The sequence below is a fragment of the Salvelinus fontinalis genome, chromosome 22 (assembly GCF_029448725.1).
Source record: "Salvelinus fontinalis isolate EN_2023a chromosome 22, ASM2944872v1, whole genome shotgun sequence".
NCBI classification, from domain to species: domain Eukaryota; kingdom Metazoa; phylum Chordata; class Actinopteri; order Salmoniformes; family Salmonidae; genus Salvelinus; species Salvelinus fontinalis.
The window spans coordinates 3506000-3570743 of record NC_074686.1 but is presented as its reverse complement, the minus strand read 5'-3'; the positions used below and the strand labels follow the sequence as shown (position 1 = coordinate 3570743).

The 64744-nt window shown below is 41.1% G+C and overlaps 2 protein-coding genes across 3 annotated transcripts; one reads left to right on the top strand and one right to left on the bottom strand.

Moving 5' to 3' along the window:
* The first annotated feature begins 7226 nt into the window (after window positions 1-7226).
* Window positions 7227-22421, top strand: LOC129820361 (protein Bouncer-like). Its single transcript, XM_055877427.1, has 3 exons — window positions 7227-7436; window positions 20323-20421; window positions 20891-22421. Exons 1-3 carry the CDS (start codon window positions 7385-7387, stop codon window positions 21106-21108), a joined length of 369 nt encoding a protein of 122 aa, XP_055733402.1. The 5' UTR covers window positions 7227-7384; the 3' UTR covers window positions 21109-22421.
* Window positions 22422-28855: 6434 nt separating this feature from the next.
* Window positions 28856-48164, bottom strand: LOC129819569 (general transcription factor II-I repeat domain-containing protein 2A-like). 2 transcript variants are annotated; one of them, XM_055875924.1, is made up of 3 exons: window positions 46668-48164; window positions 37318-37451; window positions 28856-37226 (listed from the first exon to the last, which is right to left on the bottom strand). In XM_055875924.1, the coding sequence occupies exon 3, from the start codon at window positions 31311-31313 to the stop codon at window positions 29493-29495; it is 1821 nt and encodes a 606-aa protein (XP_055731899.1). In that variant the 5' UTR covers window positions 31314-37226; window positions 37318-37451; window positions 46668-48164; the 3' UTR covers window positions 28856-29492. The 2 variants fall into 2 exon arrangements, with proteins under 2 accessions (XP_055731899.1, XP_055731898.1); XM_055875923.1 differs by lacking the exon at window positions 46668-48164 and adding an exon at window positions 46033-46661.
* Between the last annotated feature and the right edge of the window lie 16580 nt (window positions 48165-64744).

Here is a 64744-nt window from a genome sequence, read left to right as displayed (position 1 = left end):
CGTTTAAGGGGCGGCCCTTAGAAAACCATTTATCCAGCTCGACTGCTTCACTGCACAGACAACGCAAAGTAATCGCTGAATTTGTATCGAGCAGGCGGGTTTAAATACATAACTTTCATAGCTGTACGATAAAGAATGCAACCTTCACACTTCATGAAACCTAAAATAAGTAAAGAAGTACATTTGTGTGGAAGTAAAACATTTGTTTTACGTCGGAGGCAGACACATTTCAAATGCTCAGAACGACAAAATCGAGCCCTTTACATAGCGCTTCTCCCCTGGTCTATAGGAGGGACCGAATATTTATTTAGACGTTCACAAATTTTACAGATTTTGACTTTCACTCATGCCATGATATGTTTGGTAAAGTAATAAAGAATATGAAATATTTTTGGTAGATGTTCCTAAAACAGAGTATAACCATATATTGGTATATTATAAAATCTGAAAGGGCTTATTCACAATAGTAAAAAAAAAATCATATCGTCATATTTTTATATGTTTTATTATTATTTTATTGTGTACTAGATTATATGGTTAGAAAAGTGTTGTTTTCTCGGGCATAAATAAACAATTTCAGGTGAAAGCCGAAGGTCACAGCTTTCTAGGGTGAGACACCACGACATTAATAAAATATTGCCCTCTTGCTAAAACCAAAGCAAACAGTGCAAAACGGCTGTCATCTCAATTGTTTTTAATATAAGTAGTTTGTGAGAGGCAAAGACAATTGAGAATTGTTTCAACAATACAGTCTTTTATTTTAGCTTAGATATTTGCGTGTGACCAAATTTTCGACTTTTACGCCACAGGTTACATTCAGTCAAAACCGCTAGCCTAATTGTAACTTCAGGTAACTTCAATTCAGACAAGCAATAAATCAGTCATAAACAGAGTATCAGATACTGTTGATGGGGGCAAATGTTATGTTCTATTTTATTTTCTGAGGTTTAAAGCAAAATACTAAGGTTGGTCCCCAGTTACAACCACAGATGTGAAGTCTTTGTATGTGAAACAAATGAAAAAAGACCTCTAACATGAGGTAAAAGGCGGTAAACAGACGGGTAAAAAAATCTGTGAGGGAAGTAAAGAGAAAGCATCTTTAAACGGAAAAACTATTTTTTTTTTAGGGGAGATAGAGCGCAAGGGATACATTGCAAAAAGTGAAATCTAAGCAAGACTAAATATCTTATATTAGTGTTTTAGTTTTTTGTACCAAGCTAAATTATCTAAATGTCATTGGCAAATATTTAGCTTATTTTAAATGAAAAAAGGCTTAATACAAGTGATTTATTTCACAATATATTTTTTTGATATTTGACCTTAATCATCGTATTAAGGTCAAATCTCCAAAAATATTTTGAAATAAGATACATTACTTGTTATCTTATTAAATTTAGCTTGTTTTACAAAAAAACAATACTTTGTTAAAATTCTAAGTGAATTATCATTCACTAGATTTCACTTTTTGCAGTATAGCAGAGTAGCTGTGTTTCAGGGTGTGGCTTCAGAGACATTTCACATACTGTAACATTTGCCATTTATTATTATCAAAATTCTTCAAGGTCTGTCAAATTGGTTGTTGATCATTATTATACAACCATTTTCAGGTCTTGCCATAGATTTTCAAGCAGATTTAAGTCAAAACTGTAACTCGGCCACTCAGGAACATTCACTGTCTTTCTTAGTAAGCAACTCCAGTGTAGATTTGGCCTTGTGTTTTTCAGTTATTGTCATGCTGAAATATGAATTAATCTCCCAGTGTCTAGTAGAAAGCAGACTGAACCAAATTTTCCTCTGGGATTTTGCCTGTTCCTAGCTCCATTATTTTCTATCCTGAAAAACTCAACCAATCCTTAACGATTACAAGCATACCAATAACATGATGCAGCCACCACTATGCTTGAAAATATGGAGAGTGGTACTCAGTGATGTGTTGTATTGGATTTTCCCCAAACATAACACTTTGTATTCAGGACAAAAAGTGAATTGCTTTGCCACATGTTTTGCAGTATTACTTTAGTGCCTTGTTACAAACAGGATACATGTTTTGGAATATTTTTATTCTGTACAAGCGTCCTTATTTTCAGTCTGTCAATTAGGGTAGTATTGTGGAGAAACTACAATGTTGTTGATCTATCCTCAGTTTTCTCCTATCACAGCCATTAAACTTTATAATGATTTTAAAGTCACCATTGGCCTAAGCAGCAGGTAGCCTAGTGGTTAGGGTGTTGAGACAGTAACCGAAAGGTTGCTTGTTTGAATCCCCAAGCCGTCAAGGTGGGAAAATTTGCTGTTCTGCGCTTTAGCAAGGCAGATAACTCCCACAACAAGTGCTCCCCGGGCACCGATGATTGGACATCGATTAAGGCAGCCACCGAACCTCTCGGATTGAGGAGTTGGGTTAAATGCGGGAGACACATTTCGGTTGAATGCATTCAGTTGTGTATCTGACTAGGTAACCCACTTCCCTCATGGTGAAATCCCTGAGTCATTTCCTTCCTCTCCGGCAATTGAGTTAGGAAGGATGCCTGTATCTTTGTAGTGACTGGTTTTATTGATACATCCAAAGTGTAAATAATAACTTCACCATGCTCAAAGGAATATTCAACGTCTGCTTTTTTTTTTTTAAATGTACCAATCTACCAATAGGTTCCCTTCTTTGTGAGGCATTAGAAAACCTCCCTGGTCTTGAATCTATGTTTGAAATTCAATGCTTGACCGAGGGACCTAACAGATAATTGTATGTGTGGGGTAAAGAGATAAAGTAGTCATTAAAAAATCATGTTAAACACTGTTATTGCACACAGAGTGAGTCCATGCAACTTATTATGTGACTTGTTAAGCACATTTCTACTCCTGAACTTATTTGCCATAACAAAGGAGTTGAATACTTATTGACTCAAGACATTTCAGCTTTTCATTTTTAATTAATAAAACAAACATTTCAAAAAACATAATTCCACTTTGAAATTATGGGGTATTGTGTGTTGTAATAAATAAATAAAAATCGCAATTTGTATACATTTTTAACTCAGGCTGTAATGCGACAAAAGTCAAAGGGTGTGAATACTTTCTGAAAGTATATATTATTCTACTTTTTTACCAAAGACAGTGCTGCTCCTCTTTAGTAAAATGAGCAGTACGCAACCATGTGACTGCCCTGACTCAGTCACATTTTCCAAGGGAGAGGAGAGTGGGAGAGGTCACCACATGGCTCAGGAGTTTTGACCACAGCATCAGAAGTAAAGACCGGTCCCTCCTTTGGTCTCTCCTCACACACCCTGGGCACACTGGGCAGAAGGCCAACAAGTTTCCTCTTCATTTCCTACTGATAATATCATTATTCTTCTATTGTCATTTTGTTGTTAAGTGTATGCTTTCTGGGCAGTGCACTCAAGAGATTGCATTGGGCAACATACTGTAACTTCCAAAATATAACAGTGATTACATTTGTATGAATGGTGCCAAAAAGGATCGTCAAAAGATTGTTTAGTCTATGTGTGTTTGTATGCGTGCTTACATATGTTGTATTGTATGGAAATGCATGTATAGTCTGATGTTGGAACATTGATCATAGACAAGATTAGTGTAAGAGCACGGCAGAATGGGATTGCAACATCTCCACTACAGTATGCCTGTTTCTCACAGAGATATGTGAAATGTTCCCTCAACCACACCTGCTGGCTTCACCGCACCCTTTCATCCTCTATTTTTTATATATATATATATATCTAGTCCTAACCTATACAATATGCTTTTTCTTACAATTGTTAATTTTTACATTTTCAGCCAGCTACAGCTTCTGGAAATTCTTGTCCACAATTACATTACAATCAATAGCCCTAACTCTCCAATATTTTCCATACTCCTATTTCTTTTTCTCTCCTATGTTTTATAACTCCTGGGTTTTCTCCTGCTGCAGTGACTGATCAGAATAGAGATTGGCATTGTTGTTTCCTCCCAAACACCCTTTGCATCATTGACATCAGTTGAGAAACATGTCGGAGACTCTGGGATCTGTGAGTAAAACAAAGACAACATTCTCCCGGGCCAAAACAAACTCCTTATTTTAGGATTTGAAGTAATGACTTTGAGGAAGACATTTCATCACTGTTTTGCCTCTGAAGAGGATACACAGAAACGCCCCTTAAAGCCACACTTTCCTGCTCTAAGTCACCTACCACACAAATGCACATAGTAACACAAACACAATTCATTAAATTGCAGAAGAAAACAATGAGTCAAGATCAACTCAACAGGTTATTTAAAAGCTCCCAGTATTTGCTTTTCCAGTTACACTGGTGGGAGTCACTCTGTCAGTCACTGTTAACTCATTTACTAACTGTTTTGTCTTTTGCTGACTCAAACCTCAAAATCTGATCAAGATCAAAATGAGAGACTGACATATCATGAGCACAATTTGGAGAAAGTACAAGGTGCAAATTATCAATGCAGTTTGAGATTCTGCGCAGATTATTAGGCAAAAAGCATTTGTGAAGATCTCCACAGACCTGCAATGACCTATGCATGCTATTTTGAACAGATATGATTACATAATACTAAATGTATAGTTACAGTAACCTCAAAATGTGGCCATGGATGTGTTACTCATTTTAAGATTGAATGTGACATTCGTTTGTAAGATAACTTCAGGCTATGTACTGTATTACAAAAGTAATATTGAATTGTGTTTGGTTGACAATGCAACCAAATGTCAACATTTAAAGGGGATCTACCTAGTGCTTGGAAAGTTCCATCTGAGCCACTTTAATCCCATTTTTTTACTTTTTGGATGAGTTGGAGACATGAATCCAACATACAGTATCAATTTTGTTAATTGTAGACAAACTGGGATTAAAGCAAGTCAGTGGCACATATGGAACTATCCCAGCAGAAGATACATCTACTTCAAATGCTGATATTTGGTTGCATTGACAACCAAACACAATTGAATATCACTTCACTTCACATTTGAAATCAACCAGAGCTTGAAACCCTAGGCCTAATGTATCGTGTATTTTTAGTTAAATTATGGGTTGAATTGAAACAATAGCAAATGCTATATAGGCCTAAATAGCATCATTGATGATTGATAAAGTATGGTCACATTTCATTCGCTCTATTAAACCAGCCCTTTGGAATGTCTTCCATAGCAACAGTGAATCTATTTCATTTTTAAGTGGAGATCTCTCAACAACCATTCTCTCGATAGCACGTTGGTCATAATATCATAGCTAAGCAGGGCTTGTTTAAAACCTTTGGTGGAAGACCAAGAGGTAGCTGTAGTAGATCAATTCTCCAGTAGGAGGTGCTGTCCAGCTTATAGTTTTTTTTTCCTGATAGTGGAAATAATGTTGAAGATCTGACATTGTTTTAAAGGTACAAATTCAACATATTTTATACAAGGTTGGTCTGTTGAAATTTGGTTACCATAATAACAATCCTGTGGTTGAAATTTCCCCCTCAAAACAGTTGATAACTTTTTTCAAATCCAATGTATTTTCCACGTCACAATACGTTGACTAATTACGTTGAAACAACGTTGATTGAATCAGTTTGTGCCCAATGGGTTACCAGAATAACAAGCAAACAAAACACAATAGCAACCATGCATTGCGGAATGTTCTCATTTGGGGGCATGATGGCCAAGCCAATGACTGAAAGAATTGTGTTTCTCTGATCACTCCAACATTCAGTGCTGGAGAAAGATTGTCTCTTAACAGACTCATTCACACAGTGATCTGTTCTAACATGTTGGCGCAGGTTGAATTGGCATGCACATCGCTTATTATATTGCGCTCTGTGTGTGTGTGTGTGTGTGTGTGTGTGTGTGTGTGTGTGTGTGTGTGTGTGTGTGTGTGTGTGTGTGTGTGTGTGTGTGTGTGTGTGTGTGTGTGTGTGTGTGTGTGCATATTTGAGACTTACTACTGCTGATGGGAAAATTCCACACATTGACATTGGAGGTAGGTAAGCCCACTCTATTCCCCTCCCTGTATGTACATCATTATAGATTTGATAGTGATAGTATGGCAGGCCTATGATGTACATACGGGGAGGGGAATAGATACACTTCACATTAGCTGTATTTACCATAGACACTGCGGTTTAAAGAACCAACTGCCACACCTCCAAGGGATATAGACGTACAGGGAGGGAACAAGATGTACTTCGTATTAGCTGTCTTTACCATAGACACTGCGGTTTAAAGAACAAACTGCCACACCTCCAAAGGATATAGACGTACAGCTAATATTATTATTGTCAAATCATTCTAATATTAATATTCCAATGGAGCCAACCTTCAAATGTAATCCTTTTTAGAATTTCAAAAACATATAAACGGTCAATGGTCACATGCACAGTAAGAAACTCAGGCCCTTCCCTTTCACAGGGGAACTATGACACAGAAAATATTTAATGTAGGCTAGTCTTGGAAAATATGATACAGAACTTTCAAACTGGCAAAAAAATGCCAACATAATTTTTTTGACAGAACTATGACCTAAACCACTGGTGTCAAACTCATTCCACTGAGGGCTGAGTGTCTGCAGGTTTTCATTCCCCCACTGATCAATTAAAGTAATTAATTAGTTAGGAACTCCCTTCAAAACATCAGACACTCCTACCCTCCATGGAATGAGTAACGAAAGAACATTGCTTATTGTCTCTTGAGCACCGCCATCACCCGTGCACAGATGGGAGGGCAAATTAGGGTGTGGTGAGAGCTGGGGCATGTTCAGCAGGAAGCAACGTGTTGGAACAATCAGAAAGAAATATGCTATGTAGAACAAACATGCCTCTCCAACACAGTCATGTGCATAGATAGGGCGCCCCTTTGCCCTTCCAATCTCCAAAGTGCCCGCAAGTCGTTGTCAAGGATCAGCTATTTTCCCAATGTCAATCATGTGTTTAGGAGGCACTGAAAATAGCTTACTTACAATTTGTGATGATGAGTGAGTGTGTTGTTGCAGAAATAAATATGCCTATAATAAAAAAAGTTTATTTAGTTTATAATTGCCTACAGTGGCATTTGGTATGCTGTGAATTTCAGAAATGAATTATAAACGTTTTTTTAAGGGGGTGTGGTCATTTTGAACACATGCTCCCCTCAAAGGTATGTATGCACTGCCCTGCTCCGACATGTAGATTAAGGAATCACGCCGGCTCTATTCGTGGAATTTCTATCTGCAACGTTCAGGACGTTTTGCAACGGAATGTGGCCAAGATACCTCTACCTTGTATAACGGCGACGCGTCTGTGGTGATGGGAGGGAGGTTATAAATAGCGAGTTGGTGATCAGCTTTGTTGTTTGAGCACATAGCTAACGGTCCATAGAGGCAAGGATAGAAACACCTGCGAAACTTCTTTTTTGTTTGTTTCAACGATGAACAGAATTATTTTCAGCATTTTCGCAGTTGGCCTGTGTTTTTCAGTTGGTAAGAAACAATTGCTTGTCTCATTTAGGTATCATTTTGATACCTAAAACAATCTTCGATATGTGTGTAATGAATTGTTTAGACTAAACGATATTCGACAATCCTTTTCATCATTCGAAGCTAACCTGTATTTTCTTGTAACAAGATACATGATAGTTTATCATATCAATAGGTTAACTTTACAGCCAATTAGAAAACGTGGATGTCTTAAGAAACCAGATCAGATCTTTTGCCCAATTATTGGCAAAATAACTGGTCTGATTGGTCAAAAGACCAATTACTAGTGAAAAAATATCTGAAAATCAGCCCAATTGTTTGCATTTGAAAGTTCGGATCCTCGTATCATAGAAAGATCGGAAAAGGGGCAAAAAATAAGTAATTGTATTAGTTTTTCTGAAAAGCTCAAAATATATAACAGTATTATGAAATTCTATCTGCTGCTATTTGTCCATGTTATAATGCTAACTGAGTATGCTGCTTGTGTGTGATATTTTTTTGTTTTTATAATTGTATGTTAATTTAAAGTATAATAAGAAAATACTCGGATTCTTCCATAAACTGGTTACAATAAAATAATGTTCAACAGCTTTTTGAACATTTTAATCATCCTTCATTGAAGTGATGGTAATGAAGTGGCCTTTATTTGAGTCTTCAATTGACATCAATGAAACATTTGAGATTAATATCTGAAACTGATTTAATCATATATGTCTTAGCTAAGTAGTGATTATTGTTGACACGATGCCGCTTCTAGAAATTGTAACATTGTAGTTACTAGCCCTAGCCTGTGAAACGTTTACAACGTAGGAGCACACGGGTCGAGAGAAATTCTTGGACAGAGAGTGATTCTTGCCTGTATCTAGTTTATCTAGGGTGTAATCCTTAGTCCAAAAGTTGCAAACGAGTTTCTATTGGATAAATTCCGTTATTTAAAAAAAATCTCCGCTTCGTTTGTTTCCGTTGAAGAAACATTTTAACAGGATCGGCGAAATGTATACACACCTAATCACGCATAAACCCAGTTCACTTTGATTGTAGCCACGTATCCATTGTAGTCTCAATGCACTCTACTCTCACCTTTCCCCTTCGTTTGTGGACTTCAATGAACAACACATCAGCTGTATGAAAAAAAAAAAAAAAAAAAAACTTTTCCAAACCATGTCATAACTGCTACACACAGCCTACATCGTTGTCCCGTTATTAGCTAAAGTAATGTCCTAGTCAACATAGCTAATAGAGCTAATACATTAGTAAACCCACTACAATCATGCAGTAATGTGCCTTTGTAGTCAGTAAGCAGTTAGCAAATGACATACCCAAATCTAACTGCCTGTAGCTCAGGACCTGAAGCAAGAATATGCACATTCTTGATTCCATTTGAAAGGAAACACTTTGAAGTTAGTGTAAATGTGAAATTAATGTAGGAGAATATAACACATTAGGATCTGGTAAAAGTCAATACAAAGGAAAAAACGTGTTAATTTTTTCATCTTTGAAATGCAAGCGAAGGGTCAATGTATTATTCCAGGTTAGGCGACATTTTGATATTTTGCCACTAGATGGCAGCAGTGTATGTGCACATTTTTAGCCTGAACCAATGCATTTCTGTTCAAAATGTTGTATCAAGTCTGCCCAAACGTGCCTAATTGATACATTTTCAATTTCATAACTGTGCGCACTCCTCAAACAATAGCATGGTATTCTTTCACTGTATTAGCTACTGTAAATTGGACAGTGCAGTTAGATTAACAAGATGTTAAGCTTTCTGCCCATATCAGATATGTCTGGGAAATGTTCTTACAACCTCATGCTAATCACATTAGCCTACTTTAGCTCAACCGTCCCATCGGGGGACAACTAGCTAGCTGCATTTGCTAGCTAAGTGGAACTTTTTTTTTAATTTTTGAAGAAATTAATTTGTTGAAATTTTTCTGAGTCAACGACTCAACACATTTTATGCACTTCAGTGATAGCTAGCTGTAGCTTATGCTTTCAGTACTAGATTAATGATCTGATCCTTTGATTGGGTGGACATGTCAGTTCATGCTGCAAGAGCTCTGATAAGTTGGAGTACGTCCTCCGGAAGTTGTCATAATTGCTGTGTAAGTCTATGGAAGAGGGTGAGAACCAAGAGCTTCCTAGATTTTGTATTGAAGTCAATGTACCAAGAGGAGGACGGAAGCTATCTGTCCTCCGGCAACACCATTGTGCTACCCTACAGCATGCTGTTGAGGCTACTGTAGACCATTACAAAAGTGTTTTAATCAATTATTTGATGACGTGAATATATTTTGTATAGTTTTATTGAGTTATCCTTTTTAGATGCATTTTACAATTATGAAATTCGATTAGGATGGTCCTCCCCTTCCTCCACTTATGTACAGATTAATTTTGTTAAAGGGAATGCCTTGTGGTCTAGGGCACTGTAGCGCTAGCTGTGCCACCAGAGTCTCTGGGTTCGCACCCAGGCTCTGTCGCAGCCGGCCGCGACCGGGAGGTCCGTGGGGCGACGCACAATTGCCTAGCGTTGTCCGGGTTAGGGATGGTTTGGCCGGTAGGGATATCCTTGTCTCATCGCGCTCCAGCGACTCCTGTGGCGGGCCGGGCGCAGTGCACGCTAACCAAGGGGGCCAGGTGCACGGTGTTTCCTCCAACACATTGGTGCGGCTGGCTTCCGGGTTGGAGGCGCGCTGTGTTAAGAAGCAGTGCGGCTTGGTTGGGTTGTGCTTCGGAGGACGCATGGCTTTCGATCTTCGTCTCTCCCGAGCCCGTACGGGAGTTGTAGTGATGAGACAAGATAGTAATTACTAGCGATTGGATACCATGAAAATTGGGGAGAAAAGGGGGTATAAAATAAAAAAAGGGACTGCCTTTAATAAACAATGAATCCCTTTGAAAAAAGCCTGTGACATCGGAGTCAATTATGTTAGTGTCAAAATTGATTCAAAGTGTAAATGGAATAACTTTGGTCGTAGTCAATCTTGTCTAAAACACAGTTTGGAACATCTATCACACCGGGTAAATTAAGGTTTGGATTTGATTTGTTTATGTCCATTTGCCCACTAACATGAGTGCGGTGTGTTGCTCTTCATCCAATAACATAGTGAGACAGACTTGCCTAGCAGCTCTGTTTACATAAGACCACACTTCACACATTTTTTAAACTTGAGAAATACTGCACCGAATACCTTAGTTAGACGTGGAATTGCGCCACTAAACATCCTCGGTCAAAACTACAATTAGATTGTTTATCTTAAATTAATTATTGGGATTTTGAGGAAGTTTAAATAGCTTTTCTACAGTGCCTACAGGGGGGCAAACATCAATAACCAAACAAGATATTGGTCAGGAAGACTGAAATCATTTTTTTTCTTTTTCTAATGGGCAACAGAACCATGTGCCAATCAGCCAACGCTTGGTCTGAACATTAATACGCATCACTTGTGATTTGATTTTGGAAGCATAAGGACCTTTCAAATTAGCAATCATTTTCAAAAACAAAACGTTAAATTGATTCACACCTTTTTTATAGGGTTAGTGGTCCCACACTGCCATATCTCCATGTTACAGTGTGTGTTTACAGAAGACTGAGGGACCACCTGTACTAATGAGCTATCTAGCATGTTCCCGAAAACCTGTGTGTAAAGGATGAAGGCTGCCAGAAAAATGTCACTGAAAAATACTGTTGGCTGCTACTGTTAGAACCGGTTAAAATTGTGTACAGTAAGTATATTTTGCATTAGTGAAATTATTTGGATGTGATATGAAACTAAAGGTCTTTATTTTGCATTAGTGAAATTATTTGGATGTGATATGAAACTAAAGGTCTTTATGTTTCTAGAACCTTATCGCAATTGAGAATCGATTCGGTTTAAATTGAGTTTTTGGCTGCCAGAGCCAGTCTACCTCTGAAAATAACATGAGGTCCTTGGATCTTAAGGAGTAACAGGACCGTCAGGAGTAACGGTACCATTAGGCTCCTTAAGAGTACATCTTGGGCTAATGTAGCCCATCTTTGTAAACCTGGGATGACAGTACATAACTGTCACACCACCACATCCACAACGTATGATACCACTACACAACAATATTAGTGAACGTGTGCTATGGCCCGTATGCGTGTCTCTTCAGTCCCCACTGTTTCATAAAGTGTGGAGAAAAAATATAGAATAATTTGCTTCTACTGCTTGCATCAATTACCTGATGTGGAATAGAGTTCCATGTAATACTGTGCGCCTCCCATAGTCTGTTCTGGACTTGTGGATTGTGAAGAGACCTCTGGCATGTCTTGTGGGGTATGCATGTGTGTCCGAGCTGTGTGCTTGTAGTTTAAACAGACAGCTTGGTACATTCAGCTTATCAACACCTCTAACAAAAACAAGCCGTGATGAAGTCACTCTCCTCCACTTTGAGCCATGAGCTTGACATGCATATCATTAATGCTAGCTCTCCATGTACATTTAAGGGCCAGCCGCACTGCCCTGTTCTGAACCAGTTGCAATTTTTCAAAGTCCCTCTTTGTGGCACCTGACCACACGACAGTAGTCCAGGTGTGACAAACTAGGGCTTGTAGGACCTGCCTTGTTGACCGTGTTGTCAAGAAGGCAGAGCAGCGCTTTATGGACAGACTTCTCCCCATTTTAGTGTAACCGATGTGAAATGGCTGGCTAGTTAGCGGTGGCGCGCTAATAGCGTTTCAATCGGTGATGTCACTCTGAGACCTGAAGTAGTTGTTCCCCTTGCTCTGCAAGGGCCGCGGCTTTTGTGGCGCGATGGGTAACGATGCTTCGTGGGTGTCAGTTGATGTGTGCAGAGGGTCCCTGGTTCGAGCCCAGGTAGGGGCGAGGATAGGGACGGAAGCTATACTGTTACATTAGCTACTGTTGTATCATGTTTTGACCATGATAGTTTACAATCCAGGGTCACGCCAAGCAGTTTAATCTCAATTTGCTCAATTGCCACATTATGAATTACAATATTTAGTTGAGGTTTAGTGAATGTCCCAAATACAATGCTTTAAGTTTATTAATATTTAGGACTAATGTATTCCTTGCCACCCACTCTAAAATTAAATGATGCAGTCGCTGTAGTAGCTGACGTATACAGTGTTTATTTTTATTTAACCTTTAACTAGGCAAGTCGGTTAAGAACAAATTCTTATTTACAATGACGGCCTACCAGAAGGCTGCCTGCGGGGACGGGGGCTGGGATTAAAAGTTAGACCCTACCATTGAAGTTTGGGGTCACTTAGAAATGTCAGTTTTTTAAATACATTTTTAAAATTGTCCATTTTAAAATATCATTGATCAGAAATAGTCATTTACAACGTCTACACTATCGTAGCTGGAAACGGCAGGTTTTTAATGGAATATCTACATAGGCATACAGAGGCCCATTATCAGCAACATCACTCCTGTGTTCCAATGTCACGTTGTGTTAGCTAATCCAAGTTTATCATTTTAAAAGGCTAATTGATCTTTAGAAAAGCCTTGTGCAATTATGTTAGCACAGTTAAACTGTTGTTCTGATTTAAAGAAGCAATAAAACTGTCCTTTAGACTAGGTGAGTATCTGGAGCATCAGCATTTGTGGGTTCTATTACAGGCTCAATGTCCAGAAACAAATCTTTCTTCTGAAACTCCAGCTACAATAGTCATTTACAACATTAACAATGTCTACACTGTATTTCTGATCAAGAGATGATATTTTAGTGAACAATTTTTTTATTTTTTTTTTCAAACAAAAACATTTAAGTGACCCCAAACTTTAGTGTGTAGTACAAAACACACCACAAGGGACAACACTACATAAAGAGACCTAAGACAACAACATAGCAAGGCAGCAACACATGGTAGCAGCACAAAACATGGTACAAACATTGGGCACAGACAACAGCACAAAGGGCAAGAAGGTTGAGTCATCTGAAAAGGGGCCTAAACAGCTGCCCTGGGGAATTCCTGATTCTACCTGGATTATGTTGGAGAGGCTTCCATTAAAGAACACCCTCTGTTCTTTTTAGACATAACTCTATCCACAATATAGCAGGGGGTGTAAAGCTATAACAAGACTTTCCGGTAGCAAACTATGATCGATAATGTCAAAAGCCACACAAAACAGCCCCGACAATTGTTTTATAATTTTCTCTCAGCCAATCAGTCATTTGTGTAAGTGCTGTGCTTGTTGAATGTCCTTCCCTATAATCGTGATGAGTGTCAATTTATTTACATTAAAATAGCGTGTCTGGTCAAACACAATTTCTTCAAAAAGTTTTCTAAGGGTTGATAACGGGCTGATTGGTCGGCTATTTGAGCCAGTAAAAGGGGCTTTACTATTCTTGGGTAACGGAAATTATTTTACTTCTCTCCAGGCCTGAAGGCACACACGTTCTAGTAGGCTTAGATTGAAGATATGGCAAATAGGAGTGGCAATATCGCCCGCTATTATCCTCAGTCATTTTCCATCCAAGTTATCAGACCCTGGTGGCTTGTAGTATATTCTAATCTTACTACACTTGCACACACTGTACAGAGATTTTCTATTGTGTTATTGACTACGTTTCTTTATCCCATGTGTAACTCTGTTGTTTATGTCGCTTTGCTTTATTTTGGCCAGGTAGCAGTTGTAAATGAGAACTTGTTTTCAACTGGCCTACCTGGTGAAATAAAATGCATTTTAAAAATCCCTCTGGTAAAGAATAACATGTATTGCTAACAGGCTAAGGAAACTTCATAATTTGGGTGAAGTATACCTTTAATTTGCCATGAAACGCCATTATTCCTAACTTGGTGGCTCTTGTACATTTTTATTTTAGCCAAATTCATTCCACCCTATTTGATGTTTGGGTTGGTATGTGTGGTTTGTCAAACCCTTAGGCACAGATACAGGCATACTAGACTCGCCTAGATTGCGTGTCAGAACCTGTCCACATTATGCATCTGATTTTTACAGGCTTGCCGTTTTTATGCATTACCTTAATTCTGCTAAGATAGCCTTTGTACAATCTCAGGTTTCAAACCACACCCTTAGGATAGGATTTTCTGCAGTCATCTACCTTGACTGAGTTCTTCCTGGATTGTGAATATGTAAGAATCGAAATGACACAAACAATTTCTGGCCTCATTTCTCATGATTTTTACAAAATATTTTCAGAACATGATTTGATACATTTGCATAAGTTCCCCTAAAGTTTTTTGTTGGTGAAACTAAGAACGTATGAGAATGTAATGTTGCTGGCTTACTCTTTTGGCTCAGTGTTGTTCAGTGTAATACTCTGGGGTGTATTCACTAGGAACCAAATGGGAGGGTCCTACCTGAATTTGTGCAATAGAAACTCATCTTGAAAATGTTGATACCCTTATCTGAATCCCACAGTTCTTACATTTCTAACAGTACTAAGGATGTGTTTGTAGGACTTTTGTAAAACTGAAATGTACTTTTGAGGGCAGTAGACAATATGTGTAGTTTAGAAAATGCCACCAGATGGGGCCAGAGTTTAAGAGGTTAAACCTTTCAGGGACATGGCGTAGAACTAGTGTGCATTGCTGACACCCTCAAGGTAAAACATTTTACTTGACAACTGCATTGTCATGGGTATTATGGTACACTATGTATACACAAAAGTATGTGGATACCCATTGAAATTAGTGGATTTGGCTATTTTAGCCACACCATTGCAGACAGGTGTATAAAATCAATCACACAGCCACACAATCTCCATAGACAAACATTGGCAGTAGAATGGCCTTACTGAAGAGCTCTGTGACTTAACCTGGAACCATCGTAGGATGCCATCTTAAACTAAAGTTTGGTGGCGGAGGAATAATGGTCTGGGGCTGTTTTTTATGGTTTGGGCTAGGCCCCTTAGTTCCAGTGAATGGAATTTATTAACGCTACAGCATACAATTACATTCTTGACGATTCTGTGCTTCCAACTTTCGCAATAGTTCGGGGAAGGCCCTTTCCCGTTTCAGCATGACAATGCCCCTGTGCACAAAGCGAGATCCATACAGAAATGTCGAGATCGGTGTGGAAGAACTTGACTGGCCTGCAGAGCCCTGACCCCATCGAACACCTTTGGGATGAATTTGAACGCCAACTGTAAGCCAGGCCTAATCACCCAACATCAGTGCTCGACCTCACTAATGCGCTTGTGGCTGAATGGAAGCAAGTGCCCGCAGCAATGTTCCAACATTTTAGTGGAAAGCCTTTCCAGAAGAGTAGAGGCTGTTGTAGCAGCAACAGTTGACCAACTCCATATTAATGCCCCTTATTTTGGAATGATATGTTTGACGAGCAGGTGGCAACTATGAAAATAAGAGTCGCACACTCCATATTTAAACTCACAGTAATTTATTGGGTATTTACATACTTTTGGTAATGTAGCGTTTTTGTCAAATATAACCTTTTTTAGAAAACGTTTAGGGGAAACGGATAAATTGGGAAAGGCAAACAATACTAAATACTTTTGCTCGGCTTTACTGAATACAGGTTGGAATGAACATTGGAGTAGTTCCAGGCTTTATTTGTGAAGGATTTTAGCACATAAGCAAATATTTTGTGTACTATATGTCCAGGTTATTTAAATAAGATGAGACTTGCTCAGTTGAGACCACATTAGACAACTTAAAATTAATAGAATCATCGCCACTGTCCTCCCCTTTTCAATTATTTTGTTGCACTGTACTTCATGGTGGGCCTTAACTGGGAGTTGCGTAACCAATTGTCCTGAACCTGAATAACCTGATTGGTTAATTTACGGAATCCTGATCTACCTTTCGTTCACTGGAATTCAATACACAATGTTTGTTGAAAGCCTTAATCTGCCTGGTCAAGGCTCTAGATTACGACGCACCATGGAAGTCTCATCAGGCAACATTGTCATCAGGTGGACAACTTTGGTACTCATTTTAGAAATCTATCAAGTCTGTTTTGCTCATTTATAAAACCTGATGAGATGAGCATCTGCAAATGTAGTGTTTTTGTCCAACAGTAACACAGGGAGAATATTTCCTTATGATACCAGTTTACTTTAGGTATCTTTTTTAAGATGGCATTTTGTCTCTTTTCACAGAATGTTGCCTTGTGTCCAGTAGTGGAAAAAGTACCCAGTTGTCATACTGTAATTTTACTCAAGTAATAGAAAATAACTTGCGTGGTAAAATACTACTTGAGTAAAAGTATTTGGTTTTAAATCTACATAAGTATCAAAAGTAAATGTTATTGCTGAAGTATAAATCATTTCAAATTCCTTTCTATATTAAGCAAACCAGACAGCAAGGGGCACACCAACACACAGATGTAATTTACAAACAAAACATGTGTGTTTAGTGAGTCCACCAGATCAGAGGCAGTAGGGATGACCAGGGATGTTCCCTTAATTGCGGGACTGGACCATTTTCCTCTCCTGCTAAGCATTCAATATGTAACATACTTTTGGGTGTCAGGGATCATGTATGGAATAAAAAGTAAAGTACGTTTTCAAATATAAATGAAGTACAGATACCCCAAAAATACCACTTAGTACTTTACACCGCTGCTTGCGTAAAACTCCTTACAGAACAAACACCCGACAGTATACAAAAACATAAATAGGGCTGAGGACTGTACAGGGGACTATACAACTGACTATCAAGGCTGTTTTGGTTGGCTTGGTAGTTCTAATGGAACCCATGCAATACTGCATAGTAGTTTAGGAGTTTTCTTTCAGGTGGGGGAATTTAAGATGCTTGAATGTTGCAACAGTCCAATAAAATTCCCCATGTCGACTATTTTGTGACATAGTAATCTTGTGTATTTATCAGTCTGCCTTACACTTTGTCCATGTAATAATAATTCCCCTTATGTGGTATAACACAAACCATATTGTTTCTAATAATGTATGTCTTAAACATATAGTACGTCCAGTCTGCCTTAAAGCATAACATTTGACAGTCATAGGCCACATTATTGTTTGGGCATTTTTTTTGTGTGAGTTGTATGAGCAACTGTTTATTCATACTCAATGGTCACTGTCCTCTTAAAAGGCAATGATGGTGGAGACAATTATTAAGAGGTTGCTTGTGTGGTGAACATTCCCCCTAATCCCCATGACGACAAATATAGAATCAGACAATGACCATTATGGTGCCTCGGTCAGTTCCCATGTGACTCATCGCGTCACCCCATGCCCTTGCGTGCCCGAACAAGGCGTGTGCGCTCATCCTTAACACCGTCATTGCGTCGGTAAATTACCTGTTGTGGCAGGAGTGCAGCCAACTGTAAGCCTAGCGGCAGTTCTGTTTACGCTACCTGACTGTCACCTGTTTGTGTGAGGCGGTGACCGATTGGTGGAGCGATGGGAGAGACTGGGCAACGGGTTTGACCGGATTTGTGAAGAGGATAATTTCAAGGCGCGGCCCCAAGACTCACAGAAAAACATTCATGTCATGACTCATGTACGTTACTATGCACAGTATGGCAACCTTGTTTGGTGTGCTTTCAGGAGCTGAGCCTGTAGGTTTTTGTATGTACTGTAGTGGTATGGTAGGGGAATTAGCATTCTCATTGAAGTCTATTGTTTTCACTCATGGGGACTGTTTCCCGGACACATTTAAGTCTAGTCTTGAACTAAAAAGCGTGGTCAAAATAGCTTTAGTCCAGGACCTAGCTTGATTTGTGTCTGGGAAACGTCACTTAGGCTGAGTTTACACAGGCAGTCCAACTCTGCTCTTTAGAACAATTGTCAAAAGAGCTGCTCTGATTGGTCAGAAGACCAATAAGTGGAAAAAATATCAGAATTTGGCAGCTTTTGTAAATGCAGCCTCTGCATTTAGGTCAAAGCATTGAGTGGGAAGGTTTTTGAAAAGTAGAAGTTTTACTTGTGCGCTTACATCTGTCCTGTCTGCATTCTCTGGGTATTCCCTCAAGGATGTCCTTGTCGGAAAGACACCTTATTTCATATTTGAACCTAAAGAATGGAATTCAAACAATGATTGAATGATCAGATCACATGGCAACAAGCGGTTTTGATACACTGAGTGGCTTTAAAGTTGGATAAAAGCTGAATCAATGTCTGGAAGGTTACATAATGATACTTTGTCATGTACTGTATCAAAGACCGTGGACACCTGCTCGTCGAACATCTCATTCCAAAACCATGGGCATAAATATGGAGTTCCTTTCACTGGAACTAAGGGGCCAAGCCCGAACAATGAAAAGCATCCCCAGATCATTATTCCTCCTCCCACCAAACTTTACAGTTGGCACTATGCATTGGGGCAGATGGTTCTCCTGGCAGCCGCCAAACTCAGATTTGTCCATCGGCCTTCTAGATGGTGAAGCGTGATTCATCACTCCAGAGAATGCGTTTCCACTCCTCCAGAGTCCAATGGCGCCAAGCTTTACACCACTCCAACTGACGCTTGGCACTGCGCATGGTGATCTTCAGGTTTGTGCTCGGCCATGGAAACCAATTTCATGAAGCTCCCGACTAACAGTTCTTATGCTGACATTGCGTCCAGAGTCAATTTGGAACTCAGTAGTGAGTGTTGAACCCGAGGACAGATGATTTTTTTACGCACTACGTGCTTCAGCACTTGGGGTTCCCATTCTGTGAGCTTGTGGCCTACCACTTCGCGGCTGATGTTAATTGCCCCTAGACGTTTCCACTTCACAATAACAGCACTTCCATTTGACATGGGCAGCTGTAGCAGGGCAGAAATATGACGAACTGACTTGTGAAGGTGGCGTCCTATGACAGTGCTACATTAAGTCACTGAGCTCTTCAGTCAGGCCATTCTACTGCCAATGTTTGTCTAAGGAGATTGCATGGCTGTGTGCTCACTTTTATACACCTGTCAGCAATGGGTGTGGATGAAACGGCCGAATCCACTAATTTGAAGGTGTACACGTACTCTTGTGTGTATATATTGTGTGGAACATGACACCCAAGCAGTTGAGTCATTTGGTTGGATTTTGGGGATCCGCTCGCATTCAATAGAAGTTTGTGTTTTTTTTTTAAATCAGGAGTGGCACTTTCTTTGATTGGGTGTGACCGAAACCAGTGTTTGGGAGGGGGGTGCAGGCTTCTGCATGACGCTTTTACAACCTTTCTAAGCAACCCAATGTTCCTTGGCTCAATCAAAAATTGCTTAAATTATTTGTTTTGTCCACCAGACATTGATAATTGAAGGCCACACCATGTTTTCCCGCTTCATGGAAAACGCCTACATTTGTAGGTGACGTGCACACACTGGCATATACGTACGCTGTTTTACTTACTGGCCCAGTCATGGGATGAGTTTGTCACACACGACTTGATGGACAGGTTTTGAACTCCTAAGGTACTGCGTGTGTCTGGGAGTGTTATTTGAATAAGTCAACTTGCTCAGGGACTTGCAACTAATTGGTTGAATTTATGGTTGTTGCGGCCATTCATTTCATTCTGTAGTTTCCGGCAGACCATTCCTCCTCTGCCCTCTAAAACCACTAAACTATTTTATAAAGTAGGGTAGTTCCCTGACCAGATATGGCTCTGTTTTTGGAGTGGCGCTTACTGGGAAGCAGCCATTTTGTCTGTCCCCATCAAGAGCTACACACAGAGCATCAGCCTTTGTTTTGAGTAGTGAACATATTCAAACAACCATGCCCTTCTATGACTAACCATAATGGTACCTACGCAGGTTGGACTCTTCATCCACTGAAGTGAACAAAACCGGGGAGAGTCAACGGCTAAAACGTTGCGTTAGTCTCTTAACATGGGATGGGCCAGTCTCAATTATGTAGGATTGCATCAACACGCATTAGGTCGAGGGCCTTATCTACAAGAAGGTTTACTTGAACATGATAATTTGTAGAATGGCATGGTCATTTATTGCTTCGTTTTTATTTATCTTGCTTTCTCATCCCAGGCCAGGCTCTGCAGTGCTACGAATGTCAAATCTGCCTCTTCAAGACCAAAGTCACCTGCGAGGCCGGGGAGCAATGTTTCAACGGTGTCGGAAAAGCAGGTAAGGACCTAAGGACTGGCTGACACGGGTCATAGGTGTCTTTCATTGTAAACATTTAGCAGACGCTCTTATCCAGTGCGACTTAGTGAGTTCAACACCGGTAGATAAACAACCATATATAGCAGTCATTGTAAGTACGAACTTTCCTCAATAAGCAGCTTACAGTATCAGCAAAATTGGTAAAAGACAAATGAGTTTGCTACAAACACCAGTACAACAGTAAGGTTTATTTTTACACCTTTTTAAAGAGCTTTTGTCCTCTTCAGAAGCCAACAAGGAAGGAAGACAACCTGCTACCATCCCTTTGCAGATGCTAAAATTTCACTTGTCAGCATTCTGCCTTGGGGCAAAAAGCTTATGGAAAACCACTTACGATTCGTAGTTTGTTGAATTACGTGCCGCTTGGCACGACGATGCCCAAGTAAATAAGTTAAGAGGCACCACATTATGTCTGTTTTTTCATCCACAGCTAAGGTTTTGGACATCAAGACAAAAGGCTGCCTGAAAATGGACAACTGCAACAAGGTGACTGATACCAAGATCCCTTTCATTTCCAACAGCACAGTCTACAGCGTAAACAAGACCTGCTGTAGCACGGACCTGTGTAACGCTGCCCCGGGCCTGCCCCGAATGCGCTTCCTGCACCTGGCCCTCGCCACCACCTTCGTGACCAAAGTCCTGGTGTAATGGGGGGGGGGGAGCCCTCTGGCCTACACGTATGCATATACAGAGGTTGATATGCATGTAGGTTGACGGTTCACACACACCAATATTAGCAGTAATCTGTCCATGTATAGAAGTCCTGCATTATCTTATATAATTTAGGCCAAGGAGGAAACATTTGTTAGTGTATCTTAAACCATCTAAACTTCAATTATTTCTACCCAAATTTTTTTTGTCCTTGATGCCTCTAAATCTCTCAATTTGTTTTATTGCTCACTTGGAAATGCAGTCAGATTAGCTTTTTTCCCTGACCCTCATTCCGTTGCACTTACACACCAGGGAAAACATTCAATTCAATGGAATGCTCTAGAATGCTCATATACAATAGGCAAGTTTATCAACTTAATTGAGCAGATGTTTTCTGGCACTTTAGTAGGATGAAGCGCTTCAGTCACTATACTGTATATGTGAATCTGTCAGTATATGTGTATACTGACAGATTCATTCATCATCAATAGGGAGCTCCGCTAACAAAGACAATCTTTACCATCTTTGGTGTTGGTTATACCGGCTTATACAGTAGGTGTTATGGGTGATGGGCTGCATGTATAACCATTCAGTGTTGTCCCAATTGCCATGCTCTATTATACAGTATATCTTCTTAGGACGCCGCAGGCCATCAGCTTGAATGAGGCCAATGTATACATTTCAAGGGTTAAGTACATGCCATTTCAGTCAATGTTAATTTCAGATGAATGCTAATTTCAAACCACTATTTCAATTTGATGTTCACTGTTAATGAGCTGATTATCCAGCCACTTGGTGTTGGGGAGCTCCACTGATCACCCAAATTAATAATGCAATTGCTCTATGACCATGTTTCCCCCAGTCATGCGCTAAATGATGACCTAGACCAAAGGAGGGCTAGTTGCTAAACTAGTCTCTCTCCCTAGAAAGGGCAAGCAATGTGGTTAATCTTGTTTTGACCGGGAACTGTATTTTTGGCCACCCTGCCTATTCCTTTTTGCCTAAAGTAATGCTTGTATTTGTATGGCAATATTACAATGTAGAGAATTAAATCAAGCTTTTTAAATGCTATATTTTTATTAATAGGATTATTTTCTAGGTTAAAATTGGACATTTGTCAAACTTACTTTCTTGTTTGGGAAGAACTGTGTACTAATTTGATGTTAGCCATGTAACTAAATGGCTTGACTGATTGGGTAAATATGAAACATTTTATTTTTGCAAACCTATTTTAAACAATGTGTATACTGTACGTGATTGCTGGGTGACTGTGCAAAATAAATAAAATCAATAAATGATTAAAGCTTCTACAAAAATCCCTTACCACCTTAATTCTTTGCTATTGTCTATCGGCGTCATTACCTTTTTTTCCACCCCCAAACAAACCAGTCAAGTTTGTAGCTTAGCAGTACACAGGTTTTCCCCTCTCCGGTGCCCACTCAAACCACTTAAAAACCTGGTGAAAATTCACAATAGCCCTCTTTTTCTATACCATGCCTGTGTTTCGTCAAGTACAAGTAGAATTTTGCGACGAATGAGTCAGTTATTCGTTCATCCGCACCCGCCCATCTATGTGACAATCTGAGGCCCCGACCCCTCAAATAGGGCGATAGAAAATGCCCTTTTGTAAACCTAATTTAGATGAATTAACTCCACGATTTACAATAGCGATGAGTAGTGTGGAGCTCCGATGTCACAAATGAACATTATTCCGTGTAAATGCGGGCGATTCTTTAGTTGCCGAAATCGATTGTTTGATTTTATCCCTTACAAAAACAAGTTACAACCGCAGTAACTGCAATCAACTGTGGTATTTTGGATGCAGTAATTGCAGTTATACTGCAATCTTAGTAAGAACTGTAACGTCACCGCACAACTCCATCAATAGTTTATTCAGTAACATTTAGATAGTCTACCAAGATGTTGGAAAGCAGAAACATAAGCCTATTTGTTAGTCAACTCCTCTATAATTAGGAGAACCGGGACGAAAGTAACTTTATTCCTTATTTACTCCGATAGATGGTAAAGAGTATAAATGAAATAGACCGAGAACAGAACTACCGCAACAACTTTTGTACCTGGCAGCGGGGCGAGAGTAAGACAGCCTTGGGATGGAAGTAACATGCTGACCAGACCGGACGCGTCGCAATATACATTTAGAAATCCATGTTATTCAATTATTGCACCCACACTGCTCGCGAGCGTCTGCAGATCTCGCTGAAAATACTGCCTCTCCCATCTCAGTGGTTTATAGAAGCAGGTACCCACGTGGGTGATTGAAAGAAGATCTTTGTTGCCGGTTGTCATTAATACTGCAATGAAACAGCAGGGAGCAGGTCTCGAACCCTAGATTTCGGTGCTTATAAACCCATTGTATTGCCATTACAATACAATGGCAGTTTAGATGCGATCACCATATAAGTTCAAAGATAAAAGCCTGGAAGGAGGAGAGATGACTAGAAACAATTCGGTTGGCCGTTTAATGTGTGGATTAATTGTCGGAGTAGAGGTTCTTGTCCATTTCAGGTAAAATAACTCAATGTTTATATCCCAGGACAAATTAGCTAGCAACAGCAAGCTAGCTAAATAGGACAAATTAACTTTAGCTAGCAAGTGCAAGCTAGCTAGCTAAATTGCCATACATGTTTAATGCTTTTCGACCTGTCCCCAAATTAATGTCATTGGCTCAGTTTGTTTTGATATTTTAACCTGCGTGTCGTGATCGCGTTTGGTGTAGGGGGACAAAATACATTTAAGCACGATAGCACACGCGCGGAGCCGGTTTGGGTTCAGCATAACAGCTAGCGGGAAGTACACTAAATCTGTTATATTTGTAACGTTCGTTACTTTCAACAAATGTACCATAGGTTTGAAATGTATGAAAATTAACCATGCGTCAACATCACATGCGCGCAACCACAGTATTTTGCATTACAATATTAAATCGGACAGAAATGGGAAATGGATCACATAATAGCTATATTAACTATTTTCTCTTTAATGGGAAAATGTAGTAGGGGATGTTTTTCACAATTTTCAATGAGTATTCACGTTTAGCCCTGCCAATCAGATGAGCCCCAGCTGTCCTTGTCACGCATGCTCCTCATGTCTTAAAGGAATGTTTTTATTCTCTTCACAAAAGGCAAACTCATACTTATCACATTCCATGGCTTGACACAAGATAATTGACCCCATTATAGTAAAGATGTTTTTTTTTAACCACTAACCTGTCGATTAAAGCTTGTGAGAAGCTGATCAATTAAGTCAATTGATTAAGGTACAATTATGATTTAATTTTCAAACATTGTCACTTGTTGATATTTTGCTAACATATAAGCAATATGAACTAAAGAAGACAAGGGCCTGTGCTTAAAAGTTTTTTTTTTATTCCAGGTTAACGTGTAATTTATCCCAGGCTACCCAAGACTATGTCACTAGATTGGTTAAGAAAAGTACATGTTAAACAACTAAACATAACTCTACAACCAAAAAAACATTAGCGAGTCTTTTTTCTTACATCGTACAAAACTTGATATCTCGGCAAAACATGGTTGGACTGGTATTATTATTTTTTTTGCAGGGGTCTTGTCCTCTGCATTAGGAACCTTCTTCGGTGAGGTTTAACGGCGGTTGGCATCCAATATTAATGGTGCATTTCCAGCCACCAATGAATTGTACTGGAGTATAAATGTATTATACTTTGTGATACAAAAAGGGGAAATAAAAAAATAACAAATTACCCTGCCAACAAACCTTATACTCAAAAACCCACCACCCCATTCCACTATTTTGATCCTACACCAGGTTGACGCCCTAGGAGGACGGGACACTACCATTTAACAAAACCCTGTAACACTTCTACAGTAAAATCTCATAAACCCAAGTACTTCTCTGCAGCTGCCACAACTATTTTCTCTGATTTACATTCCATTTCTGCAGTACAGTTAATAACCATGCCAATGAACGCTAAAAAAAAGCCCCTTCCTGAAGCATATTTCATTCGGGCAAAAGTCTACTACTCACCGGGAGCCTCTTAGGATCCCTCACCCTTGACCCATCTTCCTGTACTTTCTTCACTGTCTCAGCAAACAACACCTTCTGTACAACAACTCTAACCCTAGCAACCTCCACCTGCTTCTCTCACACTTCTGATCCCCAGCATGGGCACCCATACAGTTAAACACACACTGCTTCTTTCACCAATACTTCACAATCCTTTGTCCCATGCCCTCCTGCACACTTCTCACATCTAGGAAACTCCCTCCTACACACTGCTGAAACATAACCATAAGCTTGGCACCTGAAACATCGTAGTGGATTCGGCACAAAAGCTCTTACGGGATAACTGACATATCCTAACATTACTTTGTTGGGTAACAACTCAGCATCAAAACTTAAAAAGAACAGACAGTGACTCTTCTGTTTCACGCCACCGGGTCTGGGCTTCACAGACACCGGGAATCTTCAACATTAGTTATCCAGCTCCACCCTCACCGCTACCACTGTAATCACTCACTCCTTTCAATGGCATCCTGTTCCTGAGAGCAAAGCAAGAACAGGTCTCATTCCCATTCACGTGGCGCCTGCTCCCTCTGGACAAAAGAAACACAATCATCACAAGTCCCCTTCAGGTTAACTTCACCAATTCAACCGCACCCAACCTGAAACCACATATGGTCCAGCCAAAACTGAGTGGTGCCCTTTCTCCAAAAATCACTCCTACTGGACCAGATTCATCTTTACCATGACCATCGGTGTGAGGCTCGTGCTCCGAGATCTTCACCACACCTGCCAACAGGTAATTCATCCTCATTCTCTTCCCATTCAACCCCAGAGCGACTGGAGTACAGCTCATTCTGTTTGTACTTGACGCCAATCTTCCTCGACGCACCGTCTCCCTTATGGTTGCTAGCTTCATCAGATTCACACTCGTAACCTACTTCCTTCCACCTCATCGACCCCAAACCTGGAAAACTACATTTCATAACACTATCAGTGTCGGATGCCTTGTTCCTATCGCCATCTTCGAGCGCATGTTCTCCCGCTCAATGTTCTCGAGTTCTCCGCCGTTGTTTTATGAACTTGCTGACTTCTCGTTAATCAATAGGCTATGTCAAAATATACACAGGTGATATTGGGGTGTCTTTGAATCCGGAGACACAGAGACCCAAAAAATCAAGGCAACAACATTATAGAAACAAGGACAGTGAAAAAGGATAGTTTATAGTGCCTTTGAATCTACAGTGTCTAAGGAGTACTGCCAGAATGGCTCTCTTTGTTTTAGTTTACATATGTCACCTCATCTTGGTGAAATGTAGACGTGCTCTAGAGCTACAAAGCGCAGGGAGGAAGTCTCCGACCACATTTTCCAATCAAGCATACAGTACCAGTCAAAAGTTTTTGACTAAGAAGCAGAGAGATGGAGTGCTGTATCAGATGACCTGGCCTCGACAATCTCCACCTCAACCCAATTGAAATGGTTTGGGATGAGTTGGACCACTGAGTGAAGGAAAAGCAGCTAACAAGTGCTCAGCATATGTGGGAACTCCTTCAAAACAGTTGGAAGAGCGTTCCTCGTGAAGATGGTTGAGAGAATGCCAAGAGTGTGCGAAGCTGTCATCAAGGCAAAGGGTGGCTACTTTGAAGAATCTAAAATATTAAATATATTTTGATTTGTTTTGATATCGTCACTATTATTCTAGAATGTAGAAAATAGTAAAAATAAAGAAAAAACCTTGAATGAGTAGGTGTGTTCAAACTTTTGACTGGTACTGTAAATTGGCTTTAAGTTTGACCAATATAAGCAGACCCGTAGATGCATTTGAGCATGTATATGACATTTGTGGTGCTACAGTTAATGAAGCTTTGAATTTTGTATGCTTTACCTGTTCTCGGGTGGTAAAAAACTTTAGTGTTGGTCGTATTGTCACAACATACAGTGGCCACACTTGTAATTACCATTGGGCGGGCCTGGGAGCCAAGTGTCACCCGTTTTTGGTAGCTGGATGCTGTGCGTAACGGAATCGGCTAGATTGCGCACACAGCGAAAACAAATGCAGGGCAATGTTGTGAACTCTGGTAGATTTGGAACACTTTTGAGGATGTTCCAGTGTTTCAATACGATGGATTTGATGAGACCGGCACATGGGTTGTAAGGCCATTCTACTGCCAGTGTTTGTCTATGGAGATTGCATGGGTGTGTGCTCGATTTGTGTGCCTAACACTCATTTGAAGGGTTGTCCACATACTTTTTTATATATAGTGTATCTTTTCCAAAGTGCGACATTGTGGAAATATGAGTTTTTCTGGACATCATAAATGAAGGTCTCCTCCCAGTGTCCCATAAATCAATGCCTATTAGTACAGAATAACTTATTTAAATGTAATTCGCAAATACATTTGAAAGTGTCAACTTTTAATGCAAAAGGGTCTATCCTATCAGAAGGGGATAAAGAGAGTCCTTTACTCAGGACTGACACTTGGGCATCAGTGAGAGACCCTGGTGATATGTTGATTACTGAATATTCTTGTTGCGGTTCTGACTGAACTTCCTCAGGGGGCCTGGAGGTGGATTGATGAGCCTGCTATTCGAAATAAAAAAAACAGACTATGCTATTGCGTGCCACTGCATTTAAGCCAACCATGGCTCACCTTCCTCCCTGCGCTTTGTAGCCATAGAACACAGCAAAATTACACCAAGAGGTGGTGACATTGTACGCTAACTAAAACAAAGAGCCATTATGGCAGTACTGCTTAGACACTGTGGATTCAAAGTGGCTAAACAATTATTTTTCACTGTCCTCGTTTCTATAATGTTGTTACCTTGATTTTTGGGGTCTCTGTGTCTCCGGATTCATAGACACCAAAATATAATCTATGTATATTTTGACATGTCCTATTGATTAACGAGACATACTATTTACCTTATTATTTTGTGCTATAATTTGCCATTTACGTTGAAACATTATCATTATATATATATATTTTTTACATGTTTGTGTCTCAATGGGATATAAATAAGAGCTAAGTGCAAAGGTCAGGTCACTCTGAGGAAGACCTCAGCTGGACGTCGAGACGTCAGTCACCTGTTCGCGTCCTGTACAATGGATGAAAGTGAGCATAAAGCAATCAATCTCTGCCTTTGCCAGGTACGCTGCTACTTAATATTTGAATGGAGTTGTTTTTTTTGTAACTGCAGGATGAGAAAGTGCATGCACTGCAGCCTCAATTAGCCTAGCTAGCTCAAGTTAGCTAGCTTAACTAGCTTCACCCAGTTTGATGCAGTCAAGACAGGTACTTCGTATTCGCGGATAAATAACCTAGTTAGGACAGCTATTAGTCTACTATACCGCGAGTCGGCTTCTTTTGTTGCTGTCTCTCCCTCCCTATGTCACTTGCTAAGAGTACAGACCCTCCCCCGCCTGCTAGAGCGGCGCCTGTCTCCCTCGTGATTTATCAGCTCCGGTTAATAAAGTAGCTTTAAAAAAAATAAGACTGTTCTGCTGCGTTCCACACTTGGATCGGATCTAGATCCGACCAAGTCTCTACCGAATGGGTCTAGTTGTCCTCGATTCCATTTGGAACTGGTCTCTATTTTAAAAATGAATTCATGCACATCCCCAGGTACATGTCGGAACAGGTCCAACTTTTTTTGGAACCGTAAGTACCTCTAGTTCAGGGGTGTCAAACTCATTTCGCATCGTGGGCCACATACGGCCTAGGGAGATGTCAAGTGGGCCGGACCATTAAAATTATACCATACTCTGCTATAAATAACCAAAATATCATGTCTTTCCTTTGTTTTGGTGTAAAGAAGCACAAGAACATTAGGAAAATATTGAAATTTAATGAACTATCCTTTTACAAAACATTTCATGAAACACCTCATATTTCCTTAGACAAATGTGCAATTTACTTTTATCATTCACAAATATGCATTGCAACTGATCCCACTGATTGTACAAAAGCACAAAACTTTAATTGGTACTGAAAAATATAGTAATGCACTTTAAGATTAAATGAGACTTTTAAAGAAAGGAATTTTTAAACCACTTACACATACGCATATAAAATCTAAATGTAATCCCTGCGTACACCTTACAAACTAAGGAGAGTGATTTTAAATGTGTAATGAAGAAAGTGTTCGCCTGTCCTGTAAATCTGTAAACTTCATACATGAAACATACATACACATACAATACATACTGAAAATTGATGGAGTTGTATGAACAGTAGAATTCCATCACACAACTTTTGTTTTGAAGCTGCTGACTAACATTAAAGTGCACATTTTTTAAATCACCACAGTAAGGATTCATCTTCACAGAGCTGTATTCTTTAAATGCAAACAGTATCTAAGGCAGCATTTTAAAGGTGTTAGTCTAGTCTGGACTTGTATTTGTTCCTGAAACTTGGCATCTTTTGGCCTGTACAAGTGCATCAACACCAGGTGTCATGTCCTGACTAGCTGTCACTTTCAGAATGTCATTTAAGTGCTTGTTTGTGAGCCTTGAACGCATTTTTGTTTTATTGATATTCATCACTGAGAAAATTTGTTCACAAAGGTAGGTTGTCCCAAACATGCACAAAATTTTAGCAGCCAGGGCTGTTAATTTGGGGTACCCTGGTAGTAGATACTGATAAAATCTGTCCAGACCTACAGAGGCAAATTTGCCCTTCAAATCTGCATCACACTGCAAATCAATTATCTCTAGCTGAATTTCGACCGGCAGATCAGAAGCTTTATTAACTGTGAAAGGTGAGCGAAAAACTGAAAATTCTGTCTCAAGTTCACCAAATACCTGAAAACGTTTCTCAAACTCCCGCAGTAGTCCTGCAATTTTGTCTTTGTACCGTTTCATGTCCGCATCAGGTCTGGTCACACACACATCTCTCAGACAGGGGAAATGAGCAGGGTTGCCATTTGCCAGTTGCATCTCCCACAAAGTCAGCTTCAACTTAAATGCATGTATGTTGTCAGAAAACTGGGTGACAACTTTTTTGCGGCCTTGCAACATTTTGTTCAGATTGTTCAAGTGTTCAGTAATATCAACCAAGAATGCAAGGTCCCGTAGCCATTCCTGAGATTGTAATTCCAACACCGGTTTTCCTTTTTTCTCCATGAACTGTCCGATTTCCTCTCGTAGATCAAAGAAATGCCTCAGCACAGCGCCTCGGCTTAACCATCTCACTTCAGTGTGGTATGGCAGGCTGTGGGTAATGTTGCTGTCGCTGAGAAGTTTGTCAAACTGACGATGGTTCAGACCTCTGGACCGGATGAAATTTACAGTGCGAACAACCACTTCCATGACGTGGTCCATTTTCAGCGACTTGCAACACAATGCCTCCTGGTGCAAAATACAGTGAAATGTCCAGAAACGATCTCCATTAAGGGCTTGTACTTTGTCTTTGAACTTTGTCGCGACACCTGCTTTCTTTCCGACCATGGATGGCGCGCCGTCTGTAGCCAGGCTGACAGCGCGGGACCAGTCCACTCCAACTCTGTCCAATGCAGCAACGACAGAGCCGAAAATGTCCTCAGCTGTTGTGGTGTCCATCATTGGCACCAACTCAAGAAACTCTTCAGTAACAGTCAATGTCTCATCAACTCCTCGAATAAATATGGCCAGTTGGGCCACGTCTGTGATGTCAGTGCTCTCGTCAATTGCCACGGAAAATGCAATAAATGACTTGACTCTCTGTTTCAATTGACTGTCTAAATCTGCCGATAGTTCCGAAATCCTCTCTGCTATAGTATTCCTCGTCAGGCTAATATTGGCAAAAGCTTGTCGCTTCTCGGGACATACAAGTTCAGCCGCCTTCATCATGCATCGTTTAACAAAGTCACCGTCGGAATACGGCTTCGATGCTAATGCTATTTCGCTAGCAATTAGGTAGCTGGCTTTTACCGCTGCTTCACTGACTTCTCGGCTCTGGATGAAAGTTGACTGCTGTTTCCTCAGACCCGCCAGCAATTCGTTAATCTTATCTCTTCTCAGTTGTCCTTGCAAGCCGTCATATTTTTCGCTGTGATGAGTCTCGTAGTGGCGTCGAATATTATATTCCTTCAATACCGAAACTTGTTGCAAACACACCAAGCACGAAGGTTTTCCGTGCATCTCTGTAAATAAATAGGACGTGGTCCATTTTTCTTTGAAAATTCTACACTCCTTATCTACTTTTCTCCGTTTGGATAACGACATTTTGGCTAATGAGGGTGTAGCGGAGAGGTAGAGACCAAGGTATTAACAACGTCGTAACAAGCAGCAGATGGCGCATTGATACCGTCTGCTGTTTTCAGTCTGTCTCAGTGATGCGGCTTGTCTTCTACTCTGATGGAAAGAGTGCGCCCCTTAGCGGATAATCCATGAATTGCAGCGAATTAAAAATATTAATTCCATCTCTTTTATGCATTTTTTCCACTTTCAAATTATCCTGCGGGCCTGATCGAACCTCCTTGGGGGCCGGTTCCGGCCCGCGGGCCGTATGTTTGACACCCCTGCTCTAGTTGAAATACTATCAGCTTTTATGACGTTGATAATGATACCACCTATCCGCGCATTCATTTTCTGAAGTTGCTGAAATAAATAAATTACATTTCTCCACTCCTGCTCCGGAGTAAAAATGTACATGTGGTGTATTATTTTAATGGAAGAAATGCTTAATTCATATTATATTAGACTATGTAGGAGGTTATAGACCTACAGTAATTTCAGTCGGGTTAAATGGAATAGTATCCTATCTGAACAGTGTGACGACCCTCCCACTCTGTCTGCAGTATTCTCTCTGTGTTCTTGTTTCCTTATTAGGATGTCGGTGGGCGGAGTTGGGAGGGTCGTCAGCTACATGGGAGACACCTGGGCCCCGTGTCTCCCAGGATAAATACACCACTTCCCCATTCATGGAGAGAGTCTCTCCATGCAGATGGAGAGAGTCTCTCCATGCAGACACCTTGATAGATTTTTGTTGTGTTTTTTTGTGACTTTTTGGTTGTTTGCTTTAGCACCTTTCAACACACCGCATTCACATTCATGCATGCAAAACACTCACTTACACACACCATTGTATATTATACTTAGTTACTTTAGTTAATAAATATATATTTTGTTACTCCTTTTCTCCAGGTTGTCTCCCTTTTTGTTACGGACTTTGAGCCGGTTCGTGACAACAGTAAGTAGGCTACATTCCCTTATTTGACGCCCCAGTGTTTGTATAGATGGGTTGGTTGTTTAGCGGCAGAACAGAAGGGGTTGGCTTAAATTGTTGACATGTAAACTATATTTAGTCTCCTATGTTTTATTGAAGACATACATTTGCTCAATGAGCTCTTGTCTCTCAAATACATTGTTACTGTTGTTGGTCAGCTAGCTAGCTATTTTTGCCATATTATCATAGACATGACATCATCCTAACATGCCGACCTGACACGTCGCGTGCGCGAGCGTCGCAAAATAAATGTAGAAATCCATGTTATTCAATTATTGCTCGCGTCTGCGACGCCAAGGGCTAAAATAGAAGTCTATTTCTGACGCAGATCACGCTGAAAGTCATCTACTCATTGGTTTATAGAAGCAGGTACCCACGTGCCATCTCCTCATTGGTTTTACCCACGTGGGTGTTGAAAGACTAGCAAGTGCAAGCTAACTAGCTAAATTGCCATTCATGTTTAATGCTTTTCGACCTGTCCCAAAATTAATGTCATTGTTTTGATATTTTAACCTTCGTGTCGTGATCGCGTTTGGTGTGGGGGGGCAAAATGAATTTATGCACGATAGCGCACGATGGCGCAAGCGCGAAGCCTGTTTGGGTTCCGTGTAAGACATGGAATATTTACTAGGATTAAATGTCAGGAATTGTGATAAACAAAGTTTAAATGTATTTGGCTAAGGTGTATGTAAACTTCTGACTTCAACTGTAGATACTTTTGTACCCGTTTCCTCCAGCATCTTCACAAGGTCTTTTGCTGTTCTGGGATTGATTTGCACTTTTCGCACCAGAACGCGTCTCCTTCCTGAGCGGAATGACGGCTGTGTGGTCCCATGGTGTTTATACTTGCATACTATTGTTTGTACAGATGAAGGTGGTACCTTCAGGCATTTGGAAATTGCTCCCAAGGATGAACCAGACTTGGAGGTTTACAATTAGTTTTCCGAGGTCTTGGGATATTTTTAATTTTCCCATGATGTCAAGCAAAGAGAGAGTTTGAAGGTAGGCCTTGAAAAATGTCCACAGGTACACCTCCAATTGACTCAAATGGTGTCAGAAGCTTCTAAAGCCATAACAATTTTCTGGAATTTTTCAAGCTGTGTAAAAGGCACAGTCGACTTAGTGTATGTAAACTTTGGAATTGGACCCATTGGAATTGTGATACAGTGATAAGTGAAATAATGTCTAAACAATTGTTGGAAAAATTACTTGTCATGCACAAAGGAGATGTCTTAACCGACTTGACAAAACTATTGTTTTTTTAACAAGAAATTTGTGAAGTGGTTGAAAAACGAGTTTGACTCCACCCTAAGTGTATGTAAACTTCCGACTTCAACTGTAAGTCTCGAAGGTGTAAACATACCAATCAACTGAGAATGTTAATAATGTTATTTTCTCTTCATTTAATAATTTAAAAGTTTATATAAATGTTGAACAGTATGCCGTTACTATTCAAAATGGAGGGACTCTTGGATGCTAGCTTGAAATATACTTATTCATGTTACCATACCAGAACTTATTGATTACTTTACATGTATAAGGAATGTATATGTTGGTGGTCAATGGAGGGTGGATAACAACTAGGTGTATGGAAAGTTACTGAGTGAGACAAGTGGGAGTGCAGAAAATTTACATTCTGTCAAAACATGGTATTGTTAAATCTCATGGCTCCTAAGGAGGGAGGCAAAGGGCAACAGTCTGGTTCCAGTCACTGATAAGGTAGGACAGTCGTGGATTAGGGAGGAGTGAGGAATTTGGCCCGAGGTCAGGTCAGATGGAGTGAGAAGGAGCAGTGCCATCCCAGAAACATATACATTGTAGAATAATAGTGAAGTCATAAACTATGGAACACACATATAGAATCATGTAGTAACCAAAAAAAGTGTTAAACAAATATTTTTGATTCGTCAAAGTAGCCACCCTTTGCCTTGATGAGTTTTGTACACTCTTGGCACTCTCAACCAGCTTCACCTGGAAGGCTTTTACAACAGTCATGAAGGAGTTTCCACATATGCTGAGCACTTGTTGGCTGCTTTTCCTTCACTCTGCGGTCCAAAGCATCTCAATTGGGTTGAGGTCTGGTGATTGGTGAGGTCAGGTCATCTGATGCAGCACTCCACTTTCGTTCTTGGTCAAATAGCCCTTACACAGCCTGGAGGTGTGTTGGGTCATTGTCCTGTTGAAAAACAATTGATAGTCCCACTAAGCACAAAACCAGATGGGATGGTGTATTGCTGCAGAATCCTGTGGTAGCCATGCTGGTTAAGTGTGCTTTGAATTCTAAATAAATCACTGACAGTGTCACCAGCAAAGCACCCCAACACCATCACACCTCCTCCTCCATGCTTCACGGTGGGAACCACACATGCCGGGATCATCGATTAACCTACTCTGCGTCTCACAAAGACACGGCGGTTGGAACCAAAAATCTCAAATTTGGATTCAGACGAAAGGACAGATTTCCACCAGTCTAATGTCCATTGCGTGCATTTCTTGGTCCAAGCAAGTGTTCTTTAGTTGTGGTTTCTTTGCAGCATTTTGACCACGAAGGCCTGATTCAGTCTCCTCTGAGGCTGGTAACTCTAAAGAACTTATCTTCTGCAGCAGATGTAACTCTGGGTCCATCTTTCTTGTGGCGGTCCTCATGACAGCCAGTTTCATCATAGCGCTTGATGTTAAAACTACACAAAAAAAAACTTTCAAAGTTTTGGAAATTTTCCAGATTGACTGACCATGTCTTAAAGTAATGATGGACTGTTGTTTCTCTTTGCTTATTTGAGCTGTTCTTGCCATGATATGGACTTGGTCTTTTGCCAAATAAGGCTCTTAGTTTTGATGTCTTCACTATTATTCTACAATGTAGAAAATTGTAAAAAATAAATAAAACCCTGGAATGAGTAGATGTGTCCAAACTTTTGACTTCAAAGTAGTCACCTGCTTCTTCCTTTCACTTCTCATGCTACATACAAGAGCACACATATCCACTATTGTTCAGTGGAAAAAACAGTGGAAAAAAAGTTTTACTGTGGGGGATTCTGTTTCTGGCAGCTGACATACCGTGGTCTATAGGAATTCCCATGCTGGGAAAGTTGATATCAAACACATAATAGGACACATCCAATGCACTGTACCTTGTTCAAATGGCTGTCCACTAATGACTGTAAACACCTGTGAGCAGTCCCCAAGAGCCAACACAAATTGGTAGGGTCTGGACTCTGGACACCTCCGCCTGGTGCAGGTACTCAACCATGTTGGTCCCAACCCGTTAGATTTTAGAATATGATGACTTGTGCAAAGCATGGAGGCACACTGACAATGCCACTCACAATTTATTTTGTATACTATATAGCCATTTAAGAAAATATAAACACACAATCCCTGTTTGATACCTACATCTTCCATTAAATTTGGGGCGGAGGCTCATAGATACACACGGAGGTGTGACTTAACGTGATCACACCCCGATTAGGGTACAGCAGTAGGGTACTCATTACTCCCATGTAATTAGCCAAACTATGGTGGCATCTTCAGCAAACTACTGACAATTTTTTTGTCATTTCAATAAACGTTTTCAGCAGCCTCATGTGTCGTTATTAACATACTTGGTTGTCACAACAAATTATTTGCATGATACTTATTCTGCCACGCTAATGTGTTACCCGACCTGCCAACACTGACAGTAAGTTGTCACATTATACTTAAGTCACTGTTTGTTTACCCCTAGCTTTTTTGACGGTTAGCTTATGTTATCTGGCTGGCTAGTGAAAGAAATTCATCTCAATCTAATTCGCTAGTTTTAGATACGTTGCGTAACTACTTCCAGTCTTTGCCTGCCTTTGAACAGTCTAGGTAATTAGAGAAGTAGATTTTTGCCTATATGTGACCAACCGGCTTAATTCGGTCTTATGTAGCAAAATTTTAAATGGTGTTTTAATGTCCTTTCAACTTCCCGGAGACCAGCTGGGGAGACAACCCTACCAAATTGGCTTATGGCATTATCTACACCTACTTGGTGGAATCGACATGTTTGCATAAATATCCAAATGCAGAAGAAAATTATAGTTGTTATTTGTATGGATACAGCGCACTAGTCCTTACTACAAGCTAACTAGCAAGCTTTGAGCAATACACATAGCTAGTTAGATACAAACAAGTGTTACCGGAGATGAAGTACTTTGAACACACATGTAGAGTAACAGGAGCTCACAGCTTTCCATCATAATCATCGCAGCGTAATTACCAGAAACCATGAGGTTCTTCTAACCTGGTCCATGAGCAGTTGATGATACTTCATTTGGTTTTCTTTTTCTCCCACTATGGTTCAAACAAAAACGGTACGCAACAGCTTATCATCAGCATCTTAAAAGCAGAGCGAGTTAAGAAAGGCTGATCATTTCAGCTGATAATCATGAGGTACATTATCTATTCATACTAACATTTTACATTTAGATGAAAGTGTATCTAATTAATTAAGACACCATGGAAGTATGTTCAAAGTGACCAACCAAGCACATTCAAAATGTTTATAGAATTATATATATTTTTTAAATAAATACAGCCGTTGTCAGGTTATAAGTAGGCAATCTAACATATGAGTAATGGGCTGTACCATACTCAGGGCCCTGCCTACAGTATCTATAGGTTCATTTACACAACAATGTCTTGGAGTGTGCAGTTCTGCATAACAGATATTGGAGTGGTGTTCTGTTCATTCAAGGCTTACAAACACTATCATCTAATTTCCCCATCCATCTCCCTATGCCTATCCACTATTTAAATGTACAGGCTACAAGTCAATTAAGGACTTTCTGGTCTCTTAGAAGCTGGGCCGGAATGTCTTCCTGCCAATCTCGTAGACTGGTGTGGGAGGACCACTGGCAGAAGTGTCAAAGGGATGTCACCTTGTGCATCTGGAAAGAAATATTTAGTGATTAACCTGATCGTTTCAGGCAAAATGTAATGAGCATCTGGCACCACCAGCATGGTTCTTTCAAACTATACCTGCACTTTGAAGAGAAGATCTTGGGCCTGCTTTTCTCAGCTGGCAAAGCAACATTTTTGGTCCTTGAAGACCCCGATCCAGTTCAGTGAGCTTCACCGAGCAGTCCGGGTTTCAAATAGAAGTCCTGAACAATCTGTAGTAAAGCAGACAAACAATTACTTTGCCTTTGCAGTTAATCATTGCTCTAACACCTAACTCTCAAAGTCATCCTGACCTCAGTCTGGAATGGCTCTTTGATGTTGTCGGCACAATGAGTCGATAATGAAATGAAGGGGGCTGTGCTTTTACTGGTTGGCTCTCCTCTGTCTCTCACTCAAACACACACAGCCCCTTAGCACCGCCTGTTTTATTACAATGGTTGGATTTTCAAATCCAAACAATGAGACGTCTCAACCCGAGGGGGGGGGGGGGGGAACATTGAGAGAACCCTGTCGCACAATTTATGAGTGAATATTGCATTAACAAACAGCCTCCTTTCAAGACCAGTGTGGTCAAAGCCAATATTCCCTATAAACTGCATGCAGGCGTGCTGCTCCCCGGGACTGCCATGCAGAAACAAAGATCAGCCCGCGCAAAAACGCACGAGATTGAACTTCTCGTTAGTTAACACTATCAATGTTTCCCTTTACTGTTGGAATTGCGATCGAATTAACACAATATTATCCACTTTCAATGCAACATACCGAAAGAAAACAAACTAGTCAAGAGTTCTTGTTATAGGCAGAGCGTATCAGAGTAGGACTCTATTGCATTGACAGGTCAATCAGAGCTGCAGTAGGCCTATATGCAAATAGACCATTGCCATACATGGATGTGCCATTCATTTTGAACATTTTGAGATCAAATCAAGAGCTGCATGTAGCCACTCGTGCACATTTATTCATAGTCTTTGCTAGTTAGTGTTAGCCCAGTTACATATAACTTGTAGTCAGTAATGTTGGAGTGATTGCGTCCTACAAGAGCACAACATATGTACATTTCTAGCCATCTTTGAAAATTGAGTCAGGAAAATAGCTTTTTGTTATGTCTAAAGGGGGAAGTGTCATAAAGTTGCTTCATGGTTCTAAGAAGCTCCTGTCAAGTTAAGTCTTTCAAGATTCTACTAAGGTTGTACTATTGGTTATCGACGATAATGTAGAAGATGGAGATGCTGTTTTACACAGGATCAATGAAAATCTGCGCCCCCCCAAAACTCTGTCCCCTCACTCAAAAGAGAATTTATCCATTTTACTAACCCTCAAACTTTGGAATCAAAATGGCCAGGTTACACTCATTCAGCGTATCCTTTACAAAGCTGTCCATTGGCCTTGACCTCTGCATTTAAGTACAGAATAAAGAGATGTTAGAAACATTGCTAGATAGCATTGAAGGCTCCTCAGAGGAGGAAGGGGAGGATCATCCTCCTCAGTAAATTTCAGAAAAATAAAAGTGACATTAAAACAGATAACTATACTATATATATTCAAGTCACCAGATAATTTCTTAAAATACACTGTTTTGCAATGAAGGTCTACAGTAGCCTCAGCAGCACTCGGATAGCACCAGGGTGTAGCCGGAGGTCAGCTAGCTTATATCCTCCTCTTTGTATTAAAGTCAATGTATGCAAACTAGGTGGCTCTCACTCCCTTCCATAGACTTACACAGTAATTATGACAACTTCCCGGAGGAAGTCCTCCAACCTATCAGAGCTCGTGTAGCATGAACTGACATCTTGTCCACCCAATCAAAGGATCAGAGAATGAATGAATCTAGTACCGAAAGCTACATCTAGATAGCACTTCAGCGCATAAAATGTGGTGAGTAGTTGACTCAGAGAAAGACAATAGTTGAACAGTTAAATTATTTCTTACAAAATTAAGAAGCGAGAGAGCTATATTTCGTAGTATACTTTGTTTCACTTTCACTTACTTAGCTAGTGTCAAATGCAGCTAGCTAGTTTAGCCTACTCAAATAACTGGCTCAAACAGAGATGTTAGCTAGCTGGCTATGGCTATCCAACACTGGACCTCTTTGCCACTGGGGCCCCCCGGTGTAACTGTTTACACGGGTTGCTGCTGAATATACTGTACTGCATGATTGTAGCGGGTTAGTTCTAGTAGCTATGTTGACTATGACGTGAAAATTATGTACTGTAGATATTACTGCACTGTTGGAGCTAGAAACACAACCATTTTGCTACACTCGCAATAGCATTTTACATTACATTTTAGTCATTTAGCAGACGCTCTTATCCAGAGCGACCTACAGTAGAGTGCATACATTTTATTACATTTTTACATACTGAGACAAGGATATGTTTCTATAAATGTAGAAATCCATGTTATTCAATTATTGCGCCAACGAGTGTCTGCGATGCCAAGGGCTAAAATAGAACTCATTCCTATTTCTGACGCAGATCGTGCTGCAAGTCCTGCCTCTCCCATCTCCTCATTGGTTTATAGAAGCAGGTACCCACGTGTCATCTCCTCATTGGTTTATAGAAGCAGGTACCCACGTGGGTGATAGAAAGACGAACTGTTTTGCCGGTAGTCGTGGTAATACAATGAAAGTTTAGATGAGATCACCATATAATTTAAACGATGAAAAAGCCTGGAAGGAGGAGAGATGACTAGAAACGATTCAGTTGGCCGTTTTATGTGTGAATTAATTGTCGGAGTAGAGATCCTTGTGCATTTCAGGTAAAATAACAACTCAATGTTTATATCCCAGGACAAATTAGCTAGCAACAGAAAGCTAGCTAAATAGGACAAATTAACGTTAGCTAGCAAGTGCAAGCTAACTAGCTAAATTACCATACATGTTTAATGCTTTTCGACCTGTCCCCAAATTAATGTCATTGGTTCAGAGTTTGTTTTGATATTTTAACCTGCGTGTCGTGATCGCGTTTGGTGGGGGTGGGGGGCAAAATAAATGTATGTACGATAGCGCACACGCGCAGCCGGTTTGGGCAAGGTGTTAGCCTAATTGTCATAGAAAATTGAGGAGAGAGGAAATCAACTTAATTAGGTCTATAATCAATAGCCTAGCTTTTAAATGTGCCTGGCATTATAAATCATCCACATACAGTGTCTTCGGAAAATGTATTCAGATCCCTTTACTTTTTACACATTTTGTAACATTACAGCATTATTCTAAAACAGATTGTTTCAAAAATAATCCTCAAATCTACACACAATACACCATAATTCAGGGAAGTCAGGAACCAATATACTCAGTCAGTTAGGAAAGCTAAGGCTAGCTTTTTCAAACAAATTTGTTTCCTGTAGCACTAATTCCAAAAAGTTTTGGGACATTAAAGTCCATGGAGAATAAGAGCACCTCCTCCCAGCTGCCCACTGCACTGCAGATAGGAAACACGGTCACCACCGATAAATCTACGATAATCGATCATTTCAATAAGGATTTTTCTACGGCTGGCCATGCTTTCCACCTGGCTACCCCTACCAACATCTCAGCATCCCCGGCAGCAACTTGCCCCCAACCCACACCTCTCCTTCAACCAGACCCAAGGTCCTAAACGATATCATAACCGCCATCGATAAAAGACAGTACTGTGCAGCCGTCTTCATCGACCTGGCCAAGGCTTTCGACTGTCAATCACCGCATTCTTATCGGCAGACTCAAAAGCCTTGGCTTCTCAAATGACTGCCTCGCCTGGTTCACCAGCTACTTCAGAGTTCAGTGTGTCAAATCGGAGGGTCTGTTGTCCTGACCTCTGGCAGTCTCTGGGGATGCCACAGGGTTCAATTCTCAGGCCGACTCTTTTCTCTGTATACATCCATGATGTCGCTCCGGCTGCTGGTGAGTCTCTGATCCACCTCTACGCAGATGACACCATTCTGTATACTTCTGGCCCTTCTTTGGACACTGTGTTAAACCTCCAGATGAGCTTTAATGCCATATAACACTACTTCCGTGGCCTCAACGCCGCCTTAAATGCAAGTAAAACTAAATACATGCTCTTCAACCCATCGCTGCCCGCCCGACTAGCATCACTACTCTGGACGGTTCTGACTTAGAATATGTGGACAACTACAAACACCTAGGTTTCTGGTTAGACTGTAGACTCACATCAAGCATCTCCAATCCAAAATTAAATCTAGAATCAGCTTCCTATTTCGCAACAAAACCTTCACTCATGCTGCCAAACATACCCTTGTAAAACTGACTATCCTACCCATCCTTTACTTTGGCGACGTCATTTACAAAATAGCCTCCAACACTCTACTCAGCAAACTGGATGTAGTCTATCACAGTGCCATCTGTTTTGTCACCAAAGCCCCATATACTACCCACCACTGCGACCTGTATGCTCTCGTTGGCTGGCCCTCACGTCATATTCGTTGTTAAACCCACTGACTCAAAGGCATTTATAAGTCTTTGCTAGGTAAAGCGACGCCTTATCTCAGCTCACTGGTCACCATAGCAGCACCCACCCGTAGCACGCGCTCCAGCAGGTATATTTCACTGGTCATCCCCAAAGCCAACACTTCCTTTGGCCACCTTTCCTTCCAGTTCTCTGCTGCCAATGACTGGAACGAATTGCAAAAATCTGAAGCTGGAGACTCATAACCCCCTCACTAACTTTAAGCATCAGCTGTCAGAGCAGCTTACCGATCATTGCACCTGTACACGGCCCAACTGTAAATAGCCCACCCAACTACCTCATCCCCATATTTATTTTTTTGCTCCTTTGCACCCCAGTATCTCTACTAGCACATCTATCACTCCAGTGTTAATGCTAAATTGTAATTATTTCACCACTATGGCCTATTTATTGCCTTACCTCTCTAATCTTACTACATTTGCACACACTGTATATAGATTTTTCTATTGTGTTATTGACTGTTTATCCCATGTGTAACTCTGTAGCACTGCTTTGCCTCATCTTGGCCAGGGCGCAGTTGTAAACAAGAACGTGTTCGCAACTGGCCTACCTGGTTAAATAAAAGGTGAAATAATTTTAAAAATGTCAAAGTGGACTTTTTTTGGACAAATTAATAAAATGCTAAAACGGAAATGTCCTGAGTAAGTATTCAACCCCTTTGTTATGGCAAGCCTAAATACTTTAGGAGTAGAAATGTGCTTAAGTCACAAGTTGCATGAACTCTGTATGAAATAAGAGTTTAACATGATTTCTGAATGACTACCTCATCTCTGTACACCACACACACATATTTGTAAGGTCCCTCATTCTAGCAGTGAATTTCAAGCACAAAGGCCTTGGAGGTTTTCCAATACCTTGCGAAGAAGGGTGACTATTGGTAGATGGATAAAAAAAAGCCTGCTATTGTATATCCCTTTGAGCATGGTGAAGTATTAATTACACTTGACGGTGTGTCATTACAAAGATACAGGCGTCCTTCCTAAGTCAGTTGCCAGAGAGGAAGGAAACTGCTCTGGGATTTCACCATGAGGCCAATGGTGACTTAAGCAGAGTTTAAAGAGATATTTCAGGATTTGGCAATGACGCCCTTTACTTCCCCAGAGTCAGATTAACTTGTGTATACAATTTTTATGTCTCTGTGTCCAGTATGAAGGAAGTAGTTTTGCGAGCCAGTGCTAACTAGCGTTAGCGCAATGACTGGACATCTAGCAGTAGATACCCATAGACTTCGTCATTGCGCTAACGCTAGTTCGTGAACGTCCTTCATACTGGACACAGACCAAGCGTATCCACAAGTTCACCTGTAGTTTATTTTTTTATGCATCCTGTTTGCAATAAAGCACTAAAATAAAACGGTGGCAAAGAAATGTACTTTGTCCTGAATAGAAAGCAGCATATTTGGGGCATATCCAACAACACATCACTGAGTACTACTCTTCATATTTTCAAGCATGGGGTGGTTGCATTATGTTATGGGTATGCTTGTCATCAGCAAGGTCTGGGGAGTTTTTCAGATAAAAAGAAGCAGAATAGAGTTAAGCACAGGAAAAATCAAAGGAAACCCTTGTTCAGTTTGCTTTCCAACAGACACTGGGAGACAAATTCACCTTTCAGCAGTACAATAAGCTAAAAGACAAGGCCAAATATACACTGGAGTAGCTTACCAAGACGACATTGAATATTCCTAAGTGGCCTTGTTACAGTTTTGACTTAAATTGGCTTAGCCATTTAAGTCTTTCCATTAGTTTCTCACAATGATCAACAACCAACTTGACAGCGCTTGAAGATGTAATTTCTTTTTAAACGTATTTTATATTTAATTCCAACATACAGGTACTGCACTGATTGTTACTGAAAAATCAGACACGTAACCTAAAGCAACATATATATATACAAGAGAAATATAACAAACAAACCTTAAAAAAAAAAGTGACACTAGCAAGATTTAAAACCCGAGTGGGTTGGGATGTGTATTGTACATACTTTGAAGGAATCAGTTAATATATACATGTAGGCTACAGTCCATAAAAAGGAACGGGTCATTGATCAGAATCAAACCCTAGTCCCAATGAATCTCCATGTTATTCAGTTGATCATTACTATCGGTCCACAAATTGATCTTGCTTTAATCTCAATTAAATGTTTCTATTATGCATGTTCTTATAATTGACCTCCACTCTGCTGTTGGATGTTAGTTTAACCCTTTAGACCCCCAATTGAATTCTAGATTACTGAGAATTTAAGTAAAGCTCATTTTCAAAACAGACACAGATCAAGAACAAATGACAATTACAAGTTAAGGAGCACCTCCTCTGACGTTCGTGTCAAGGAATAACACTCATTGCCTTCCATTGTGTAAATACACTATCAAACAACGATCGACACTCAAAAGAACAAAAACCATAGAGTATTTAAATTGTGGTAAATTACTCACTCAAAATGTAACTATTAAACTTGGAAATATTATTTACATATAAATAAAAATATCAAGAACGTGACCAGAGGACAATATTCAGGAAGTATTTGAAAACCCACAAAGTAGGCTATTTGATTGAGAACGATTCTTTATTCTGAAACAATGTAAAAAATAAACGAGACCATTTCAAATGCAGGTAACCTCTCTCAAGACTTAGTACAGAACAGGCATGACACAATGTCGAAATAGTAGCCTACTTTGACAACAATTCAGTGAACACAAGCAGTATTAGATAGAAAACAACTGTTCAGAGACGATGTCTAGAACAAATTCATATTTCACTCACTTTAGTGTTTGCATTTGCCTAAATGTCATGGAACTTCTGGAAGCACTGCCCCATCCTGCAAATTGGCACAAAACACATAGAGCACCCAGAGGAGGTTTCTACACAACTCCCACTCTTTGCCCTGCGTCCACTCCGGATGCACACCACACCCCACACACCCCCTCATGCGCCCTTCAAACTTCACCTGCTTTCAAATGAGTTACAACTCAGTCCACACGCCCTGGTATCAGTCTTGTCTCCCCTCTTCCTGCCACTGTAACCATATCAAAGTGAATGGACAAACTGCATTTCGAATGCCTTCAGAGACCAGCGCCTGAGGTTTCTGGGAAGGGGCCTTTGCAGGGTCCCCCACACAATGTATGCATTTACGATGGCAATGTTGAGCATCCCCCAAAACACATACTTCCACTATTTTCTGCCTGTGCGTCCAACATTGATATAGCTTCTAAATTGGTCAAGATGGTCAACCCCACCTATTTTCTTGTTGTATTCCATGACAAGCTCTTCAAAAGATATACATTTTCTACAACTTTAAACACAAACCCCAGCCACTTTCACTTTAGGCCCAGGCTGTGTGGTACAAGGGTGGCTGTGTGGTACAAGGGTGAATGGTGGGACTTGGGGCAGACACACTCCATGGAAATGTAGGCTCCCCTCTCGGGTGTGCGGAGAGCACACTCTTCCTCCACACTCTTCCTCCTCTGCTTCGCCCTCTCCCTCCACCACTCATCTCTAACTCCCTGACTTTCGCTGTTGAGACCTGACTCTCCACATCACTTCCCTCACTTTCACTGACCTAGAGGACCAGAGTAAAAGACGGCGATGAGAGGAGCGACAAAAATACAATTGTGGGTCAGGAACATAATCTCTCACTATTTCGCTCTTCCTTCCTCTTCCAACCATACCCTCTTCCTAATAAGGGGGTTCCTTATTGTGTGATACGGATCTCTTTCCCTCTCCATCCAGAGTTAGCCAATGTTAGCTGATTAGTTATAAAGTTGGGACAGTTTCAAAATGAAATGCATCGGTAGAAACTGAACAAAACAAGTAACTTGTTAGCTGGCAATGAAAACACATAGCCAACTCATCATATGAGTTCCACTCCGCGGGCTACTACTCTAACGACAGCTAAGCTGTCATAATAGGAAAACGAGGCAATGTATGTATAGTCTATGAATATCTGCACCTAGCCCAACAGATAAAAACGAATTACTCTAGCCGTGGCTTCATTTCGGTGGCCAGTTAACTGGATGTCTATTGGGCTAGCTAGTGGACGTGCCAGCTGAGGTTGACGCTTCGTGAGTGTAGCCCACTTTTATTACCTGACAGCCTAACTAGCTAGCTATAGCAAGCAGCTTGGGTCGTTTCCATATGAATTACACCGGTAGAAACAAAACAACCAACTAGATACAGCTAAACACTTCAACTACTTCCATGAGACAGAGAGCAATCATTCGAGCTCCACCGCTGATGTGCTCGCCTTCACCAACCAAGTTATCATGACATGCGAACTATTCCCCAAGTTTCGCAGCCTCACACATATCTGCTATTTACTTTTCACTCACCTCGACATCATCGCTTTTCAATGTGCGTGTCCGAATCATCAACCAACATTAACCTCTTTCACTGTGAAAAGTCGTGTCCGCTTCGGCGCCGTCATTTTGAGCAATTGTATTTAACCAAAATCTTATTTACAATGACCGCCAAAACCCGGACGATGCTGGGCCAATTGGGCGCCGCCCTATGGGACTCCCAATCACGGCCGGATGTGATACAGCCTGTATTCGAACCAGGGACGCCTCTTGCACCGAGGCGCCACTCGGGAGCCCTGTAATGAAGCTAAAATGATTTTTTTTTTTACGTCAAATGACAGCACACCCTGTTTCTGGAGTGATGAGAACTCGATCGGGTGGAATACGACGATACGAGCAAAGAATAATGAGGTTAATTTATTAAACATATTTGATTCAAGCGATTATTTCAGAGAGCGCTTTGTAAGCCACGCCCCAGTGGGCAGAGCTAGGCATGTTGGACTGGAACACGTTTTAATGAGTTAAACCTGTTTTATAAAGTGGCGCCGCCATTGTTCTGTGTAGCCTAGTTATGCTAACTAACAAATATATTTGAGACCAGTGTATTGCAGTTAATTTCGTCTTTTACTTAAGTAAAATATCTTTGAGTAGTAAACAGGGAAACATACCAGCGTCGATTACTATCTTTAATTTCAATCTCTAGTTGAGTATAAGTAGTTTTGTTCTGGTCGCAAGAGAATCCAGAAAATTGCAGTGAACAGCGCCACACTCAGGCAAAAAACTGAATGTTCTATTCTCAGCCAGGCCCATCTTTTAAAAGAAAACAATTTAATTATATCTTTATTTGAGCAAATAAGTAGTTATGATGTGATCACAAGAAAATCCTACTAATTCAGGTAAAGAGCCCCACAGTCAGGCAAACAAATGTTAATATTCTATGAAAGTGAGAACAATTATTTACCCTGGCTGATATGGCTTCTACTTAAAAATATTATCAGAGTAAATGAATAGATTCACTGCTATCAACCTGTCTAATATAAACACATTATTTACACAGACCGACCACAGACCTTCATGGGAAAAAGCATTCCATTGTCTGTTTTGTCAACGAGCCCTATGTATTCCAAAGCCTTGTGGTAACCTGATGATCCCAATAATTTAGGTAGCCTAATACATTATTTATGTTCTACTGTGAACTGCCTGGGACTCGTTGTTTCCATGTTTACTACTCAAAGATATTTTACTTATTAACTGCAAATATATTAACATAACTAGGTGTAACAGCATAACTTTACGGCGTCCCCTCGCCCCAACACGGGCGCGAACCAGGGACCCTCTGCACACATCAACAACGGTTGCCCGCAAAGCATCGTTACCCATCGCTCCACAAAGGCCGCGGCCCTTGCAGAGCAAGGGGCAACCCTACTTAATGTCTCAGAGCAAGTGACGTAACTGATTGAAATGCTACTAGCGCGCACCCGCTAACTAGCTAGCCATTTCACATCCGTTACACTCACCCCCCTTTCAACCTCCTCCTTTTCCGCAGCAACCAGTGATCCGGGTCAACAGCATCAATGTAACAGTATAACTTTACGTCGTCCCCTCGACACGGGCGCGAACCAGGGACCCTCTGCACACACCAACAACGGTTGCCCACGAAGCACGGTCGTAACCCATCGCTCCACAAAGGCCGAGGCCCTTGCAGAGCAAGGGGCAACCCTACTTAATGTCTCAGAGCAAGTGACGTAACTGATTGAAATGCTACTAGCGCGCACCCGCTAACTAGCTAGCCATTTCACATCCGTTACATAGGCTAAAGAGAACCATGGCGGACTTTTAAAATAAGAGGCTTTATATTATATTAAAACGTGTCCCAGTCCAACATGCCTAGCTCTGCCCACTGGGGCGTGGCTTACCGAGCGCTCCCTGAAATAAGCGCTTGTAATTCCTCCAGATCGAGTTCTCAACACACCTGTTTCTGGTTGATGACAACAGCCACGCGAATACGACAACAGGTTGTTAGCGAGTTCATTTTGCGATATTGACACATTGTTAGAAAAACAAGGCAGTTAGTGGCCGCTATAGTAAATTAGAGAAAGACCGTCTGTGTTCTAAAGGGTTTTAAGCTAGATATATTCTTTTGTTGCATTGGATCTCAAGCCACCACGTCCATCTATGTCGCACTTCCGCATCTGGTGAAAGGTGACAAAGCTAGAGCGGTTTTGTCAGACCATGAGACGTCCTGAAAATCGGTCTACTCACAAAATCGTGTGAAGCTTCCGAACGTCCATGCGTATGGGCTAATAGTGCTTCCCAACCCCTCGGGGTACGTGGGCAGTCTCCAGGGGGTACCTGGGAGATTATATATTTTATCTTAATGGGAAGAAAAACATTTACTGAGACCACTGGTGTGACATCTCTAGTTATTTTATATTTACAGTGCCTTCGGAAAGTATTCAGACCCCTTGACTTTCCACATTTTGTTACGTTACAGCCTTATTCTAAAATTGATTAAATTGTTTTTCCCCCTCATCAATCTAAAAACCATAATGACAAAGCAAAGCTTTTAATTTTTTGTTGTTGAAATATCCCATTTACACAAGTATTCATACCCTTTACTCAGTACTTTGTTGAAGCACCTTTGGCAGCGATTACAGCATAGTCTTCTTGGGTATGAGTTTTTCTCTACAGATCCTCTCCAGCTCTGCCAGGTTGGACGGGGAGCGTTGCTGCATAGCTATTTTCAGGTCTCTCCGGAGATTAAGTCTGGGCTCTGGCTGGGCCACTCAAGGACATTCAGAGACTTGTCCCGAAGCCACTCCTGCGTTGTCTTGGCTGTGTTCTTAGGGTAGTTGTCCTGTGGAAAGGTGAACCATCTCCCCCAGTCTAAGGTCCTGAGCACTCTGTAGCAGGTTTCCATCAAGGTTCTCTGTACTTTGCTCCGTTCATCTTTGCCTTGATCCTGCCTAGTCTCCCAGTCCCTGCCACTGAAAAACCTCCCCATAGCACGATGCTGCCACCACCATGCTTCACCGTGGGGATGATGCCAGGTTTCCTCCAGATGTGACGCTTGGCATTCAGGCCAAAGAGTTTTAAATCTTGGTTTCATCAGACCAGAGAATCTTGTTTCTCATGGTCTGAGAGTCTTTAGGTGCCTTTTGGAAAACTCCAATCGGGCTGAAAATGGGCTTTTTACTGAAGAGTGGCTTCCGTCTGGCCACTCTACCATAAAGGCCTGATTGGTGGAGTGCTGCAGAGATGGTTGTCCTTCTGGAAGGTTCTCTCAACTCTACAGAGGAACTCTAGAGCTCTGTCAGAGTGACCATCAGGTTCTTGGTCACCTCCCTGACCAAGGGCTTTCTCCCCCCAATTGCTCGGTTTGGCCAGGCGGCCAGCTCTACTTTTCACTCACCTCGACATCATCGCTTTTCAATGTGCGTGTCCGAATCATCAACCAACATTAGCCTCTTTCACTGTGAAAAGTCGTGTCCGCTTCGGCGCCGTCATTTTGAGTAATTGTATTTAACCAAATTCTTATTTACAATGACCGCCAAAACCCGGACGATGCTGGGCCAATTGTGCGCCGCCCTATGGGACTCCCGATCACGGCCGGATGTGATGCAGCCTGTATTCGAACCAGGGACGCCTCTTGCACCGAGGCGCCACCCGGGAGCCCCGTAATGAAGCTAAAATGTTTTTTTTTACATCAAATGACAGCACACCCTGTTTCTGGAGTGATGGGAACTCGATCGGGTGGAATACGACGATACGAGCAAAGAATAATGAGGTTAATTTATTAAACATATTTTATACAAGCGATTATTTCAGAGAGCGCTCTGTAAGCCACGCCCCAGTGGGCAGAGCTAGGCATGTTGGACTGGAACACGTTTTAATGAGTTAAACCTGTTTTATAAAGTGGCGCCGCCATTGTTCTGTGTAGCCTAGTTATGCTAACTAACAAATATATTTGAGACCAGTGTATTGCAGTTAATTTCGTCTTTTACTTAAGTAAAATATCTTTGAGTAGTAAACAGGGAAACATACCAGCGTCGATTACTATCTTTAATTTCAATCTCTAGTTGAGTAAAAGTAGTTTTGTTCTGGTCGCAAGAGAATCCAGAAAATTGCAGTGAACAGCGCCACACTCAGGCAGAAAACTGAATGTTCTATTCTCAGCCAGGCCCATCTTTTAAAAGAAAATAATTTAATTATATCTTTATTTGAGCAAAATAAGCAGTTATGTTGTGATCACAAGAAAATCATACTAATTCAGGTAAAGAGCCCCACAGTCAGGCAAACAAATCTTAATATTCTATGAAAGTCTTGTTTCTCATGGTCTGAGAGTCTTTAGGTGCCTTTAGGAAAACGAGTAGGTTAGAGTCTTGATGGTTCCAAACATCTTCCATTTAAGAATGATGGAGGCCACTGTGTTCTTGGGGACCTTCAATGCTACAGACATTTTTCTTGTACACTTCCCCAGATCTGTGCCTTGACACAATCCTGTCTCGGAGCTCTACGAACAATTCCTTCGACCTCATGGCTTGGTTTTTGCTCTGACATGCACTGTCAACTGTGGGAGCTTATATAGACAGGTGTATGCTTTTCCAAATCATGTCCAATCAATTGAATTTACCACAGGTGGACTCCAATCAAGTTGTAGAAACATCTCAAGGTCGCTCCATAGGAACAGGATGCACCTGAGCTCAATTTCGAGTCTAGTAGCAAAGGGTCTGAATACTTATGTAAGTAAAGTATTTGTTTTTTATTTTTAATACATTTGCAAAAATGTCAAACTGTTTTCGCTTTGTCATTATGGGGTATTGTGTGTAGATTGCTGATTTCTTGTATTTAACCAATTTTAGAATAAGGCTGTAATGTGGAAAAAGTCAAGTGATCTGAACACTTTCCAAAGGCACTGCATAGGCCTACTTTTTTAAACTTTAGTTTCGGTGCATGTGCATTGCTCTGTCTACCTGGCCTCTGCCGACACACCCATTACCTCAATGGTTTGTTCTCTGTTTGTGTCAAGTACACGTGATCCTTTGCTCTGCACTAGAGTGTCTGCTGCTGATATCCTCCCAGAAACTATGATTGATAAGACTGTCACGCCCTGACCTTAGAGCCTTTTTATGTCTCTATTTGGTTTGGTCAGGGTGTGATTTGGGTGGGCATTCTATGTTCTTTATTTCTATGTTTTGTGTTTCTATGTTTTGGCCGGGTATGGTTCTCAATCAGGGACAGCTGTCTATCGTTGTCTCTGATTGGGAATCATACTTAGGCAGCCTGTTTTGCCACCTTAGGTTGTGGGATGTTGTTTTTTTGTTAGCTCTGTGTAGCCTTCAGAACGTGACATTTGGATTTAAATAAAGAAGCATGAACACATACCACGCTGCACCTTGGTCCACTTCTTGCTGAGCGCAAATTTGAACATTGTGAAAATTCTGTGTAACTTCCAGTGCGTGTTTACTGTGAACACTGAGGCTGTACCCTCTAAAGTATCGTTTTAACATTGTTCATGTGGGCTACTTCATTGTTCATGTGGGCTACTTCAATCAAAATGTAGGCCTACCAAAGTGGCCTACCATCAAAAACAATGGAGAAAATGCATCCCATAACATTTTGACATAGAAATAGCTGTTGAGATCATTCAGCCTACAGTAGCAGATAATGTGGGGTGTTCAATGTTGGCCTACATTCCAAAATACACGCAGGGCTTGACATTGACCTGTTTACCATCTTGTCCTTCAAATGTTATTGTGTTTTATGCAAGAAACCACTTTACAAAATAAAATGCATTATTTTTCCCATATCATTATTACAGAGAATCAGAAAAATTATGCTACTCTCTGCCTATTGGCTACTTAACTTATTCAAGCCTGTCTCAAAATTCAACACTGCTCCTTTAAGACAAAAACAAGCTCTTCACCTGACTCGGTTTTCAAAGATGTCTAGAAATGTACAAGTTTTGTGATCTTGTGGGAGTAAATCATAACTGGGCTAATAACTCACTGACTAGCAAAGGATATGAACAAAATGTGCACACTTGGCTACATGCCCCTTTCACTTTGATCTCGAAACAAGCGCATCTATTCATGACTGCTCATGCTGTAAACACAGTCCAGCTCAAAGTAAATGGCACAAATCCATATATGGCAATGGTCTATTTACATAGGCCTACTGCAGCTCTGATTGTTTATGTCGCACTGGTCTGTGTAGAGTAAGGGCTGAGTAGTGTGTGTCTATGCAATAGAATCCTACTCCAATGCGTTATACCTACAACTACATCATTTGTTTGTTTTGTTTCGGTATGTTGCGTTGAAAGTGGCTAATATTATGTTGATTCGGTCACAATTAACACAGTAAAGGGAAACATTGATATTGTTACCAGGGAAAACTCTAGAACAGTGGTCTCCAACCTTTTCTGAGTCAAATCAAATTTGATTTGTCACATGGCCGAATACAACAGGTAGACCTTACTGAGCAATGCTTACTTACAAGCCCTTTTAACCAATAATGCAGTTTTGAGAAAAATACCTACAAAAATAAAACAATTTAAGTAACAAACAATTAAAGAGCAAGAGTATCAATAACGAGGCTTTATATAAGGGGTACCGGTACAGAGGCAATGTGTGGGAGCACCGGTTAGTTAAGGTAATATGTACATCAGTGGAGGCTGCTGATGGGAGGATTGCTCATAATTATGTCTGGAATGGAGTAAATGGCATTAAACACGTGGTTTCCATGTGGTTGATTCCGTTGACTCCATTCCAGCCATTATTATGAGTGGTCCTCCCCTCAGCAGCCTCCACTGATGTACAGGTAGGTAGAGTTATGTGACTATGCATAGATAATAAAAGAAGAGGGTGAGGGGCAATACAAATAGTCTGCGTAGCCATTTGATGGCTACCCAGACTATTTGTATTGCCCCCCCCCCACCCCCCTCTTTTACACTGCTGCTACTCTCTATTATCTATGCATAGTCACGTAACTCTACCTACATGTACATCAGTGGAGGCTTGGGGTATAAGCTATTTAGAAGCCTCTTGGACCTCCGGTACCACTTGCCGTGCAGTAGCAGAGAGAGTCTGACTAGGGTGGCTGGAGTCTTTGGAATTTTTTAGGGCCTTCCTCTGACACCGCCTGGTATAGATGTCCTGGATGGCAGGAAGCTTAACACCAGTGATGTACTGGGCCGGACGCACTACCCTCTGCAGTGCCTTGCGGTCGGAGGCCAAGCAGTTGCCATACCGGGCAGTGATGCATCCCGTCAGGATGCTCTTGATGGTGCAGCTGTAGAACCTTTTGAGGATCTGTGGACCCATGCCAAATATTTTCAGTCTCCGGAGGGGGAATAGGTTTTGTTGTGCCCTCCTCACGACTGTCTTGGTGAGCTTGGACCATGTTAGTTTGTTGGTGATGTGGACGCCAAGGAACTTGAAGCTCTCAACCTGCTCCAATACAGCCCCGTCGATGAGAATGGGGGCATACTCTGTGTTTCGTCCCAGGGTCTTTAGTCTAGTGATGAGCTTTGAGGGAACTATGGTGTTGAACGCTGAGATGTCGTCAATTAATAGCATTCTCACATGGGTGTTCCTTTTGTCCAGGTGTGAAAGGGTAGTATGGAGTGCAATAAAGATTGCATCATCTGTGGATCTGTTTGAGCGGTATGCAAATTGGAGTGGGTCTAGGGTTTCTGGGATAATGGTGTTGATGTGAGCCATGACCAGCCTTTCAAAGCATTTCATGGCTACAGAAGTGAGTGCTATGGGTCAGTAGTCATCTAGGCAGGTTACCTTAGTGTTCTTGGGCACAGGGACTATGGTGGTCTGCTTGAAACATGTTGGTATTACAGACTCCGACAGGGAGAGGTTGAAAATGTTAGTGAAGATACTTGCCAGTTGGTCAGTGCATGCTCGGAGTACACGTTCTGTAAAAGTGTAAAAGTAATGTGACAGTTAGTTTGATTTTTGTATGAAAGCTTGGATTAAAATGTGTTATTAGTTTAACCATTTCCTGAGTGTCATATTAATTGCATGTAAAATGTAGTTTATTTTTCTACCACAAGGTGTAGCTGTTGGATAAGTAATGTTTTTTTACGGAGTACACATTACGGAGTACACGTTCTCAGAATCCGTCTGGCCCTGCGGCCTTGTGAATGTTGACCTGTTTAAAGATCTTACTCACATCGGCTGCGGAGAGCGTGATCACACAGTTGTCCGGAACAGCTGATGCTCTCATGCATGTTTCAGTGTTACTTGCTTCGAAGCGCGCATAGAAGTAATTTAGCTCGTCTGGTAGGCTCGTGTCACTGGGCAGCTCTCGGCTGTGCTTCCCTTTGTAGTCTGTAATAGTTTGCAAGCCCTGCCACATCTGACGAGAGTTGGAGCCGGTGTAGTACGATTCGATCTTAGTCCTCTATTGATGCTTTGCCTGTTTGATGGTTCGTCAGCGGGCATAGCAGGATTTCTTATCAGCTTCCGGGTTAGAGTCCCCGCTCTTTGAAAGCGGCAGTTCTACCCTTTAGCTCAGTGCGGTTGTTGCCTATAATTCATGACATCTGTTTGGGGTATGTACGTACAGTCACTGTCGGGACGACGTCATCGATGCACTTATTGATGAAGCCAGTGACTGATGTGGTGTACTCCTCAATGCCATCGGAAGAATCCCGGAACATATTCCAGTCTATAGCTTTGCATCTGCTTCATCTGACCACTTTTTTACTGACTGAGTCATTGGTGCTTCCTGCTTTAATTTTAGCAGGAATCAGGAGGATATGGTCAGATTTGCTAAATGGAGGGCGAGGGAGAGCTTTGTACGCATCTCTGTGTGTGGAGTAAAGGTGGTCTCGAGCTGTCCCCCCCCCCGGTTGCAAATTTAACATGCTGTTAGAAATTAGGTAAAACGGATTTAAGTTTCCCTGCATTAAAGTCCCCAGCCACTAGGAGCACCTCCTCTGGATGAACGTTTTCCTGTTTGCTTATGGCCACATACAGCTCATTGAGTGCGGTCATAGTGCCAGCATTGGTTTGTGGTGGTAAATAGACATCTACGAAGAATATAGATGTGTAGTCTACAGCTTATCGTGAGATACTCTACCTCAGGCGAGCAAAACCATGAGACTTCCTTAGATATCGTGCACCAGCTGTTTACAAATATAAATAGACCGCCACCTCTTGTCTTACCAGAGGCTGCTGTTCTATCCTGTCGATACAGTATATTACCCGTCAGTTGTATGTTATTCATGTCATCGTTCAGCCACGACTCGGTTAAACATAAGATATTACAGTTTTTAATGTCCCGTTGGTAGGATATACATGCTTGTAGTTTGTCCACTTTATTATCCAGCGATTGTGCATTGGCCAATAGTACCGATGGCGAAGGCAGATTAGCCACTCGTCGCCAGATACCAGATAGATATGTCTCTTTCTCCTGCGAATGACAGGGATGAGGGCCTGTTCGGGTGTCTGGAGTAAATCCCTCTTGTCCGACTCATTAAAGAAACAAAATGTGTCCAGTTCAAGGTGAGTAATCGCTGTTCTGATGTCCAGAAGCTCTTTTCGATCATAAGAGACGGTAGCAGCAACATTATGTACAAAATAATTTACAAACAATGTGAAAAAACAAACAAAATAGCACAGTTGGTTAGGAGCCGGTAAAACGGCAGCCAAGATCACTTTGAGGCAAAATACAAGCCGAGATCTACCACTCCAAACTATGCAACATTAACCAATTAAAAACAGTACTGTAGCAATGAGGTTTGTGCAGTAAGCTATAGGTGCAATACATTATCACCCTATATTGGCTTTGCTTGAATTGCCCTGCTAATGCTTTCTTGTTTGGGCCATTTAAAAAATATATATATTTCAAAATTTGAGATAGGCTATGTTATCACACCAGTAATAGATCTGTTGTATGACTTGTGAGGCACAGCTGAGTAAGCATACATTCCAATTTGCTTTATCTTTATTTTACAGGGTTGATGATGCCTGCATCTGATGGACAGTCTCAGCGGGGAGAGAGAGCAGCAGACTGAGGGTCAGTCTCTCAACATCCCTCTGCTCTCCCTTTCCTCCACTGACCAAAAAGGGACACAGTCTCCCTCCAGCTGATGGAGAAACTCGAGTCGCAACGCATTATTTCTGTCTCATGCACAAATTCATGTTGTAACTCCTATAATCCGAGAAAGTGAAATATTCCTCTATTTTCAAAAAGACCCAAGCCGCTAACAACAACGCAAGCCTATAGATGCACTTTCCTACTCATTCATTACTGCTGCAGTGCTTGTTGTAGCGCTGAGTGGAAATAGGAATTTATGGCTTAAAAAAAGTGTTGAATACAAAGTGTTGACATTGCTGAGTAAGAACTTAAACACGAACTCACTCATTAAAAACAGCATCTCTTCACTGTATTCGTTGACAGTTTCTCTTAACTTTGCTGTAGCTTTAGCTTTCGAGATTGCCTTGTACTTTGTTGCAGACATGGTCATCTGAGCCATCCGGTTGGCCAGCAGTAGGCCTATAGTGCACTTGATTTGCTCTCTGGGCCTGCCGGGAATGCAGAGTTTGTACTTTCAGACACATGAAATGGTTCAAAATGTGCACTATGTCAAGTTTGCCTACCCGGCGTGTTGCTTTATTGTTGGGTTTTTTACAGAAATTTTGGGCAATCGTCTAGGAATGCCTTGGAGATCGACCAGTCGATCGCCAATTTGACAGGTTGGTGACCACAGTGCGAGAACGCTGAGTGAAGTTCAATCTCTTGTTTCTTTCTGTGGGCTGATACTTCTGCAAGGCAGTCGCGAGGCTAGTGCGCACACCCAGTTTAGAGGGAACATTGGTTGCAGTGCTTTCTGTGTGGTGCATACATTGTATGCATCAAACTGTATGCGTAGATGGCTTGACAGAAATGGTAGCAGAAGGTGAATGTATCTAACTCTGCAAGGTAAAGAGACACACGTTCTTAACATGTATGACACAGTGTGAGGATTCATGAAGAAGATCAAACTCTGGGAGAGGAAATGTGAAAATAGGGATATAAGTTGTTTCCAGCAGCTTGCCACCTACAGTACCTTTTTGTACAGGTGATGTTGGCAGAGCTCCTATGGTGCAGAAAGCAAGTTCACATTTATCCAAACCCAACAGGAAGTTAAACTCCTACTTCCCTGACATTTAAAACAAGTCTGCAAAACTTGACTGGGTGCGTAAACCACGTTTCTGTCAAATTTACACCTAATTTAGGAATTGCATGTGCATGAGGGTGTACTATAAGCAGGTGTTTTAAAGGTACAGTACCCCAAAATGTTTGGAAACTACTGGGCTAATAGCATTTTTAATAATTCAAGAGGTCTTCAAAATCAATAAATGATCCTTGGTATGACCTTAAAACAATAACATATAGTTTAGTAGACCCCCCTTAGACTCTAATCCACATCAAGTAACTCGTGCAACGCGGACTGTGAAGAAATACGCAAACACACTAGCACACACATATATTGTTGTGCTATACATTGTGTAATGTAGATATGTGGTGGTGTAATAATGTTATGATGTACTGTTTTGTTTTTGTGTGATGTAATTGCCTTAATTATTTTTGACCCTAGGAAGAGTAGCTGCTGCCTTGGCAGCAACTAGTGGAGATCCCTAATAAATACAATACTCTTATCTAAAGCAACTTACAGAAGCAATAAGGCTTAAGTGAATTGCTCAAGGGCACATCGATGGATTTAACACCTAGTCGGCTCTGGGATTCGAACCAGCAACCTTTCCATTAGGCTACCTGCCGCCCACTACCTGCCGCCCTTTTAGACCCACTTGCAAATTGAAAGTGATCTGGTGGAGTGAACAAGTGACTTAGTGTATTTGTTTGTTGTACTCAGTCAATTGTAAATGTACTTAGAGTTTTGAAACATGATTCATTTTGATGATCTGTTTAGATTTTTATGCTAAGAGTTGGGAAAATGTACCACATGAAAATTGCACCAAAGTGAGTGATTCAAAAAAATATATATATTACAAAACTTTTGATAATTCAAAACAGCAAAAAAAGAAAGATTCCTTTCTAGGATTTTCTTTATTTTAATTCCATAATACATGCACCACACATGATTGTAGTAACTTAAGGATAAATAAAATAAATGCCTATGTAAGGTTTAAGAATTCAATGTTATAGCTTCAACAATACACTGATCGACTTCAACAATAATTATCTTAACATTCAGGAACAGAAACTGTGTGAAAACAAAGTGAGTGTCTTTAATGCATTCTGAGACATGTGCTTCTCTCTGCAAAATTTGAGGTGATAACTAAAACACCCTTAATTATGGATACTCAGTGCATTACTCTGATAGGAGGCAAAGAACTTGAGAGGATGATGTGACAGCGTAGCATCAAAACATGAGAAAAACAAGTCAAGCCGGTTTAAACATGCAGTGTGAATGAAACAAACTGTTGTCAAACCAGTTTAAGAAAACATTTCATGATGTAAAAACAGACTAGGATTGGTCTTTACATCCTCCAGCCTGAAATAAAGTCTTTATTTCAATGTAGGGGCTGTCTTCTGGTTCTTTGGAATCAGAATCAGAATGTGCCTTCTAGTGGTTCTAGTTCTAGTACAGCATGCTGCCCCACACGGAGGCCACCAGAGCGGCACAGAGGGCTGCGGTGACAGAGAGCTTGGCAGAGGTTGCGCCGCTGATTGTGACTGGGTTACACTTGTTGGTGTCGCAGCAGGTCCTGACAGTGGTGTAGGTGGCACCCAGGAGGGTGGCATTGGTGGTGTTGTTGAATATAGCACTCTCCAGACAGCCTTGGGTGTTGAAGCCTTGTAAAGTAGTGAGGGAGGGGAAGGCTAGATTGAGAGAGAAGATATGAGTGTTAGGATGATACTGAACCTGATTCTCTCTGTGTGTGTGTGTGGTGTGTGGTGTGTGTGTGTGTGTGTGTGGCAGGGATGGGCAATTGGCGAAATTCGCACCCCTTTTGTAGGCTCGCAGATCAATTTCCAGTTGGGATCTCAACTTACTGTTGTCAGTCACTCAATTAACCATGTCAACTAACCATTTTTAGATTGGTAAATTAGGGGCTATTCCCATTGATGGAAGTTTAAGGAGAGGAAGAGATTTCAATTGACATAATATGTGCATAAGCTTTCAATTTACATTATGTCCTTGCCTTACCTTTCGTTGTGGCTGGCAACGTGACATTCTTTCTCTGCAGCTCCAAACAGTAAATATCAGTTTACTTGTAGCCACTATCTAGTTAGCTCTAGTTAAGATCTAATTAGCTCTAGTTAATATCTAGTAATGGGATTTTCAGTTATTTTTACTGACTCTGATCTTTTCGACCCATTTAGTTAATTTGAGTTAGTAGCACGTAGGATTCATGATTCTACAGGCCTCTTGTTCACATCTCGTTCACCATAGGGGGCACGCAGGAACCCCACCGGCAAAAATGAATGGAACAATCGAAAAAGAGGCATGATTCTACACGCCTCTCGTTCACACGTCCATAGCGGGCTAATTGGAGCTTTCATTTGTTACTGAGACCTGTAAAAATGTTTTTTTTTAATTGCATTTGTTGATTGCTAGGCATACAAATAAGATTATTTCGTGATACATTTCAAACGAGGTCTATTTGTGGCCGCAACCGGACAAGATTGTGAACTACTCTTGGCGGAATGAATTGCTTGACTGCCGTGAGGATGATCAGCCCCCCAAACGACTAAAATGAACGAGTCACTCAGAAAAAACAAATCATGACTCTCTAGTCAGTAAAAACAGTCGCTCAAACATAACGAATCATTCGCAAACTGCGATGCCCCCAGAAGAATGTACCGCCACTACGCTGATACTTTCTTTTGTCTGGGTGCTAAATTTTTTAATTTTTTAAAATAAATAATGTGATGGGAGGTGCAACCAAATCTCCCTTAGTAGCTCTGGCTACTGATATAACGCATTTAGTTGAGAGAGTTAAATTGTTTAACTGCACAAATGGAGTGATTGCACAAATCAGTTGACTGCTTGTGTGGGTATGGAGACCTGCGAGCCAATGTGGCCCCTCATTAAGAGTTCCGATTTTTTGTGGCACCCAGTTGCCCATCCCTGGTGTAGGGGGATGGGGAGTTTCTACCAAGCACATTGTTCAGGTGAGCTGAATGAGAGGAGGGGATGGGGTGGGATGGTGTTTGAGGAGGAGTTGAGTACTTACTAGCTCTTCCAGTGACGCAGCTACTTGCGTTGGTTGTGCAGACCTGATCAGCAGCATTTAGGCAAACGCCCATCAGGCCCACATTGCACTTGTTACACGTCAGCGACTCCGCTGAAACACAGCGTTGAGTGGGGTTAAACAATCAGATCACATGGCTTCACACACAACACACAATGGCTGAGGGAGAAAGGAAACATGACAATGACGATAAAATGTTAATTGTTTGTTTCTGTTGGACACATAGGAGGTTGTAAATACATCTGCCAGTACAGAATAAACAGGGGGCATCTTTGTGTAAGGTTGTGTTTCATAACTGAAGACCTCAGATGATTTGATGTGTGGTCATAGACATCTGAGCCCTTTGGCCCACACCCTTGTTTGGTGTGCTATACACTACCACAGCAGTACAGGTATGTGGCCCCCCTGGCTTAGACATGGCTTAGACTGATGGGTTAATACAATAAGGAACCAAATCCAAATGTTTCAAATGTTCTGAAGAGAAAAGACCATGACACCCAATCAAATGCCTTTTTTAGCATCCAATGCCAATGCCATGCATGGCACTGGTTGGGGAATGGCATCTACATATGTTGTCAGGTAGGTGACAACCAGTAATGAAACCTATTTGATCTGGATGTATTATTGTTGTAATCACAAGAAGTCGGTCCCTCTCCTTGTTCGGGTGGCGTTCGGTGGTCGACATCACCGGCCTTCTAGCCATCGATGATCCACTTTTCATTTTCTATTTTTTTTTGTCTTTGTCTTACACACCTGGTTTCAATCCCCCAATTACTTGTTCATTATTTAACCCTCTGTTTCCCCATGTTTGTTTGTGAGTAATTGCTTATTGTATTACGGTCCGTATTTGTGTCCTTGTATTTATACGACGTGTACTGTGATATTGTTGAGTAAAATTTTCATTACTCATATCTGCTGTCCTGCGCCTGACTCATCTCACCAGCTACACACAGACGCTTTACACACTGCCTCCAGCCATTTAGCCAATATGGACGTCACGATTTTACAGTCCGCTTTAAGGACTTTTTAAAAGAATGATGTGCAAATATTGTACAATCCAAGTGTGCAAAACTCTTAGAAACTTACACAGAAAGACTGCCAAAGATGATTCTAACATGTATTGACTCAAGGCGTGTGAATATTATGTAAATGAGATATTTCTGTATTTGTGAGAACAGAAATCTATTTAATCCATTTTGAATTCAGGCTGTAACACAACAAAATGTGGCAAAAGTCAAGGGGTATGAAAACTTTCTTATGGCACTGCACAGCTGAGAAATTTGAAGTATTCACGAGCTGGGTTTTTCAAAGCTTGACATTCTTTAGTGTACTATCCGGTGTCAAACAAACCTTCTTTGTTTCCCTGTTGTATAGTAGTAGAGCATCCTATTTGTTTTAGCTGCATCTTAAAATATACTTCTGTGACCAGTTTGAAATGCACAATGATTGAATGGTATCTGTTAGGCCTATAAGTTTCATGTTTTTGATAAACAACCCTGAGTGGATCCTTATGTCTCTTGTGAACCACTCTTCCTGCTGAGTTGCACAGTGTATATTCGATAGTATACTTTCACCTCATCATCACCTGATTGTGACTATCACCTGATATGAAATAGAAAATCTCAGGTGATATTCAGTGAGTTGGCTTGTATAAGGTTAACCTGGCACCAGTTGCTGTGCGATGACATACCTGGGCTTTGTTTGAATAACAGAGGAATTCAGTGACACCTAGATACTGTAAATCAGAAATTTCCCTCCTTCCGCCCATCCCACCACCTGCTCCCTCCTCAACCACTTACATTAGTAAACCTCTCATTCCAAACATTACCACCTTTCAGAGGATGACCGAAAACCGGTTGAACTCCATTTCTCCCCTCCTCCTTTCGCCCCCAACCCAATTCTGACAGTATAAAATCCCATGTCTATGACCCAGGCTTTACCAGTTGGTTTTGCTAAATAAGACGTTTGAAAAGGATTCTTTTTGCGATCAAATCTCAACTCATCACGTCTGTCAAGATGAACAAAATCGTCTTTGGAATCCTTGCAGTTGTTGCATCTTTTATGCTAGGTGAGTCTAATTAATCGTCAACGCCACTCGCTCACAAACAAAACTGAGGATGCAATTTGCTTGGACAATATTGTATTTCAATTGTTATCATGACAGGGTCAATTTAGCTACAGGTTTGTTCCTGCAACAATTCTCATCCATACGTTTGATGATACGTGTCCGTTCTATTCAGTCTAAAGGATAGTCTACTTTATTAGAGGTACTTTTTGGTGTTTATTTTCGGCTCCGGGTTGTCGTTTAATTTGTAACGTTTTTGAGTTTGTAGTCTAGTTATGTAGCAATGTCCAGCATCTCCTGGCTAGTGTTTTTTCAAGCATGTAGCAATGCTAGTAGAAACTGTAAGCATTAGCTAGCGGCGCATTCAACAGCAGGGACCTGGGTGTAGAGAGGTAGAAAGCACTTTCCCTATGCTTTTGAATACACTGCTAAGTGATTGTTAATTGACTGGTCAGAGAAATTGCTACAGAAACTTTGTAGAGACCTACTCTGTAGGAGTTAACATTTGGTCAGGGGGTCTTCATTCACAATCCTACAGAGAATGATGTAGTAGACAGCAGTGATGATCGCGAATTACAATTCTGTATGATTCAAACAAGGGTGTGGTCCAAAGGGCTCAGATGTCTATGACCACACATCAAATCATCTGAGGTCTTCAGTTATGAAACACAAGCTTACACAAACATGCCCCCTGTTTATTCTGTACTGGCAGATGTATTTACAACCTCATTGAAACATTGTCATGTTTCCTCTCTCACTCAGCCATTGTGTGTTGTGTGTGAAGCCATGTGATCTGATTGTTTAACCCCACCCAACGCTGTGTTTCAGCGGAGTCGCTGACATGTAACAAATGCGATGTGGGCCTGATGGGCATTTGCCTAAATGCTGCTGAACAGGTCTGCCCAACCAACACAAGCTGCTTCACTGGAAGAGCTAGTAAGTACTCAACTCCTCCTCAAACACCATCCCACCCCATCCCCTCCTCTCATTCAGCTCACCTGAACAATGTGCTTGGTAGAAACTCCCCATCCCCCTACACCAGGGATGGGCAACTGGGTGCCACAAAAAATCGTAACTCTTAATGAGGGGCCACATTTGCTCGCAGGTCTCCATACCCACACAAGCAGTCAACTGATTTGTGCAATCACTCCATTTGTGCAGCAGTTAAACAATTTAACTCTCTCAACTAAATGCGTTATATCAGTAGCCAGAGCTACTAAGGGAGATTTGGTTGCACCTCCAATCACATTATTTATTGAAATAAAAAACATTTTAGCACCCAGACAAGAGAAAGTATCAACTTAGTGGCGGTACATTCTTCTGGGCGCACCGCAGTTTGCGAATGATTCGTTATTTTTGAGCGACTGTTTTTACTGACTCGAGAGTCATGATTCGTTTTTTTTCTGAGTGACTCGTTCATTTTAGTAACAAATGAAAGCTCCAATTAGCCCGCTATGGACGTGTGAACGAGAGGCTTGTAGAATCATGCCTCTTTTTCAATTTTTCCATTCATTTTTGCCGGTGGGGTTCCTGCGTGCCCCCTATGGTGAACGAGATGTGAACAAGAGGCCTGTAGAATCATGAATCCTACGTGCTACTAACTCAAATTAACTAAATGAGTCAAAGATCAGAGTCAGTAAAAATAACTGAAAATCCCATTACTAGATCTTAACTAGAGCTAACTAGATCTTAACTATAGCTAACTAGATCTTAACTAGAGCTAACTAGATAGTGGCTACAAGTAAACTGATATTTACTGTTTGGAGCTGCAGAGAAAGAATGTCACGTTGCCAGCCACAACGAAAGGTAAGGCAAGGACATAATGTAAATTGAAAGCTTATGCACATATTATGTCAATTGAAATCTCTTCCTCTCCTTAAACTTCCATCAATGGGAATAGCCCCTAATTTACCAATTTAAAAATTGTTAGTTGACATGGTTAATTGAGTGACTGACAACAGTAAGTTGAGACCCCAACTGGAAATTGATCTGCGAGCCTACAAAAGGGGTGCCAATTTCGCCAGTTGCCCATCCCTGCCCGACACACACACACACACACACACACACACACACACACACACACACACACACACACACACACACACACACACACACACACACACACACACACACACACACACACACACACACACACACACACACACACACACACAGAGAGAATCAGGTTCATTATTATTCTAACCCTCATATCTTTTCTCTCTCTCTAGCCTTCCCCTCTCTCACTGCTTTCCAAGGCTTCAACACCCAAGGCTGTCTGGAGAATGCTAAGTGCAACACCACCAACACCAACGCCACCCTCCTGGCTGTTTCCTACACCACTGTCACGGCCTGCTGTGACACCAACAAGTGTAACCCAATCATAATCAGCGGCGCAACCTCTGCCAAGCTCTCTGTCACCGCAGCCCTCGGTGCCGCTCTGGTGGCCTCCGTGTGGGGC

Bases quoted from the DNA above. Each gene is read 5' to 3' on its own strand.
- LOC129820361 (XM_055877427.1), top strand. From the start codon at position 7,385: ATGAACAGAATTATTTTCAGCATTTTCGCAGTTGGCCTGTGTTTTTCA. The intron at 7,437-20,322 runs GTAAGAAACAAT...TTCTCATCCCAG, and splicing joins TGGCCTGTGTTTTTCAGTTG to GCCAGGCTCTGCAGTGCTAC. The intron at 20,422-20,890 runs GTAAGGACCTAA...TTTCATCCACAG, and splicing joins CAACGGTGTCGGAAAAGCAG to CTAAGGTTTTGGACATCAAG.
- LOC129819569 (XM_055875924.1), bottom strand. From the start codon at position 31,313: ATGTCGTTATCCAAACGGAGAAAAGTAGATAAGGAGTGTAGAATTTTC.